The sequence below is a fragment of the Ursus maritimus genome, unplaced genomic scaffold, assembly GCF_017311325.1.
Source record: "Ursus maritimus isolate PB19 unplaced genomic scaffold, ASM1731132v1 scaffold_12, whole genome shotgun sequence".
In the NCBI taxonomy this organism is placed as follows: domain Eukaryota; kingdom Metazoa; phylum Chordata; class Mammalia; order Carnivora; family Ursidae; genus Ursus; species Ursus maritimus.
Window position 1 is genome coordinate 39,957,728 of NW_024423564.1, and position 60,948 is coordinate 40,018,675.

General features: G+C 39.6%; 1 non-coding gene and 1 pseudogene across 1 annotated transcript; both read left to right on the top strand.

The window, feature by feature from the left end:
- Positions 1–1,300: 1,300 nt before the first annotated feature.
- LOC121102113 lies at positions 1,301–1,404 on the top strand. The gene has a single exon (XR_005834207.1). It is a non-coding gene; the product is annotated as a U6 spliceosomal RNA (small nuclear RNA).
- Positions 1,405–19,711: 18,307 nt separating this feature from the next.
- Positions 19,712–49,328, top strand: LOC103663119 (annotated as a pseudogene).
- Positions 49,329–60,948: the final 11,620 nt, after the last annotated feature.

Genomic DNA, 60,948 nt, shown 5'->3' on the forward strand with positions numbered 1-60,948 from the left:
CTTTCCCCTAATTTATTCTCACTTTCATTCATTCAATAAGCATTTATAAAGCTATTTCTGTGTACCTCGCATTGACTCTAAAATTTTTGTTGTTTTCGACATTTTGTATTTGATGATATAGGAGTTGCCTGTAAAAAGGAAAAAAGGCAGAAATAAGCAAGTTTTTTCTTTATTTCAGGGGTAAAAAATTAGTAATCAGAAATTTATTTAGTGAAACCTTAAGGAAAAAAGTTATGAATCTTTGAGTTGATGGCAACAGAGAAACCAAGTCGAACTGTCTTAAACTTCATGACTTCATTGGCTCGCAAGCTTTTTAAAGGTCAGATACTGTTGCAGGTATGGTTTGACCCAGAGCTTCATATAGTCACTGGGCTCTGGCTCCTTTGGGATTCTCTGGGCTCTGCTCAGCTTCCCTCATGATAGCAGTTATTCTAGATCTCGCTTCTTCACAACACCAGTGGAAGAGAAGCTCTTCATCACCTCTCACAAAAGAAAAAGGAAGCTCGTTCCTGGAAGCCCCCAGTGAAAAGAATTTTTGCCCCTCTCGGTGGCCTGCATTTAGCTAGTTGCCCAACCTGGAACCACCTCACTCAGGGAATGCTATATACTTGTTGGTTTAAGCCAGTCAGGATTCACCTCTGGAGCCAGAAATGGTGTCCATTCCATGCTGGCTGCAGAACTAAGCAAAGTAAACATATCCCCAGAGGCAAAAAAATGAAGACTGTTGTAGAAATGAAAAAATAGATACCAAAGAAGCAATCAACAAATGTGCATTACACAGGTGAATCAACTTTTCCAAAGCAGCACTCAAGATATGTCATCACTCCTATGTAGCTTATAGAAACCCTAATTCTTAGAATTAGAAAGAATTATAGAGGGAGAATACAATCTATCTCCCTCATATTATAGCAGTTGAGGCTGGGAAAAGTGTAGCAAACTTCCCCAGGTTATACATCTAGTTAATGCCATTGAAAGGAACATAATAACCCAGGTGTTTTTATTTTTGATCCAACAGTCCTTCTCGTATGTCACTACTACACAATCTGGGCAAAATCAGACCATACGATGTGTCATTTCTGTAATTATCTAAACACAGAGCTTATTTGAAGAGAGAGTATGTTTGTTTGGTTTGTGAAGACGGGGTAGGTAGGAAAGAATGAAAGTATGGAAAAAGAGAACAATTTTAATCACTTTTTAATTTTGTTTTAACCCACACAACTTTCTAACACATTTATTGACCCAAAAACAAGAACTCAGAGCTGAGAAAATGTGACACTAGGACGCTGGTAAAAAGAATCCAGTCCTCAATGCAGTGACACATATACTAAAATTGGAACGATACAGAGATTAACAGGGCCTCGGCACAACCATGACACACAAGTTCGTGACGTGTTCCATATTTATTTTTTTTGAAGCATTCCAAATTAAAAAAAAAAATCCATATAATAACATAGCAATTGGGCTTGTAAATCCAGGTCCTAAGACCAAATACCATTTGAAGAAAAGACAAGTTGCTGGCTCTGTTCTCAAAAATCAGCGTGGTTTGAGACCTGCCAGATAATGTTCATTTGTAATGGCTTTGACATGAGGAGGAATTCTTTAAGGTAAAGAGAAAGAGCTCACGCTGGTCAATTGTTAAAAATCACAGAGCAACCTATGCCCTGGAGCTGGTGAACTCTCCTTCAGATCACAGAACTGCTTTTCATTTTCAGGGCAGGCCAGGTAGCAAGAACCAGCTGTGGGAGTGGGGAGACTAAACAACAGACAAGCAAAGTGCCCTCCTAGAGCCTGGTAAGTCTGTTGTAGTCATCACACCTCTGGTGTGGAGAGCCTATTCAAAGGCGAGCAGCTCACTCAGAGGGTACTTGTCTTAAACCATTATTTACCATTAGTACCTCAGTGGTAATTCATTTCATTAAACTTTTGCTCACTCTGCTGCCCTGCCCAGATTGCTCCAGCCTCTCTGCCTCCCCCAGACCATGCAGTCCACATTCAGCTTCTAAATAGAAGTTGAATTGTGTGATCCCACCCCTTAAAAAACACTTTGACAAATCCAAATGTTTCCAGAAAAAACCTTGCCTTGTTAATATGACCCACGAGGTCCAGAACCCACCACCCATGATCTGCTCTGTGCTCTCACCCACCAGAGCCCTGACACCACTTCCCAAGATACCTTCATTTTCATTCCTTCCCACCTCTGTTCTGGCTGTTTTCTCCACTTGAAAAGCCCTTCACTGTCTTGACTGTAGAGCACAGCCTGACCAGTTGTTAAGTCCCAGGGAAAGATTCTCTCTCCTCTCAAATTCCCTACATAATTTCTCTTTCAACATCCCCTATAACGTTATATTTGGGTCATTCTTCTTTTACCTGTTGGTCTCCTCCAGAGCAAGGACTCTATTTTATTCACCATTGTGTTGTTAAGCCATTGCATGGAGTAGATATCCAATTAATGTTTGTTGAGTTACACTGAAGTGAATCATCTAATGTCTATCTTACCTTCAAAGCAGAATCAAATCACACTTTCTTCCAGAATATGTCCTAAACTATCCTAACTGTAGGTTCAGTCTATGTCTGGAGTTAAGCTGGTTAATCCCTCTATTCAAAGTCAAAACTACACATGCAGCCCCAAACTCAACTCCCAGGACCAAGTGTGAACTGAGCCAAGAGATCTTCAGGTACCTGGAGTCCATATTTGAGAGCTTAGCATCAACCACCCTTGCCACTAATCTAAACTTGCATTTATTTATTTGTTCTTTAGTAAATATTTGAAAGCATACTTTGTGCTAGCCCAGTATTAAGTAAGAAAGAAATGTAGATAAAGAAGTTATGAACCCAACCCTCAGGGAGACCACAGTCTAGCTGGGGAGGGTGGAAGGATAACAGGCAACCCTGTTGCAAATCCTCTATCGTATATTGTCCAATCCCCAGTCTCTCTGTTTAATTTCTTGTCCTTGGGATTCTTTTTGCCTTTATTCTTATTCCAAAAACCTCAACTCTCTTTCCAGACTGAGATCTTGCAGTCCTACTGCCAGGACAAAAGCCTTGTTCCTGGATTTCTTTTCAGTGTAACCAGCCTTTCTGCAAGCCACTCTTCGATGAGTAAGGAAAAGGCAACTTCTTCACAGGGTCAGTGATCCTTTATATCAGGTCTCTCTGATATGGCTCTCAATCTGGCATCTAATATGAATTATCCGCTCTTCTTTAACCTTAATACAAGATCCTCTGGGTATCCAATTTAAAATGGACATCCCCAGGATCCATCCCCCAGATACTCTAGTTAAGTTATCTGTATGTATTATAAGTCCTCCAGACGATTTTGAGACAGATGGTACAGAGAGTTTGAGAAGCACTGTCCTAAGATCCACATGTTCATTTATGTTTTATAATCATGCATACTGTATCTCACCCAACCACTATAGCTGTGGACCCAGTAATTCTTCAAGGATTGCGCTAATTCCCTAAGTTTCCTACAAAGGAAGTGGAATTTAGACAGCAGAGGACCTACTATGCATGACTGTCTGCTTTGACTTTTGTATAGTATAATCCCCAAAGTCCCCATCACCAGGCACTGCCTACATACTGGGACATCTTAGATGTTTTTGGCTCTAAGTTTCTTGACATCAATCTTAGCAACATTCTGGGTTTTGGGGGCTTGAGGTTTTTTTGGATCTGAGTCCAAAGGCAAGAAAAACATAAGAAAAAATAAACAGTGGGACTACATCAAACTAAGCTTCTGAAAAGCAAAGGCAACCATCAACAAAACAAGAAGGAAACCTACTGGATAGAATATATTTGCTGATCATATATCTGTATCTGATAAGAAGAAAATATCCAAAATCTATAAAGAACTCATACAACTAAATCACAAAGAAAAAAAATCCAATTTATAATGGGCAGGAGATCTGACTAGACATTTTTCCAGAGAAGATATACAGATGGCCAACATGCACATGAAAATATGCTTAACACCACTATTCATCAGGGAAATACAAATCAAAACCACAATGAGATATCACCTTACACCTGTCAGAATGGCTGTTATCAAAAGGACAAGAACTAACAAGTGTTGGTGAGGATGTGGATAAAATGGAACTCCTGTGCACTGTTGGTGAGAATGTAATTTGGTGCAACCACTATGGAAAACAGTATAGTTTCCTCAAAAAATTAAAAATAGAACTACCATACAGTTCAGCAATTCCACTTCTGGGTATCTGAGGAAAATAAAAACAGTAATTCGAAAAGATATATGCACACCATGTTCGTTGCAGCATTATTTACAATAGCCAAGATATGGAAACAACTTAAGTATCCATTTATGGATGAATAGATAAAGATATATATATACACACACACAATGGAATGTTACTCAGCCATAAAAAAAGAATACAGTGTTGCCATTTGCAACAACCTGGATTGACTCTGAGGCTATTATGCTAAGTGAAATAAATCAGACAGAGAGAGACAAATACCACATTATTTCACTTACATTGGGGTGACTATTTTGCAATATACACAAATGTTGAATTACTATGTTGTATACCTGAAACAATATAATTCTATGTCAATTATACCTCAACAAATAAAAAAGAAATAAATTTATAATAAAGGTAAAGGTCCTGAGGAAATAGTATTGCCAGAAAGGTCAGGTTTAGAAGAGATGCTAGAGTTTGCACTGAGTTCTCAGGGGGAAAAGAGGGAGTTTTAACCATCATAATAATATTTCCCATTTATTGGGGACCAGTTATGTCCCAGAAACTGTACTAGCTACATAACACATTTTTCTTCTAACCCTCACAACCATCCTTTGAAGAAACTGAGGCACAAGGAAGTCCAGAAACTTTCCCAAATTGACACAGCTAGAAAGTGAAAGAGTTGAGATAATTCAGATTGACCCCAGGTCCGTGGTCTTTCCACTATACCACAAATCAAGGAAATAATTATCACCGCCTCTTCAATTTTACCAGGGTTATTAATAAGGCACACTACTCCCTGAGAGACTCTATTATCACTTGGAAATTTCCAACAGGTTCAAAAATTCATAAGAAAGAAGGTTTTCTGGAAGAATCAGGGAATGGTTGGCTATTCAGTTGGGTATTCAGAACGATAAAGGAAAATGCCCAACAGCAGTGTTCATTATTCTGTCCAACTCAATAGTACTAAACATAAAATAAAATGAACTTGGACATTTCAATGTTATTTTCTCTTTGAAGCAACTGACTTCTACTTAATAGGACAGGAAAACAGACCACTGAGCATACTGCTGCGTGATGGCTCATCCTAATAAGGCTTTTTGGCTGAGTTTCTGTAGTTTCTGTCTGCTTGAAAGATCCCCTGGCCCCTTTCCTAATTGCAGGGGCTGCTCCCAGAATGAACACTAGATTACCAGGCCTCGTTAAAGAGCACTTAGGGCCACGCTGGCCAGAACACCCACATGGCTCCCAGGCAGCTGCGATGGATGACAATGATTAATTAATTGATGCCAATGGGGGTTGAAAGCTTGGGGTGAGGGCAAAAAGACTGGGAGCAGACACAGCACAGCCACCGATGTCACACCCCTTGGCACTCTAGCTGCTGTGTGGGACAGTGATGAGAACATTGGGTTTAGAGTCACTAGCCCAAGTCTGGGCCTACGGGAAATTGGGTCTTGCTAATTTCTGAGACTAATTCCTCATCTGTAAATGAGAAGAATAATTCCTCACAAAGGCAGAGGATTTTGTGAGGCTCAAAGAAGTTATTTGTATGTGAAAACTCCATAAAGACTACAACTAAGTTAATATTCCCCCTCACGTTGAGTACTTCCAATCTGGGCTTCTCTAACAAGCATTCATCATATTTTACGGTTACTACCTCTTTGTCCGTCTTTCTCTTCTAGGCTGTAGCTACCATAAGGACAGAGACCATATCAATATAGCTCTCCTCTGTATCTACCATAGTGCTGGCACTGTGGTTGGCCCTCAATAAATATTTGTGAGATAAATGGATAGATGATGAAAGCTTCCTCTATAGTATTCACTTATTTGTGAAAATTTCATTCTATGACAAAGCAAATCCCATTTCATCATCGTCTTAATTTTTGTCAGCTAATGGCAACTCTGTTTCACGTTGTAACTGCTATTTCAGGAACAGCATAGTCCTCAAGAAGTATATAGTTCAAAGAGAATAAGACATGCACAAATGAAAAATTAGGGGATGCCTGGGTGGCTCAGTCAGTTGAGCGTCTGCCTTCGGCTCAGGTCATGATCTCCTGGGATCAAGTCCCACGTTAGGACCCTTGCTCAGTGGGGAGCCTGCTTCTCCCTCTGCATCTGCCCCTCCCCCTGCTTGTGCTCACTCAGGCGTGTGCACTCTCTCTCTGTCAAAAAAAACAAATAAAATATTTTTTTAAAAAAAAAGAAAGAAAAATTAAGTAAAAACAAACACAGCAAATGCCATCTCTAACAAGTTCTCTTTTTTTAATTTCAACTTTTTCAAAGAATTAACACCTGGTTAATCCTAAAACTGCAAGTTTCTATATTTATAGACAATGACGATAAACCAGATGGACTATTATAAATACAAGTTCAATTGTGTAGAAATCTCAGACTTTTCTTTGTGGAGGAGTGAGTGCTTCCTGAAAGTGTTAAGAACCAGATGTAAATATTATGTGTGTGAAGGTGTGCGATAGAGGTGGTCGGAGGATGCTTCTGTAGCACCCAGTGAAATATTCTGTGGAAATAAAGATCCAGGTTCAAAACTTAAAGGTAGGATTTATTATTTACGAAGATATGCATGCAGTGAGAAAAAACTGGAAAGCAAATATAGAGCATAGGTTCAATGCTCTAAAATTTTTAGTACTTTGAAATTATAAATGTGGAACAAATATGCATACTAACCTAATAACTGGAGCAAGCCACCGGGAGTTTTTTCTCTAGGAGGTATTTTTTTTTTCTTTCCTTTCCTTTTCTTTCTTTCTTTCTTTCTTTCTCTTTCTTTCTTTCTTTCTTTCTTCCTTCCTTTCTTTCTTTCTTTCTTTCTTTCTTTCTTTCTTTCTTTCTTTCTTGATTTTATTTATTTACAAGAGAGAGAGAGAGATTGAGATCTCACAAGTGGGGGGGGGGAGAGGGAGAAGCAGATGCTCCGCTGAGTAGGGAATCCAATGTGAGACTCAATCCCAGGACCCTGGGATCATGACCTGAGCTGAAGGCAGACACTTAACAAAATGAGCCACCCAGGCACCCTCTAGGCAGTATTTTTCCCCTGTGAGAAGTCTACAGGGAAGACCTGAGGCCAGGGTATCACAAGACACAGGAAAGCTTGGGGACACTTCTGGCAAGAAAGGTTTGAGTGAAGTCTTTATCACTGTTGGGAAGGGTAAGCAGAAGGTGAAATGGTGATAACAACAAAGTGGTAGTTCTAAAAAAGACTTCCTAGCCTAATGGTAGCAATTGAGCAACTGGTGAACACTGCCATAATTCAGTTTGAAAAGAGAGACTATAGAGTTCCTTAATCATTTCTAATACCTCCTCCCCCGTATTCATTATCCAACAAATAATTCTGAAACTGAAGCTTGGTATTACTTACCTGCTAGTTAATTTTAAGCCTTTAACCAGAACTAGTGCCCATGGTAGAACTCTGAGAAGTGAGTGTAAGAGACACTGAGAGTTGCCCCCAATATTTATGCTCGCCTTTATCCACAGCTGAGCACAAGACCACTAAAAATAAAGACTACATTTCCCAGGGGCGCCTGGGTAGCTCAGTCATTAAGCGTCTGCCTTCGGCTCAGGTCATAATTCCAGCGTTCTGGGATCAAGCTCTGCATGGTCTCCTTGCTCAGCGGGAAGCCTGCTTCTCCCTCTCCTACTCCCCCTGCTTGTGTCCCCTCTCTCACTGCGTCTCTCTCTGTCAAATAAATAAATAAAATCTTTAAAAAAAAAAAAAAAAAGACTAAATTTCCCAGACTTGGGACACCTAGGTGGCTCAGTAGATTGAGCAACCGACCCAGGCCATGATCTCAGGGTAGTGAGATCAAGCCCTGCCTTGGGCTCTACACTCAGCAGGGAGTCTGCTTGAGATCCTCTCTGTCTCTCTCCCTCTGCCCCTCCCCCAACGCTTGCAACTGTGCACGTGCACTCTCTCACAAATAAATAAATAAATCTTTAAAAAAAAAAAAAAGACTACATTTCCCAGCCTCCTTTGCAGTTAGGTATGCACATGTAACTAAGTTCTACCAATGGGGTATAAATAGAAGAGTCACCTTAGCAGCTTCCAGGAAGCTTCATTAACAGAGAGCTGATGCATACTGTTAGCCCCTTTATCTTTGCCTCTCCTTTCTTCGTACTGAAACAAAGATGCTGCTGTCTGAAGGCTGAGGACCACAGTCAGGATACTTGAGCAGTAAGCTGGAAGGAATTACCAGCCCTAAAGACTTTTATAGCAAGACTCACTTGAGCCCTGGACTGCTCACTGCCTGACTTACATGAGAAACAATACACTTCCATCTTGATGAAACCACTATTATTTGGAGGTTTTCTGTTATTTCTGAACCTAAGCCTCACTGGTACAAAGAAGGTTTGTACTCAGGTAAGTAAGAAACAGTCCCCAACTTTAAGAATTTTCATAAACTTGAGAAGGGTATGAGTGGTATATATATAACTATAAATTTGTACAAAACATAAAATTATGAGTGTTGTAAGATCAAAATATTATCATCGAGGCTAGGAACAATAAAAGGGAGACAAATCACTTCTGTTAGAAAATGAGGGAAGGAATCATGGCTCAGGTGACATTTCAGTTGGGCCCTGAAAGAAGAATTGGTATTTAAGAAATGAAAATGGGAAAAAAGACAAAACAGGCAGAAGAAACAGCATTACAAAGCATGGAAGTAGAAAAGCATGGACTGTATGCAGGGAAGGTTAGGTGATTCCGTTTAACCAGAGCACAGGTCATAGATCGTGATCCTTACTGATCATCCAATTGATCTATTTTCTTCCCCAGCTGCATTTTTTTTTCACATCCTTTGTTATTATCCGATGCTCTATTACACTGATTATATGCTGTTTATTTTCTAGAATAACTAAAATTGCAGTTCTCAAACATTTTGGTCTCAGGACCACGTTACATTCTTTTTTTTTTTTTTTTTTAAGATTTTTATTTATTTATTTATTTGACAGAGAGAGACAGCCAGCGAGAGAGGGAACACAAGCAGGGGGAGTGGGAGAGGAAGAAGCAGTCTCCCAGCGGAGGAGCCTGATGTGGGTGTCGATCCCAGAACACCAGGATCACTCCCTTAGCTGAAGGCAGACACTTCACGACTGCGCCACCCAGGTGCCCCTGGGACCACTTTACATTCTTAAAAATTACTAAGGGCCAGGGTGCCTGGGTGGTTCAGTCCGTTAAGTGTCTGACTCTTGATTTTGGCTCAGGTCATAATCTCATGGGTCATGAGATTGAGCCTGCATTGGGCTTCATGCTCAGCAGGGAGTCTGATTGAGATTCTCTTTCTTTCCCTTCCTCTCCCCCAGCTCACTCTCTCTCTCTCAAATAAATAAATAAATCTCTTTAAAAAAGTACTAAGGGCCCCAAAGAGCTTTAGTTTATATAGGATACATCTATAAATACCTGCTGTATTAAAACTGGTAGAAAGTTTTCGTTATACAAGATGAATAATTTCTAGAGATCTGCCGTACAACATAATGCCTATAGTTAAGAACACTGTATTGTTGCACTTATAACTTCTGTAAAGAGAATAAATTTCATGTTAATTGTTCTTACCACAAAAACAGGGGAAGGGGGGCATGAGGAAACTTTTAGAGGTGATGAATATGTTTATTACCTTGACTGTGGCAATGGTTTCATGGATATGTGCATATATCCAAATTCATCAAATTATATACACTAAACATATGCAGTATTTTATATATCAATTATACTTCAATAAAGCTGATTTTGAAAAAAAAGAATTTTAATTGATAAACTTTAAAATATTTATTAATGCATTTTAAAATAACAAAAATAAACCCATTACATGTTACTATAAATAATATTTTTATGGAAAAAAAGTTTTCAAACAAAATCATTAAAAGAATAGCATTGCTTTATATTTTTTCAATCCTCCTTAATTTCTGGTCTAATAAAAGACACCTAGATTCCCACATCTGCTTCCACATTCAATCCACATTCAGTCTGCTGTGATACCACACATCAGGTAGCCCTGGGAAACCTCCCTATATACACATAAAAAAATGAGAGTCAAAATGACAAATAACGTCTCAGTATTATTATGAAAGTAATTTTCACTTTGCAGATACCTTGAGTGCGTCTCAGAGCTCCTCCAGACCCCCTACTACACTTTGAGAACCACTGAACTAGAATATAAACTCGGAGAGGGCACAGATTATGTTTAGTTCACTGTTATATTCCCAGAACCTAGACCTGGCTTATAGTAGGCACACAATACCACTTGTCAAATAAATGTATGAATGTGAGGCCATATTGTGAAAGACATTGAGTGCCAGGCTAATGAGTTTAGAAATGACTTAATAGACAATGGAGAACCAGTAGAGGTATCTGAGCAGGAGAATGTAACAATCTGATTAATCTGACCATACCAAAGAGGATGGGTTGGAGAGAACAGCACCTTGGAGACAGAGGTGTCAAGTAAGATGCTCTTGATCTAGTCTTGGTGAGAAGTAATGAGGTTCTGAAGTAGGATGGAGATGATACAAACAGGAGGAGGATAGTAGTGAGAAATCACTGGATGAAGCATAGTAGCCCTCAACTGGAAATCCATGAATCTAATCGGACTTAACTGTCTGTGTGATCTTCGCCAACTCAATCAACTCCTTGTTCAGTTACACTTTCCTCATCAGTAAAATAAAATACTGTATTAAATATGGATCATCTCTTTCTTTTCAACTATTCAATTTGCAGAGAATAGAGCTGTATCACCAAAGTATTATTTTTAAATGTCACAAAATCTTAATGTCTTATTGCTAATTATTGCTGCATTTCCTGATGCTAAGACTAGTCATTAGCAAGGCTCTTTAAAAGTAAGATTAGAGAATCAACATTAAACTCCAATGTTAGTTAAAGTGCTTGCTTGGGGGAAAAAATATCATTTACTAAGGAGGTCTTTTAATTTAATTAAATCTCAAGCAATTCCTATGATGTAGTTGGGTTTTTTCCACATTTTTCCAACCAGGAGGTATTAAGAAATATACTGAAGGTCACACATCTTGGAGTAAGTAACAAAGTCAGGAGTCAAACAGATATGTCTGATTCTAAAACCTATGATCTTCCCAATACATAACACTACCTCAAAGAAATTGAGACGTTGCTCAAATTTGGATATGTTGTTATCAGTTTGGACGTCTGGATTAACAAGAAAAAAATATGACATATCTGGGATCAAACTAATTATCACCTTAGGGTTTTTTTTTTTTTTTTTTGGTTTTTTGTTGTTGTTGCTTTGTTTTAATTATCACCTCAGTTAATATAGAAATAGGAAATCCAATTCTATAAGGTTAACATGACAGGAAAAATGACTATATCCAGATAATTAAAATGTATTAAAAAACTGTGGGCAAAGATGGAGGAAAGAGTAAAGAGCTTGGAAAATGTTGAGGGAAACACAGATAGAAATAAACAGATCATCATCTCATCAGATTTTCAGACCTGAACATATCACTGAGAAAGAAACAGGCTCTGTTCTTCATCATTTCTTTGTTCATCTTGGCTGAAGCAAATTAAGGTCATCCACTGGGGGAATAAATGTGATGTGCTCTGAGGTATTTACCAAATCAGCAGTGGCACAAGTAGTTCTGCTAATGAAAATTATTCCAGCTGTCTGACTCAGACATCAGCTCAGATTTCAACTCCCTGAGGCTATTTGCTTGAAAGGATTTCATAATGATTTTCAAGAGAGCATTTAAAGTTTGTATTTCATCTCAAGGAAAGAGAGGATGTGTTGTTCTCTGCTTCAAATCAGAAATGTGCTTGACTTTGTAAAGTTTGCATAGCAAGAATACTCACCTATGGTCTCTTAAAAATTATCCCTCATGGCATTTCAGTCCTCTTGCCCCATTTCCCAGGAATTGTTGGAAGACCAACTTGGCAACCTTTCGTTACCTACTTCTGTGGTAGTATATTCTCAATTCTATTCAGAGCTTATTATTCTTTTGCAATATGCTGAGATATATCAGTAAGCCCCTGGTTGTTATTCATTTACTCAATAAACTTTGCTTGAGAACCTACTATGTGCCAGGCAGTGTGTTTGGTACTATGCAATGGGGAGATAGATAAGTAGATAAATATTTCATTGATGTGCTCATATTATCAACAAAATGAGCAGCCACTATGTTCCCGGTGTTCATGTTAGATGCTGGGGATACAAAGATAAAAATCTGCTCTTCATCAAAAAGGTCATACTATCTGGGTAAAGCAAAGATAAATTCAAAAGAAAAAAATAAGTAAAAATCAGGAGGAAACGAAAAGTAAAAATCAGGAGGAAACAACCACTCAGAAATGATCTGTGTGGAAATGAGATGACTTTGCCCAAGATAAACCTATTCCTGTGGAGATGAGATGAAAGAACATGAAGAAAGCAGTAAGGAAGACTGAAAATGGGCAGGTGAGAGGAGCAGTGCCCCCTGAAGCTCTGCCTGGGGAATTAGCAGCCAAACGATGTCCCCCATCTGGTTAAGGAAACAGGCCAACCAAGGTCACTATGTTCTCCTTTGAGATTTTTCCTTGAGTTGCATTAATGCTGCAAGATTAGCAGATTGTTTACATGACAATAGAGCCTGGGTATTGAGGGTTGGGGATGGAGGGTAATGGTGGTTAGTAGCTGTGTGTAAAATTATCCTAACATAATTATTCTGGTGAGAAATACCAACTGCTTTTTGGACACATCATTTTACCCATTTACTTTTATTCCAACTCAGCACCACTCTTTGTTTACTAAGCTTTGGGTTTGCATTGACTTCCAATTATTTCACTTGAGTAACACTCTTAATTAGTATAAGCATGAATCCTTTATTCTCCCTGAAACACTGCCAAGTTCAGCTTTTCCCTCAGCAAGGGGAAACTTAATTAACATTTTGCTAATTTCTAGAACTGTTTCAATTTGCCCTTCTCTGGGGTTTCTACCTGCTCAGAGAAGGCAGGAAAATGTTCATAGATAAAGAATACAGTAGATGAGGCATAAAAATTAACATGGAACTAATCCAATTCTCAGGATGATTCAGAAAACCAAGACTGTTTTGGAAATTAATGTGGCAGGTTATATATGAAGTATCAACCCATAAATAGGGGAAGGGGAGCCATGAGATAGCCCTGTAATCCTTTTGTTTATCCTGTAGTTCCCACCCCTCTTTAAACTAACCCTGGCCTCTGCTGCCTGAAAGCTAGACCATAGATGAAATGCAAATAGGAACAAAAGAAGCTAATTTTTAGCTTTAAAGCTTATTGAGCTGAGGTCTTGCCATATGCAATAGATCTGGAAGAGTACTTAACCAGTCTTCTCTTCTATCCCTCCCCCAACCACCAATGAGGAGAGCAAATAAAACTTTTGTGGTTTGGAGGGGGATGGCAAGGGTTTGATTAAAAAGGAAAAGAATTAGAAATGATATGAGAATCCTATTCTTTGCCCACCTCAGCCAGGACTTGGAACAGGACCTGAAACAGAGCTTAGTGAGAAGCTCTGTGCCTTGCAGGCCAGTGGCTATAGAGGAGAATGGTAGACTGCATGACAAGGCTGGAAAGAGCCCTGAGGTTCCTCCCAGCCCATGAGTGACACAGCAGAGCATCTAACATTCCATGACCCAGACTCCAAGACAGACACAGACGTCAGCAGACAGAGAGAACTAGTGCCCTGGTATAGTCTGAGAGTCTGAAGATTCTGAGACTTCTGATAGATTCTCAAGATTCCCACTCCTGTGTCTGCCCTGTATGCTTCTTCTCCTTGAGTATGGGTAGCACATGTGAATATGACAAGACTTTACAACTATGATTAGGTGATCTTATATGGCAAGGGTTAGGAGAGTTTGAGGATGTAATTAAGGTGCCTAATCAGCTGACTTGGAGTTAATCAAGCGGGAGATTATCTTGGGTGGGCTGACCTAACTAGGTGAGCCCTTTAAAGGCCCTTCCTTATAGGGAGAGATTGGAAATGAAAGAGAGTCTTCTCTTGGCCTTCAGCAAGCAAAGAGCCATGTAGTGAGGAGGGCCTTTTGAGAGGGCCACATGGCAAGCACCTAAGGGACCACTCTCTAGAAGCTGAGAGCCCTTGGCTCTTGGCTGACAGCTAGCAAGAAAATGAGGACCTCAGTCATACAACAGCCAACAGCGTGTGTGAGCTTAGAAGTAGATGCTTCCCCAGAACCTCCAGGTGAGAACACAACCTGGCCAACCTTTTGATTTCAGCCGTGTAAGATGCCGAGCAGCAGGCCCAGGTAAACTGTGCCCAGACATCCGACCCATAGAAATTTTGAGAGAACATGCGACTGTTATCTTATACCATTAGGTCTATGGTCATTTGTTATGCAGCAATAGAAAACTAATTCACGCAGCCAGGAATGAGAGGATGCAGGATTGGACCTGAGGCGAAGGACTGGATGGGTAAAGGGTAACAAGTCTGTGGATGCCAGCATGGATGGGGACACTGAAGGCTCAGCAAGACAAGCACTTTCTCAAGAGACAGCAACAAAAAGCTGAACACATTTGGCTGAGGCACAGAAATCTCGCACTTATTTGCAAAGGCACTTGCACCTCTCCCCAAGCCAAGTTTAGCAGCAGTGTTAGAGGCAAAAAAAAGCTCTGGAGGGAGGTGTTGCAAGTCCTATATTTGACTGAGTTAAAACCTGAAAGGTATAAGAAAAATGCCAAAAGTGTCTGAGTTTATTTCTAAATGGCTGGATTAAGATTTCTGGCTCAGGGGGTGCCTGGGTGGCTCAGTTGGTTAAGCGTCTGCCTTCGACTCAGGTCATGATCCCAGGATCCTGGGATTGAGTTGCACCTGGAGCTCTCTGCTCAGCAGGGAGTCTGCTCCCTCTGCCTCTGCCTGCTGCTCTGCCTGCTTGTTCTCTCTCTCCCTCTCTATCTTTCTCTCTGTATTAAATAAATAACTAAATCTTTAAAAAAAGAAAAAAGATTTCTGGCTCATGCTAGAAATTTTTGAGTATGGGGGGAGGGAGAAGTTTCATTTTACACAGTCTAGTTTGTGGCATGTGATGCCCACTTCCACCACCACCATCTTCTAGCCGAGTTTTGCATCAATAAGCAAGGCCATCCTAGGGAAACACAGAGGCAAGGGTAAAAATAATCTCTTCTCTCCAATACCTTCTCTCCAACCTAAGGAAACCAGTTTAAGATGAACATCAAGGCCTTAAAAAGTTGTCTGAGACTTCCATGGTAAAATGGTAGAAAAAAGCAAGAACGCAGACCCCTGCCCACACTTCAAACCTAACAAAATGAACACCAGATACATGTTAAAAACCAGCAGCACTCAAAGGAGAGAACATAGCTTCAAGGCAGCATTTGACATAGGAACTAGACAAAGAGAAATAGAAGATTCCAGGAATGGAGGTATGTCTCCTCCCCCTGCATGCTCCCCCCACCCCCATCCAGAGCCCACCCACACTCCTCAAGCAATCCATAGGACAAAAGGCGAGGTCACCAAGTCCTGCGAAAAGTTCACCAATTTCTTCAATGAGGAAATAACTAAATGGAGAGGGAAAATAGCCGCCAGGAAAATACCCAGGAGACCCCTTAACAAGAGAATCTTCTTCACTATACGCTCACCATTTTATTCTTTCTAGCCAAAGGAAAGCAAGCAAATGAGGATTCTACCCAAAATGCATAAATAACATCAAAAAAAGCTGTAAGAAAGATAAACCAATAGAAAAATGGGTAAAATTCACAAATGTCTCAAGAGAGAAAACAAAAATTATAAATATGTAAAAAGATGTTCAAACTCATTAGCAATCAGCAAAATGCATTAACATCACAATGATATCTTATTTTATAGCCAATAAATTGGTAAACATTAAAAGGCATGGCAAGGGGCGCATGGGTGGTTCAGTTGGCTAAGCGGCCGACTCTTGGTTTCGGCTCAGGTCATGATCTCGGGGTCCTGGGATCAAGCCCCAAGTGCGGCTCCCTGCTCAGCAGGGAGTCTTCTTCTCCCTCTGCCCCTCCCCCCTGCTTGTGCTCTCTCTCTCTCTCTCTCTCAAATAAATAAACAAAATCTTTTAAAATAAATAAATGAATTTAATGCATGGCAACAACAAGCATGGATAAAGATGTGAAGGAATGAAGGGGTGCCTGGGTGGTTCAGTTGATTAGGCATCCAACTTTGGCTCAGGTCCTGAAAATGAGCCCTGCCAGGCTCCCTGCTCCAGAGGGAGTCTGCTTCTCCCTCTCTCTCCCACTCTTTCTGCCCCTCCCTCAGCTCCTGCTGGAGTGCACACGTTGTGTGCAAAATGGGTAAAAGGACTCAAAAGGTACAAACTTCCAGTTATAAAATAAATAAGTACTGGGAATATAACATATAGCATGGTGAGTATACTTAGATTAAAAGGAAAAAAAGGGCCTTGCAGGAGGTCCTAGCTTTGATGTATTCCACACTTCCCTTCGTTGCTCATGATCAGTAAATGCAGGGGAACACCAAGTGTCTATGGTAAACAAAGACATGTTATGGAGTCTCTGGAAAACCCTAATAAAAGAATCACAGCAAAGACCCCTAGGGTCCTCCACTGCTGATAAACTACTCACCTTTTAAGAAACCACTCCTAGCTTGCTACTGGGCCCAGCTGAGACTAAATGCTTCTGCAAGATTCCAGCTGCCCTTCACGAACCAGGTGCTATTTGATCCACTGTTTCAGTGATCTACTGCTGTGTAACAAATCACCCTGAAACACAGTGTCTTCAAGCAACAAGCCAGATAACAGAGTGCTCTATGCAACGATCAGAAAGGAAAAATACACTCAAATGCTGACTTTTAAATACCCTCATGATTTTTAAATTATATTCATAGATTTTAATAATTTAACCAATGAGTGCCTTCTGCCTCACTGTGCAAATAATTTCCAGATTCTTATGGACTTACTTATGTATATGAACTGTAGGAATGGGGAACGACAGGAACTATAGTAATAAACTGTAATAAGAACTAAAGTCTTTACTATATAAATCCTCACTTGCCCAGAATTATGATACCCAAGAAAATTTTGGAACATGGTTATACTGTAATCATAATGTAAATGCAAGGCCGTGTTACTGCTTATTCTCAAGTGAATCCTTATTAGGAAATCGACCTGACAAACGCTGGCTGCAGAGAAAGATGGCAAATACATCTAGCCTCTCCAGCATTACTCTCTCAGCTGCATCTTCCCCCAGATAATCACAGAGATGGATCTCCTGAGAGTGCATTTTAAAGAAAAGGAGATAAATGGAATTACAATAACCAGACCTGAACAAATGACAGATCTCCTGGCTCCCACAGATGAGCTATATACCATCCTATATATACATCAATATCTGGAGGCACATTCATGCTACATCTGTACAGCCAGACATTGCCAGACAACAAAATAAACCAATTTATACAGCTTCTGAGCCCCCAACTACTACCACCAAAAAGAAAGAAGAAAAGAAAGAAAGAAAGAAAGAAAGAAAGAAAGAAAGAAAGAAAGAAAGAAAGAAAGAAAGAAAGAAAGAAAGAAAGAGTCAGTCTTTGGTGAGATTTCCATTTAAGATTTAGAATACTTAGCCAGTTTTCAAAAATGTCCCCAAACACAGCAGCCCCCTAAATTTCCAGGGTAAAAAGTAAACAGTTCAGGGACGCCTGGGTGGTACAGCGGTTAAGCGTCTGCCTTCGGCTCAGGGCGTGATCCCGGTGTTGTGGGATCGAGCCCCGCATCAGGCTCCTCTGCTATGAGCCTGCTTCTTCCTCTCCCACTCCCCCTGCTTGTGTTCCCTCTCTCACTGGCTGTCTCTATCTCTGTCAAATAAATAAATAAAATCTTTAAAAAAAAAAAAAGTAAACAGTTCACTGACATTTCTCTCATCCCATAAAATCAGCAGAAATTTTTATTAGTCTGTAGGTAAATCTTATCCAGCTCTAGACTACGTCCAACAGAAGTTACATACCCATTTAAACTATTTCTACTTCAAGCTGATGAAAACAAGGTCAAGGTTTCAGTCCCCTGGTGGATCAGGCAGTCTCTCTGTTCTCTGAGCAGTGTTGGACCCTCCAGGGAGCATCCTACAAGTACTATCAGAACTTATTTCATTGCCTTGCTTGCTTGGCTCCTCGCATAGCTCCTTCAAGGACCAGACACACAGCAATTCAGAGCCTATTCTTCACTACTTGACCCATAATTTACCCTCCTATTCTTATTACTAATTGTTAAGCTACTGATTTCTTTCTTGGCTCAGGTGTGTGTTTCTGAAATGTTTTGTCTCCCAGCTCTCTCCCAGAAATAAGGAATGGTCCTCTCCCCTTCAAAATCTCAGATCCTGCACCCTTTTCCTGCTTAGCATCATGATAACAGCATTTTCCACACTGTAATGTATTTGTGGGGCTCCCCTTCTACATCAAACCCATGTCTGTCCACCCATGTCTGTTTCCACTATACCGCTAAGCCATAATTCAGAGGTCATAAAAACTGGGCTTTACCATGTATACCTAATACTCTTGAAACAATGAAAAACATATCTTCAAAACAGAAGACACTAAGACTAAGAAAAGAGTAAGACTTGGTAAATAAGGGGGAAAATCCTTTGGTCAAAGGAATTTGATGACAGTTAAGATAGGCGTAGCAATGCAAAACACTCTAACTCTTGATGAATTAGATTAATGATGGTACAACATGTTAATGAATCATGGTAAGATTTAAAATAATTAGGAAAATCAGACTGGCCTTCATAAATAAGAACCCCTGATTCTTTTTAAAACCTACTACTATATGAACAAAAGAACACTACGTAAGAACTAAGTTAATTATAAAATTGTAATCGCTTTTCCCACCCTGCTTTTTCAAGCACACAAACTGTCTCATTAGTCGGGAGTATTAAATAACCCAGGCCAGAAGTGACCAGCACGCAAATAACCGTGCAACACAGAATGTTCTCCTACAATCAGATGACTGAGCAAGATTAATCAGAGAAAGCATTTTCACTTTCAGATAATCTTCAAATACTTACCTAAAGTATTTAACTATTTCCTTGATCAAGTGACAGATAGCAGTACAAAGTTTACATGAGAGGGGAAAAAATGATGTTTTAGAAAGACCCAGAGTTTTAATATATAAATCCGGGCTCCCTAATGTAGTCTCAAGTCACCTCGGATTTGCCTCCTCTCCCCAATATCACTTCCCCCACTATCTGACTGCCTTGATTTATTACCAGCATTTTTTTTAAAAAAGCCCACAAATCCACTTACTCAAGCATTCCAGTCGCACTGACCTTCCTTTGGTCCCTCAAATGTGCCGGCTCTTCTACTCCATCTGCCTCAGTTTCCCCAACAGATTCCTCACTAGGCTGCCTCCTCATTCTCCGGGTCGCAGCCTAAGAGTGTTACCTTCTTGGCAAGGCCTTTCCTGTACCACTGAACGTGAAGCCATCTCCTGCACTATCCTGTCTTGCCCTACCCATCTCCCTTCCAAGCACCGGCCACTCTTCAGAAAGATACGTTCCTGTGTGAGATTACTTAAGACTCTCCTACACTAACGCCATGAGGATAGGAACCTTGCTATGTTGTTCACCACTGTTTATCCAAGATCTGCATAGTGTCCAGCAGCAGCTTCTAGTAGGAACGAGAAAATATTTGCCAAGAAGCGGATATCCACGTGTCAAATTAAGGGGAATCATTTGGGATAGAGATTTCAATGTAGGAGTCATTGGCTTACTGATGGTATCTGGAGCCATGAGGCTTACATTACAGAATGTTCCTGAAATGTGTGTAAAATATTTGTCTTCATAAATTGCCTATTTTAAGGGCAGCTGGAGAACTTGGTATTTTCAAGGACGTTGTGAATCATTTTGTAAAGAAAATTACACTACATTTTATCTTTTCAGTAAATCTCTTGGTCCGTGTTGGAATTACTTCACGCCAAGTGCAGTTGTATCAGGTGAATAAAGTTATACCTAAACCCCCCAAAAATATTTGCTAAGTTAATCAAAATACATAATATCCCTATGTCTCCCATCAAGTGAGTCCTCTATGACAAAAACACTATCCCCAAATACACCTTTTCCATTACATAGTGACTGGCTCTAAACAAGTGATCCCTTCCAGTCCTGCACCAACTAAGGTGGTTTTATTTAAATCAAATATTTTCAGAAGTCTTACTTCATATTTCCACCCATATAAATTACCATTTGCTAAAACCTTAATAATTCTGATAATAACTGACTTGAATCCATATGTGACTTTTTAAAGCAGTACTTTACATATTCTGAAGCTATGGCTTGATGTGTTTTTAAGATTTTATCTGTTAGAGAGAGAGCGCGCGCGCGCACAAGTGGGGGGAGAGGCAGGCAGCCTGACATGGGACTCCATCCCAGGACCCTGGGATCATGACCTGAGCCGAAGGCAGACGCTTAACTAGCTGAGCCACCCAGGCACCCGACTGACATGTTTTTAAAATTATTTTTGCAGGATATCAGAAAACGTAATGCCCATACATGTTCGATTCATTCTTTTCCAAAGCCACCTTCTTCAAAGGAAACTATTTATTGTTTAGGTTGTACAACCATGTCTGCCATTTTAGAACCATCTGATTCTGTCACAAGAGGATTTCATTGAACTGCTACCCTTCATCCTCTCTAATCAATCCACCACCAACTCCTGAGGTTTTGCTTCCTAAATATCTCTTGAATCCATTCACTCTTCTCCGTCTCTACCATTTCCACCATGGCACCTCCTCTTCTGGCTGGGGAGTACTGCAGGTGCTCCCTGCTGGCCTACCTACCTCCACACTGGCCCCTCAATCCACTTCCCATAGCCAGGAGGTTCTCGCCAGGCTCTGCTCTTTCTGGCCCTACCGTACCATGCCAGTCTGCTTCTTACACCCACTCTCCCTACTGTCCAAGCACGGTGGCTTCAGACTCACCCAGACACTGCCTGCTCCCTCCCACATAGGCCCTTCACCTATGCTGTTCCCTCGACCAGTACATTCTTCTTCACCTCTTTGTCTAATTCCTCCTGTCCTCCAGATTTCAGTTCAAACTTCACTACCTCAGGGAAGGTTCCCTGGTCAACGAACTCGGTCAAATCCCTGTGATGCCTACCCGAGGAGGACCACGAACCTCTACTCCAGAGCCCTCTTTACAGTTGTACGAGTCAGTTCCTGTCTCTACCTTTAACAAGGCTGTAAGCCCATGAGACAGGGCTTGCATTTGTTTACTCTCCTTCCCCCAGCAATTAGCCCCTAGTTAAAATATTTTTGTGTGATCTATTACTCCCGTTTTAAAAAAAGGAAACAGAGGCTCAAAGAGGTTACATATTTTGTCCAGTGCTATACTGTTCCTAACTGATAAACCTAAAATTTCAAACCCAGGTTCACCTAAAAGGCAAAATGGCATGAACAATATGATTACATCTTGTTAGGAAAACAGACACAAGTGGTCCAGAAGTGGAAGATAATATGCAAATACAAGAAAAATTATGTTAAGGTGGTAAGACTGTAAGGCGCTTTTTGTTGTCAGCTGTTGGGTATTTGTGGGTTTTTTTTTTTTTTTTTACTTTTTTTGAAATAAAAAAAATATATATCATTCTAAGAGTTTAATGGCCTTTCAGAGCCACTTTCTTCCACCTGTGAGCCAAGCCATCCACTTAGCAACCACTCCTGCTACATATCAGGTGCTCCCCCACTCTGCTTAAGCCTAGCATGGACCACTGCTGGATCCCAGGCCTTCTAGACCCCTTTCAGTGGGTCTCAGAACAGAGATGACTGACTGTGGGGCAGGCCATATATCCTTTTATGGCCCTATCACTGGATTCTCCACTGTACTGATATTCGACTTTATTAACAGGTTAGCTATAGCCAAAGGAAATTATAATGTGGAAGACAAATGTTTTTAACCATATGGTAAATAAGACTGCCATTAAAATCTAAAGGTAAAGCATAAAAGTTAAAACTCTTCACAGTGCTGTCCCATTGGTCACATCCTAGTTTCTAATCTTGCTCCCTTGTCTTCAACAAACCTCCCAGACTGGGACTCTCCAACTCCTTTTGGATGACCTCACCCTCTCCCCATTAAGAACTGATCTTGTTCTCACCATCTTTTTAAGATCATACTCTAGCAGTTGTATTTATATGGGGTCCTCCCTGCTCTGTTCCCTCTTATCCTTCCACAAAATGCCCATTCCAGAATGTCCCATTCCACCAACTCCTGAAAAAGCATGACTCCTCCCAGGCTCCCCCCAAGACACAGAACGAGGAGTTTCAATAATCACAATGCCCCCACCCACCCAACCCCATTAAGAACAGTGATGTTGTGCAAATAGCTAAACAATAAGAGAAAATGCACCCCCCCCAAATCGGTCTTGTTCTAGGAGACATCCTCCAGTTCTCTGTCCACCCCAGCTCTGAGTAAACTGTAAGATAATCACTCAACAGAATATTTCCCTAAATCTGAGTTATTCAAACTAGAATATCATCACTGGGGACTACTTTACAGCCATTCAGGGTAGGTTTTGGCAGCTCATGCCTGGCTTTGGGGAGTCTTCCCACCACTGTGAGAGGCAGTTGTGCCTTCTCATATTTCCTGATCATCCCGTGGTTAATTACTGGCTCAAAAACATAAATATTTACCTCTCAATGACAAATACTAAGTGTCAGAGTAAATATACCCCAAATCTAGACAAAAGATGTCTATTGGTTTTCCCATGCATATAATCTGTTCCTCTCTGTGTCCACAATAAAGACAGCAACTTGAGTTATTGTAAAGAATTCTCCCTGTCATCCTCTTACTTTCATCCTATTCCCTGGGGCTTACAAATGAATAAGAAACAAAAGCCATTAAAAAGCCATCTACCTCTTGTTGGTACTCTTTAGCTTAACAAATCTCCAGATGAAACCATGAAATTAAAATGCTTTAATTTAATTTATGGATCAAGTTTTTGAGACAGGTACTCCAGCAATCTGTCAGTTTACATTTCAACTGAATATATAGAATCTTAGGTTGGCATCGATTAAGTTATCTTCCACTAGTAGTTTAAAGATGACATTCCACTTCCTTCTTTAATCTATTAATGCTGATTAGAAATCACTCTCAGTCTAATTGTCTTTAATACGTACTCTGTTTCTTCTCTCTGGAAGCCTTTAAGATTTTTCTCTGTCCTTGATGTACAGGTGCTCCACAATGCTTCCAGATAGAAATTTGTCTTTATTTATCTTGATCAAGACTGATAGTCTCCTTTAATCTGAAAATTCATTCTTTTTTCAATTCTAAAAATTATTAGCAACTTCTTTTCACATTTTGCCTCTTTCTCATTTTCTCTATTCTGTTCTTCTTGATCTTATTAGATATATATAGGAAATTTTCAGTCTAATTTCTCTCAGATTTCCTCTCTGTATGCTATATTGAGTGATTTTCTCAAATCTATCTTCCAAATTACTGTTATATTCAACTATGTCTAACCTACTATTTAACCTATTAAGTTTTCATTCCAATGTGTCATATTTCCAAAAGTTCTACTTAGTTCTTTTTCTAATCTCCCAGCTCATTTTTCATATTCTCTTGTTCTTCTATCAGCTTTGTTCCTTGTTTCTTCTGCTTAAAAATGTTAAATATATTAAGTATAAAGTCTATTTTAGATAATTCTATTAACTCCAATTCTTGTAGCATTAATTCTCTTATTAGTTGTATCTGCTGGCTCCCCTCATGGGTGATTCCTTTCCTTGTGGGATTTGCCATTTCTTTTATCTTCAACAGGGTTGTTTCTGTGGGAGTCCCATGTATGATTTCTGGTCATCTCTAGAAAACAATTTCCCATTTGTCTCTGCTGAAATTCAGTTTTTAAATCAGTGTATATGTTAATTTTTCAACTTGGCACCCACAAGAATGATAAATCAGGATGCTACTCCCAGCTTTCCTGGGCTGGTGAGCCCCATTTGTCTAGTCCCCATTCAATGGGTTGGGCACAGTTCTGGCTCCATGCAGTGGTCTCAGTTCCAGTTCCCTATCTTGTACAGTCCTGAGACCTCATCTCCTGACTCTGTATGAGTGTTAAAACTCCAGACCCTTGCCCAAAATGACTTAATCTGGATCTACCACCCCCATGTTCTTCAGCTTCACTATGTACCCCCTTGCCACTCTAGCTTTGCATTTCCTCTACATTTCTTGCCCTGAAGATTTCCATTTTTTTAAGACTAGCTCCATTTTTTAACTTAAATTATTTTAATTTATATTATATTTCCATTTTTCAGAGTGAAATGCTTTTTCCTCACCTTCAGCATACTGTATTAGCCAAAAAATTTTCCATAATCTCTGTTTATGTGGAAAGACAGTGTGAGGATTAACCATTCTCAAAAAATAAACGTTCCCTACAGTTGGAATTAAATTTTGTGGAGAAAGAAAGAGGAAGGACCTATCCCTGAGTGAGTAGGTCCCAAAGCTCAGGTTGAATACTTTATATCTCAAACCTATGTAACCCTGAACATAAATGAAATACTTTGTCCTTCATCACAGTCCAGCATAACCAGGGGCTGTCAACCTAGACCCTCCTAGTTGTCAAAGTAGTAAATATCCCAATGACTGCAACATATCCAGGACTATTAAAATTGCTTTCAAAATGCAGGAAAAAGGGGGGGCAGCACCTGGGAGGCTCAGTCAATTGAGCATCCAACTCTTGATCTCGGCTCAGGTCTTGATCTCATGGTCATGAGTTCAAGCCCCATGTTGGACTCCATGCTGGGTGTGGAGCCTACGGAAGGAAGGAAGGAAGGAAGGAAGGAAGGAAGGAAGGAAGGAAGGAAGGAAGGAAAAGAAAGGAAAAGAAAAGAAAAGAGAAGAGAAGAAGAAAGGAAAGGAAAGGAAAGGAAAGGAAAGGAAAGGAAAGGAAAGGAAAGGAAAGGAAAAAAATGCTGGGGATTTTTACTATCCTTTGTCATGAAGAATTTAGTCATAAAAACAGAAGCCACACTAGATTTTTGAGTAAGAAAAAGTATAATATAGGGTAATAGAGGTTTTTACTACTGTTGGAAAGCTGGGGATCAAAAATCAAGAATGTCAAGTCTGGACATCTCCAAGTGCAGGGAGTTCAGACACCTGCAGCAACAAAAGAGGCAAACTTCAGAAAGTTGCTGTTGCTGCTGAGAGTAATCACCAATAATCCCAGGACAATATTCAACCACCATGAGCAAAACTCACACCTGCCAACTGCTAATGACTGTATGCCTGCTACAAAATAATGGCTTCTTTCCTTCCACCTTCTAATTCTCAGTTGAGATGGGCTATAAGCACCTAAGGAAGCTACAGCAACCGATTGACCATGTTGAGACAAACAAAAGAGAGAAGAATAGTTTGGGATGGAGATGGTACAAAATGTGTAAGAGAAGGGGCTGCAATACTAACTATAGCAATAGTGACACTAGCCTTCACACTAGAAAACATCATATGGAAACTCAATGCATGAAACAAAAAGCGCAAGTCAACTGTTTTTTCGCAGATCTTTTCATGTGCATATAATGTGGTATCAAGGAACTACGATACAGACAAACCTAGAAAAGAAAGATGAAAAAGGAAAATACTTTGACAACAACAATGATAACTAACATCTACTGGAGACTCATTCTGTACCAGACTGCGTGCTTAGTGCTTTACAAATAATAGGAGTTAATTTGGGTCAAGAGTATGAATGCTAAGAAAACATTTAAATGGATAACATTACTCAATGCCCAGTTTTTTTTTTCACATAACAAAAATTAACCATAATTTATTGACAGTGACCAATACCTAGGCTATATTCAAATTCCTCTGAAAATCTAAAAATGTATTTTTTTATTATTAAAAACCAGGATTTGAAAAGATTCTATTCATTTCATTAGGCAGTTATGTCCCTTAAGTCTTTTCAGTCTTTCTTTCTTTGTTTCTCCCCATGCCATTGACTTTTTGAGGAAATGAGATCAGTTTGTAAAATATCCCACTCTCTGGATTTGAATAATGGATTCCACAGAGTCATTTTTTTCCCTGTTTCTTTCTTTTTTAATTTAAATTCAAGTTAGTTAACATACAGTATAGTATAGGTTTCAGGAGAATTTAATGATTCATCACTTACATATAATACCCATTGCTCATCACAAGTGCCCTCCTTAATACCCATCACCCATTTACCCCAAGCCCCCTCAGTATCCCTCAGTTTGTTCTCTATAGTTAAGAATCTCTCATGGTGGGGCGCCTGGGTGGCACAGCAGTTAAGCGTCTGCCTTCAGCTCAGGGCGTGATCCCGGCGTTCTGGGATCGAGCCCCACATCAGGCTCCTCTGCTGGGAGCCTGCTTCTTCCTCTCCCACTCCCCTTGCTTGTGTTCCCTCTCTCGCTGGCTGTCTCTAGCTCTGTCAAATAAATAAATAAAATCTCTAAAAAAAAAAAAAAAAGAATCTCTCATGGTTTGCCTCCCTGTTTTTCTTTAAGATCTTATTTATCTATTTATTTTGAGAGAGACAGAGACAGAGAGAGAGAAGTGCACACGTGTGCATGCAGACGGAGGAGCAGAGGTGGAGGGAGAGGAAGGGGGAAAGAATCCCAAGCAGGTTCCATGTTGAGCATGGAGCCAGACTCAGGGCTTGACCTCTGACCCTGAGATTATGATCTGAGCTTAAACCAAGAGTTGGAGGCTTAACTGACTGAGCCACGAAGGCGCCCCTGCCTCCCTCTCTGTTTTTATCTCATTTTATTTTTCCTTCCCTTCCACTAGGTTCATCTGTTTTGTTTCTTAAATTCCACATATGTGTGAAATCATATGATATTTGTCTTTCTCTGACTTATTTTGCTTAGCATAATATACTGTAGTTCCATCCATATTGTCGCATATGGCAAGATTTCATTCTTTTTGATGGCTGAGTAACATCCCATTGTATATATAAACACATCGTTATCCATTCATCAATCGATGAACATTTGGGCTCTTTCCATAATTTGGCTATTATTGATAGTGCTGCCATAAAAATTGGGGTGCAGGTGCCCCTTTGAATCAGCATTTTTGTATCCTTTGGATAAATACCTTAGTAGTGCAATTGCTAGGTCATAGGGCAGTTCTATTTTTAACTTTTTGAGAAACCTCCATACTGTTTTCCAGAGTGGCTGCACCAATTTGCATTCCCACCAACAGTGCAAGAGGGTTCCCCTTTCTCCACATTCTTGCCAACATCTGTTGTTTCCTGAGTTGTTAATCTTAGCCATTCTGACAGGTGTGAGGTGATATCTCATTGTAGTTTGTGGTTTTGATTTGTATTTCCCTGATGATGAGTGATGTTGAACATTTTTTGATGTGTCTGTTAGCCATTTGTGTGTCTTCTTTGAAGAAATGTCTGTTCATGTCTTCTGCCCATTTCTTAACTGTATTATTTATTTTTTGGGTGTTGATTTTGATGAGTTCTTTAAAGATTCTGGATACTAGCCCTTTATCTGATACTCCAGTTCCAAATATCTTCTCCCATTCCGTCAGTTACCTTTTAGTTTTGTTGACTGTTACCTTCATTATGCAGCTTTTTATCTTGATGAGGTCCCCATAGTTCATTTTTGCTTTTGTTTCCCTTGCCTCCAGAGACGTGTTAGTAAGAAGTTGCTGCAGCCAAGGTCAAAGAGGTTGCTGCCTGTGTTCTCCTCTAGGATTCTGATGGTTTCCTGTCTTACGTTTATGTCTTTCATCCATTTTGAATTTATTTTCGTGTATGGCACAAAAACGTGGTCCAATTCATTCTTCTGCATGTCGCTGTCCAATTTTCCCAACACCATTTGTTGAAGAGAATGTCTTTTTCCATTGGCTATCTTTCCCTGCTTTGTCAAAGATTAGTTGACCACAGAGTTGAGGGCCCATTTCTGGATTCTCTGTTCTGTTCTATTGATCTTTGTTTCTGTTTTTGTGCCAGTACCATACTGTCTTGATGATTACAGCTTTGCAATACTGCTTGAAGTCTGGGATTGTGATGCCTCCTGGTTTGCTTTTCTTTTTCAACATCACTTAGGCTATTTAGGATCTTTTCTGGTTCCATACAAATTTTAGGATTGCTTATTCTAGTTCTGTGAAAAATGCTGGTGTTATTTTGAATGTAATGCCCACAGTTCTTACTTGTCAAAGCATTATTTTAATTCTCTTTTAGGCTGTGCCTGAGGGGTTTAGAATCAGAAGCTATTCATGTCTACTAAGAACAAATTTAGGCCATGGTTTATCCCACACATTGTTGTCACAATTTGTTAGGTGGAGATGGAAACCCACAAGCCTATCACTTAGAAACTACGAAAGAAAGAAAGAAAGAAAGAAAGAAAGAAAGAAAGAAAGAAAGAAAGAAAGAAAGAAAGAAAGAAAGAAAGAAAGAGAAAGAAAGACAGACATTCATTTCTGGAGGGAAAAAAAAGAAAGAAACTACAAATCAGCAGAGAATAGCACTCTACAAGGACAGGAGGATCACAACAATTTGACAGTTCTGCAAAGACACAGTCCAGCACACTTTGGATAAGTGCTTCAGAGCTAAAGTCTTCTTAAAAATCTCCCTCTAAATGCCCTAACCCTTAGTTTCTTTTAGGTGGTGGAGCAGTCCCAAAATAACCATCTTCCAAGGTGAAATTTATAGTATAAACAGTCATGAAAAACAAGAATGGCATATAATTATAAGAATAGCTGAGGACAACAAGAAGGACTTTGTTGAGCTTTGTTCATGGCAGGAGAAACAGTAATGGGACCTCTTGGGGACAGAGAGTATACGTTCATTCATTCCATAGATATGAGAATAGATATTAAGTAACAGGCATTACAATAGATGATGAAAATGCAGTGATAATGAGACACTGTCTCTGTTCACAAGGGGCTTACACTCTAGTATGGTAGGAAGGCATAAGATGTGACAAAGGTAAATTGAATTATTTGTCTACTGTTTTCTTTCTATAAAATAAAAATGGGCTTTGTTCTGCATAGGGCCTGTCATGTCTAATAGCTCTTCTGAGATAAATTCTCCAGCATGACATTGCAGATGGTGCAATCACAGTTAGTCTTGTTTTGCATCACAGAACCTGTTCAACAATGTCCGGTAGTTCAGTCAGGGCATTTAACACCAAAGTAGCTCATCTGTAAACTATCTGCAAAAACCGAAGCTAAAAAGATGCATACAGAAAGACAAGAGGAAGGATTAGTAAATCATAGCTTCAAGGAAACTGAAACAAATAAGCCAAAGCAATGAGTAAATATACATCTAGCACAGAAAGAAAGGAAGCCAGATCAGTAAGAGAAGAAGATCCAGGAAGATACAACTAAAAACTTTAACTTCTGGTCAAGATGAAGTAACAGGACCAGATTTACCCTCCCATCTGAAACAACCAAAACCCAGACAAATAATATTAAACAATGGTTTTCAAGATACTGGACATCAGGCAATGAGGGATACTGACCCCTAAAAGATGGGAAACAAGGTGAGCCCAACAACTGCTCCAGCTTCATGCCTCAAGAGCATTTCTAGAAACTCAGGGATGGGAAACCCAAGTGAAGCCTGGAGGACTCCATGAGGTGATGAGACAGAGCTGGGAGCAGAGGCAGGCCAAGTCAGCAAGACCTCACAAAAGATAGTACCAGAGAAAGAGAGCTAAACAGACTGATAATTCTGGACATCTAAAGAGAGTTCTCCTCAAATATTTAGCTGAGTACTGATCAGAGCATGTGTGTGAGGAAACTACTTAACCTGAAAAAAGACACACTAGAAAAGAGGTAATTGTTAGGGTACTCCAAAGAAACAGAACCAATAGGACATGAATATATAAAGTGAGAGATTTATTTTAAGGAATTGACTCATGCAGCTGTAGAAGCTTGGTAAATCTAAAATCTTCAGGGTAGGCCAGCAAGCTGGAGAACTAGGGAAGAGTTGCAGTTTGAGTCCCAAGGAAATCTTCTGGCAGAATCCTTGTTCCAGAAGTCAGTCTTTGTTTTATCAAGGCCTTCAACTGACTAGGTGAGGCTCATCCACATTATGGAGGATAATTTGCTTTACTGAAAGTCTACTAATTGAAATGTTAATCTCATTTAAAATCCAACTTCACGGAAACATTCATAATAATCTTTGACCAAACATCTGAGCACCAAGGCCCAGCCAAGTTGACACATAAAATTAGTCATCACAGTAACAATACCTGGTGCTTGCACCTGTCCAGGAATAGTGCCTCTTTCCACCAGCCACACTTAAAAGCAAAAAAAAAAAAAAAAAAAACACTTCATAATTCATAGGGCATCAGGTAGAGCACTCAGAAGGGTCTTGCCTCAGTAGTGGGAAAAGTGTAGCCCTAGACTGAACTCTGCTCTCTTCCTATCTAACAAAAATTAAAAGCAAGACCCACAAGGATCAAAGTATTTCCAAGAAACATAACTGCAGAACAAACAGAAAAACAGAACAAAGTTCAAGAATATTTACAGGAGGGGCGCCTGGGTGGCTCAGTCGGTTAAGTGTCTGCCTTTGGCTCAGGTCATGATCCCAGGGTCCTGGGATTGAGCCCCGCATCGGGCTCCCTGCTCAGCAGGGAGTCTGCTTCTCCCTCTCCCTCTGTCTGCCACTCCCCCTCCTTATGCTCTCTCTCTCTGTCAAATAAATAAATAAAATCTCTTAAAAAAAAAAAAAAGAATATTTACAGGAATCAAAAATATCTCACATCCAAGAAGTTAAAACTCAATGTTTGGGGGGGGCGCCTGGGTGGCTCAGTTGTTAAGTATCTGCCTTCGGCTCAGGGCGTGATCCCGGTGTTCTGGGATCGAGCCCCGCATCAGGCTCCTCCTCTGGGAGCCTGCTTCTTCCTCTCCCACTCCCCCTGCTTGTGTTCCCTCTCTTGCTGGCTGTCTCTCCTTGTCAAAAAAATAAATAAAAACTTAAAAAAAAAAAACTCAATGTTTGGCATCCAATCAATAATTACCTGGTATGCAAAATAAAGTAAGAAAATATAGCCATGAGGGGCGCTTGGGTGGCACAGCGGTTAAGCGTCTGCCTGCGGCTCAGGGCGTGATCCCGGCGTTATGGGATCGAGCCCCACATCAGGCTCTTCCACTATGAGCCTGCTTCTTCCTCTCCCACTCCCCCTGCTTGTGTTCCCTCTCTCGCTGGCTGTCTCTATCTCTGTCAAATAAATAAATAAAATCTTTAAAAAAAAAAAAAAAGAAAATATAGCCATGAAAAGGAGAAAAAATAATCAAAACTGATATAGAATTGACACATATAATAAAATTAGTAGACAAATACATTTTAAAAGTTCTTATAACTATATACCATATGTTGAAAACTTAAAGATATGGAAGATATATTTTTTTGAAGATGCAAATTAAACTCTAGAGATGAAAACTACAATGTCTGAGAAGAAAAATACACTGGATGAGATTAATAGCAGATTATACATTCCAAAAGAAAAAAATAAGTAAACTTGAAGATTAAATTAAAAACATAAGACCCAATTATATGCTGCCTACTAGAAACTCACTTTGAACATAAAGACATAGATAAGTTAAAAGTAAAAGGATGAGACAAAATACACAATGTTAACACTAATCAGAAGAAAGTATCACTGGCTGTATTAACATCAAATGAAGTAGAATTCAGAACAAAAAATACTACCAGGGACAAAGAGTGTCATTTCATAATGATAAATGGTTCAGTCTCTCAAAGGATATAACAATCATAAAAGCTTGGGCACCTAACAAGGTAACACAATTCATGAAACAAAACCAATAGACCTGCAAGGAGAAATAAACAAATCCACAAATATAGTCAAAGATTCCAATATCCCTCTCTCAATAATTGATAAAGAAAGTAGACAGAAAAATCAATAACATTATGGAAGACTTAACATTATCGTTGTGGTTGAATTGTATCCACCAAAAAGATATGTTCAGGCCATAACCCATGGTACCTGTGAATGTGATCTTATTTGGAAATAAGGTCTTTACAGATGTAAACAAGTTAAGATAAGGTTGGACTGGATTTGGGGGGTGGGGACTGATGGATCTTAATCCAATGATTGGTGTCCTTGTAAGAGCAGGGAAATTTGGACACAAACAGGGAGAACACCATGTGATAATGACAGCAGAGACTGCAGTGATTCAACTTCGAAGCAAGAAACACCGAGCACTGCCAACAGCCACCAGAAGCTAAAAAGAGGCAAGGAAAGATCCTCCCCCAGGAGTCTTCAAAGGGAACACAGCCCTGCTAACATCATTTCTGACTTCTAGCCCCCAGAACTCTAAAGGAATACAATTCTGTTGGTTTAAGCCACTTACTTTGTGGCAGTTTGTTAAAGGTAGCCCTAAGAAACTAAAACAACTGTCAGCCAATGTGTCCTAATTGACATTTATAGAACACCCCACCCAATAGCAGAAAATACTTCAAGTGCAAGGTTTTGAGATATGGTCCGTATTCTGGGTCTTAAAACAAGCCACAGTAAATGTAAAAGTATTCAAGTCATACAAAGTACGTTCTCTGATCACAAAGGAAATAAATTATAAATTAATAAAAGATAACTGGAAAACCCCCAAATATTTGAAAACTAAGTAACATTCTTCAAGTAACTCACAGATCAAAAAGAAAACTGAGAGAAAATCTTTGCAAATCACATGTCTGATAAAGGTCTTGTAACTAGGATATATAAAGAATTCTTGAAACTTAATAATAAGGAAATAATCTAAGAAAATATGGACAAAAGATTTTAATAAGCACTTCACCAAAGAAGATATATTAATGGCAAATAAGGACATGGTATGTTCAACATCATTAGTCATTAAAGAAATGCAAATTAAATGACAATGAAATGCCACTATGCTAGAACAACGAAAAATCAAAAGACTGACCACAGCAAGAGATGGAGAGAATGTAAAGTAACTGGAACTCTTATATACTGCTGGTGAGAATGTGAAATTATACAACTCTGGCAACAGTTTGGCAATTTCCTGAAAAGTTAAATGTATACCTACCACATGATCCAGCCATTCCATTCCTACCTATTTATCCAAGAGAAATAAAAGCCTGTGTTCATATATACAAAGTGTTCATAAAACCGTTATTAGTCATGGCCAAAATCTGAAACCCACATGTACATCAACAGGTGAATAAACAAAATGTAAAACAACCATGCAGTGGAATGCCACTCAGCAATAAAAAAGAATGAACTACTGATACACAAAATAATATGGATGAATCTCCAAAACAAGTATCCTGAGTGATAGTAGTCAGTCATAAAAAAAAGGGCATACTATGATTCCATTTATATAAAAGTCTACGAAACACAAACGAATCTACAGTGACAGAGAACACATGGGGACAAGGGTAGGGGGAGGCAGAGAAGAAGTCATACTTCAATAAAGCTGTTAAAAAAACAAACAAACAAAAAGACACACCAAGAAAAACAGAGCAAGTCAGGAAGTCACAGTCTCAATTTACAGAGTCAAAAATTGATGTGATGGTTAATAGAAGACCCTAGAAATGCTGCTGCTTAGGACCTGCCCACAGACAAAAGCTTCCACGAAATCCACTTCCCTGTTCTTATGATCTCCTTTTCTTCCTCTGCTACATGTAAGCTTCTCCATAATCTGGAGTTAACCTGACTGACTCTGTTTCTTAAAACCGAGGAACCAAACTAAAAAGCTCTTTAATGCAGAACTAGAAAGTAAAGGCAGGTGGGCAGATTATAAGAAGTACGATTTAACTGGTTGATTTAAAGGAATTCAAGTTTTTAAACTAAATGAATTCCTGTCTCAGAAGCCAAGAACTTATAAATAGGAATGAAGAAAGTACTACTGTGTGGTAGTCAATAAATGTTGAAATATTGTAACTCTGAAAAATCAGTGTGAACTAGAAAAGGATCAAAAGATAAAAGATAGGAAACTGAGATATTAATTTCCCAAATTTGAAAAGAATAGTTCTACAACTTTCAAATCATGAGTCTGACATCAATTTCAGGAAGAATTCTGGAAGATACAAAGTAAAGCAGCATTGTGAATGCATTCAAAAGAGGCGTCACTAAAAGCCAACTTAGCAAGTCATAAATCGTTTACTTAACGACAGAATTTACATTCTGGAAGATTGGCAATGTGTCTTTCTCTTCCTGTAAGTGTTGTTTTTTCTCCAGAATTCTATCCTTACCACTGAGAGGAGTTGCTAATTTGGTAAGATGTAAGCATGGAGCTTCTAAGAAGAAATATGTGGAGACTCTTCCAGGTAGGGAAGAAAACACAAAGAAAAAAAGAGCTAACAATGAATACAGAGCTCAAATGATAGATGAACACCTGGATCTCCAGCTCTACCTAGAGGAAGACCTACCTCTGACCTTTTAGTTGTTAATCAATATCTCCCCTCCCCTTAATTACTTACCTAATATGTTTGTTTATGTATTTATTCATTTTCGTAAGTTATCTTTTTGCACTTCATTTTATCAGACTTGATTAGGAGCACTATGAATTCATTTTGGCCACGGACTTTTTCAAGATTTTATTTATTTATTTGATAGAGAGAGAGAGCAAGTGAGCATAAGCAGGGGGAGCTAGAGAAGCGGACTCCCTGCTGAGCAGAGACCGCCCCCCCCCCCATGTGGGGCTCAATCCCAGGACACTGGGATCATGATCTGAGCCAAAGGCAGATGCGTAACGGACGGAGCCACCCAGGTGCCCCTGGCCATTGACTTTTTTTTTTTTTTTTTTAAGATTTTATTTATTTACTAAACAGAGAGAGACACAGCAAAAGCGGGAACACCAGCAGGGGGACCAGGAGAGGGAAAAGCAGGCTTCCCACTGAGCAGGGATCCCCATGCAGGGCTTGATCCCTGGACCCTGGGATCATGACCTGAGCCAAAGGCAGACACTAAATGACTGAGCCACCCAGGTGCCCCAGCCACTGACTTTTACTACATTGTAGGGGCACCTGGATGCCTCACTCAGTTAAGCATCTGCCTTTGGCTCAGGTCATGATCCCAGGGTCCTGGGATCAAGTCCCACATCCGGCTCATGACCTGAGCCAAAGGCAGACACTAAACGACTGAGCCACCCAGGTGCCCCAGCCACTGGCTTTTACTACATTGTAGGGGCACCTGGATGCCTCACTCAGTTAAGCATCTGCCTTTGGCTCAGGTCATGATCCCAGGGTCCTGGGATCAAGTCCCACATCCGGCTCTCTGCTCAGCAGGGAGTCTGCTTCTCCCTCTGCCTGCCACTCCCCCTGCTTGTATTAGTTCTCTCCCTCTCCCTCTCTCTCTCTCTCTGTCTCTCTCTGTCTCTCTGATAAATAAAAGAGACTATGGACTCTGGGAAACAAACTGAGGGTTTCAGAGGGGAGGGGAAGGGGTTGGAGGATTGGGATAGGCCAGTGATGGGTATTAAGGAGGGCACATATTGCATGGAGCACTGGGTGTTATACGCAAACGATGAATCATGGAACACTACATCAAAAACTAATGATGTACTGTATGGTGAATAACATAACATAATAAAAAAAATTTTTTTAATGAATAAAAATCTTTAAAAAAATTTTCTTCTTTTCCCTCTGCCCCTCCCCCTTGCTCGCTCTCTCAAAAAATAATAATAACAAAATAAAGTAAAACTACATTGTAAAGTTGCATTTCATCAGAAACAGGGTGGCCAGGATGGTGAAGATCCGCAAAACTAAGCTAGATAAGAAACTGAGGATGTTTACCCTGTGGAAAAGAAAACACAATTGCTGTCTTCAAATAGTTGAGAGGATCTCAGGTATAAAAGTGAATAGATTTGTTCTGGAATGCCAAAGAGTAAAATTTAAAAGAAGGCAGATTTTAGCTCACTTGTGCTGATTTTTTGCTTGATTCATTTTCTACTCATCTGTGAAGAGCCCTGAAGAGGATATACATTAGTCCAATCCTTTTCAACAGTGAGATTCTCTGATATGAATGCACTTTTATTATATATCCCTCTGATTACTTCTAAAGGTAAGACTAGCCCTAGGCAAAATTCAGATATTTCCTAAGTGTTTCCTTGGTGCCAGGAACCATGGGTCTGTACACATTATTTCCTATATCACTCCATCCCTAGTAATATGGCATCTCTGCAAGACTAAAACCATTTCAATGCTACCACTCCTTCATACAACCCATAAAAATACACTACTTTTCTTCTTGTTAAAAATAAAACAAGTTCAGGAAATAAAATGTAGCTCCTGTTTAATCTGCATACCAAATTTGGAGAAAGACTCAAATACTCTTCAATTAGTCCATAATCCAATTTTCCCCAATGTGCAGCTGGGCATTTTTGAATCCACATCAGATATTGTTAACTGCCCATTCAATAGCTATTCTCCCTTCTTTCTTGCTAGGAAAACCCTGGTGTGATTAGATCAGCAATGTCCTCAGCCTCAGTGGGTGAATCATACATTCATTCCATAAATATTTATTGAGTACATACCTCCTATGTGCCAAGAACTCAAGACTCTAAGGATGTGAGTGAAAAAGCAATATCCTGTCCTTTTAAGTAGCTATTCTAGTAGATAAAGATCAGAAACGATAAATATAATACCTAAGTAAATTACATGGTTTATTAGAAGATCAATGGCATTATGAGGAAAAAGTAGAGCTCAGTAAAGGGAATGGAAGTGCACAGGTAGAGGTGAGAGGCAGGTTTCAGTATTAAATAGGGTGATCAGGGCAGGCCCCATTGAGAAGGCGAGATTTGAGTAAAGACTTGAAAGAGGTGCAGGAGTGAGCCATGCTGATGTCAAAGGGAAAAGCATTCTGGACACAGGGCTCACTAGAGCAAAGGCCCTAAGGTAGGGGTACACCTGGCATGTCAGAGGTAGAGCAAGAAGGCCAGTCTGGCTGGATGGAGTGCAGAGTAAGCAGTTGATGACAAGGTCAGAGATGTCACAAGAGTCCAGATGAGGCAAGACCCTGTAGGCATCGTGAAGTTTTTGGTTTTTACTCTTAATGAAATGGGGACACTTCAGTGGCTTTTGAACAGAAGAGTGACACTCCTGAATCTAAAGCCCAAGCTGATGACTCCTTCCACTTCGCATTTATCCAGCTGTTCCCCTAGACCCACCATCCAAAAGATCAAAGAAGTCATTTAGGTTCACCAATCTGCAATAAAACACCAACCAGGAACACTGTTCCGTTTAAATGTGTAAGTGTGGTAGAGTGGGTTTTCTTCCTCCCTGCTTCCCATTTATACACATTAATACATTTAATCATCACAACAACCCTGCAGATTAGGTATTATTATAATTCCTGTTTTATAGATGAGGAAACTGAGACAGAGAATTTAAGTCGGACAACTATTGACCGTAGAGCCAGAACTGAAATCCTGGCTGACTGGTTCCAGAGACTGGGCGCTGAATCATTACACTAAGTGACTTACACTTGGATAGATACCTGCCAAGAAGATCCAGAGGCACTTTTCTGACCCAACTTCTCTCCATTCCAAATAACAATCACCCAGACCAGAGATGGAGCAGACGAACGCAAGTCCCTGGACAAGCACTGTCCCATGCAGGAAGGCAGTGCAAGAGGGGGCAGGATTCCAGAAGAAAGAGGGTCCAAAAGAAGGAGAGGAAAATTTTCCCTAATTATCATCATAGACGTCCTACATGGCATCACCCTGAGTGTCTAGAACAAAGAACTTACTCCCTCGGACTCAAAGTATAGTTTTTTACCTTTTCATTAACAATTTTATATGATTAAGTGGCATATAATATTGTTAATAATAGTTGGGAAGACATCCCTCCTACAAAAAGGCAGAGTCCTGGAGTTACATAAGGAACATGGTCGTGCAAGAAACTCAGTAGATTGGGACATTTTTCCTGAAGACCCCCTGATGCCAGGCTTCTCATAACAATTAGTAACAGGGAGCGTTTTAAGTTGCAATGTAAATGTCTCACATAGTTATTTTACCTTCAAACGGATATTTTTCCCAAGAGGAAAAAAATAAACCTGAATCAAAAGAGTTTTTTTCTTCTTTTCCTGCCAAGGTCATTCCCTCAAATGAAAAGGAAAACTTTGTCCAGCCAAGAGGACAAAAATTAACTTTAAAAAAAAAAAAGGAGGTCACCTGAAAAGCCCTACTCCTTGGGTAAATTAGGTCAGATATCTTGATTCTGTGCCTAACACACAGAATATAGTCTCTTAAAAGATTTAATAACTCTTTCACATCAGGCTCAGTAATATTGCCCTCATAGCCAATAAGCCCTTCAGAGAAAGTCAATAACTCTAAGGTTTTCTTGCAAAAATAACTCTGCTCTTTACTGATTCCAAATACTCACGTCTCCCACCTCAGTGGTTCTCAAACTGCTAGACTCACCCCTTTCTATAGCAAATATTTTTCAGTGTCCTTATACAGTCCTAAAATGAAATCCATATAAAATTATAACCTACTTATACATACAACTTTTTAAACAAAACAAAAAAAAATGCCCTGACTATAACACAAAGAAAAAAATAGAATTTATAATAAAATAATGTATATGCCAATATGCTCACATACAGCCATACCAGAAAAATAATGAAGCAGTCAATGCATCTACATGGGGAATCTAAGGGAAGCTGACATCTACTAACAAATTGATTAAGGTGTGCTGTATTGATGATGCAAATGCCAAAAGCAGCATAGCCATTGGGCAATGGGGTTTTCCAAAATGGGCAACGACTCTTGGTAAAGTTTGAAACAAATCAAGTATACTCTTCCTTCCATTTATAGTTGTTTTATTTATAGAAAATTCAGCCTATTTTTAAACCATGCAAAAGATATAAGTTTATGTAAAATGTTATTAGGTTCTAGACTTATAATTATAAACAAGTTTTCACCTACCCAAGCACAGGTGAGGCAAACAAAAGATACGTAAAACATCAAACAAATCTTCCTTGTGTAGGACTGTCCTACAAATTGCAACTTTCTAATATCCCTAACCTTTTCCCATCATCATCCCCTCAGACAACCAAAATACCCCTCAATTTTCCAAAATGCTCTCTAGGGGACAGTAACATTCCTATTGGTGATAAGGCATACTCTTCATACAGTTACAAAAATAAGTACATTTTGAAAGAAAGCCCACTTTAAAGTTCAATTTCTCAGATTTAGCTTTGACATCAGAAGAGTGGAAACATGCCCAACTTTTGGAGTCATACCCGGGTTTAAACCTCAATTTCACTACTAACTACCTGGGTGACCTTGAGCAATCCCTTAACCTCTCTAAATAGCAACTTTTATCCTATAAAAAGGAGAAAATGATGTCTTTACAGAAGGGCCACAAATATAACTTAACCCAACTCAGTAAAACCTCGATTGTCCATAAACTAATCTGGCATGTCTCCCAGGTTCCCATTCACTGGTTAATGGGGAAAGAATTAACTCTATGTCCAATGCAGTTTAAATTTAATCCGATCTGATAATTTCAACAATCCCTTTGGGCAGTGTTGAGAATCTCTAGGGGAAAAATATGTTGAGGCTTTCAGCAGGGCCAATTTCATAGGTCTGAGATATGTGCAGTTGCACATGGTCCTGCTCTTAGAAGGACCCCACACCTGGGTTAATGCTCTGCTGTTGCAGTATTAAATTCTTAATTTTTGAACAAGGGGCTTGTATTTTTATTTTGCACTAGGCCCAGAAAATTATGTAGTCAATGCTGGCCCTTGACAGCTGCCTCCTTCCCCTGCCTCTCTCCCTAAGATGACATCTGGATATCTGAGAAGGGATATGATGGGTCTTCACGACCCCAAGAGAAGAGTCTCCGAGCCTCCTGGGGGTCATTGGCATGCATCAGGAAGTTACTACTGATCTCAGGACAACAACCCTTATTCATTGGGGGCATCTTGCTTGGTCAGAACCAAGTAACGCCTCTGCATGACTCAGCCTCACCCCTACTATGTTGGCTACAGACTGTGGAGTGACTACTCTGTCCCTCATCCAGGCTACTCCCTTGTCAGGGCAGGGTGGACAGATGGTACCTTGGAAGCCCTACTGGCTCTTGTCGCATCATCTACAAAACATGGGAATTGGAAGCAGCACAGGAAAACAAAGCCATAGGATCTCCTTCTGTCTGTGGTGCATAGCCAAGTTGTTGTGGTCATACCCCCAAGTTGGTACAGGTGAACAGGACAAAAGTGAGCTTTCCACGGCCCCCAACTTGGCAATATCTCTCCTCTTTGTTCTTACTATTATTCTCATTTTTGTAACACAGCTTCTTTCCAAGCCATAGGGGAAAATTACAAGACACAAATCACTACCTTCTCTTTGTATTTCTTTCCACAATCTCCTTGGTCAAAAAAGGTATGTGTATGAGGGAGGGAGGGAGGTCTTTACTTTCCTAACATCATATCCTCCTACTTCTTGATGCTAATCTTGTGAAGCCTTAAGTGTGTATAACGGTGTCTTCTCTATACAGTTATGGCCCTCTATGATCTGGACTTTCTGGGCTCAGCTAGTGATGTGCTACACAGGAAATAAAATAATTAAGCAAACCCCTTATCTGCACAAGCCCCCCTATCTGGCTAAGAGGTCAAGAGTTCACTTTCTCTTTCTCTACTAAAGTAAACCTCATGGCTCTCCCATAGAACCTTTTCAATAAAACATGATGTAAGAAGGAAATTCAAATGCATCCATTTAACATTTGCAAAAACATTAAACCAAGAACATTTGTTTTGCAGGTCAGTTTCAAGTTTTGGTTTTTAGGTTCCTTCCCTTTCAACAACCCTACCTTCTTCTTTTGCAGTTCTTAAGTTTATACAATATCCAAAGCAATCAGAAAGAGAGCCTGCACATGACTATTCATGGATGGAATTAGCTCTGCTCTAAACCTCCTGCCTGGATCCCAGCTCTATACCTTTCCTTGAGTGGCCCACTAGGCCCTCACACTCAGCATCTCCACAATTGAATCCATTCACCTTTTCCCAAAACTAGCTTTCTTTCCTGACTTTTTTCTTTTATCAGCACTAGCAAATGAGGTTAAAACAGCAGCTCCCAACCTTTCCTGGCTCACAGCATCCTTAGTGTCTTGTTAATTTTTTTCACAGTGCCACTAGACCAAAAAAAATACTTAATAGTTTCATTTCCTAGGCAGTCAGATCCAAACAACTTTGTAAGTAGGCATGCCCTAACAACTTAATTACTTTTGAATAATAATAATACCCATATATTTTTAAAATATTTTATTTCATCCTTAAATAACCACATTTACTTAATAATGAGATCTCTGCACCTGCTGGGCACTGTACCACTTCTGCAATCTTGGAATCAAATTGGGCACCACCACCCTCACTCCCTGTTCCACAGTAACTTTCATGTAGTACTTGCTTTTTATCACAGACACCACCAAAAACCCAGCTTTGCAAAGATACAACAGTACCAAAAGGAATGTATTGTTATGATGTTGACACCGTGGCCTACATCTAGCTCATCATTTGCATGATGTCTAGCAGTCATGGAGTATAACTATGTTTCCCTGGAAATTTTTAAATGTCCCACAACACCCCCTGTGAATTCACTGTGGTATTTCAGGACACCTCAGCCAGTTTGGGAACTAGAGGGTTAGAATGATAGTTTGGAACATACTGTGGAGGACATGAATCAGGTGTGCAGCCCAATGAGATTCCTAACACGGCATCTGGAGTTCAAGAGTTTCCTAGACAGGCACAGGTAGAGGTGGAAAACTTCCCCAATGTGGGGAGGCTTTCCCCATAAAAGCTGCACTAGGCAGGAAGCCAATGAGGGCACACGCTCTGCAGGCAGAGTGATCTGAAGTGCCAGGATGGATGCAGCAGGACCCTGAGTACAACCAAGCAAGTTGCTCCTTTTCCCATGGGGTGGAGTGTGCAGTGGAAGAGGGGCTAGAAGGATTCCAGAAGTGGCTGCCCCTCCACACAGAAACCAGGCAAAAGCAGGTTACCCACCCAATCCCACTTCAAAAACAAGGCTGCAATAAATATGCTTAAAGGTATACTGTTCTGCATTTGTCCTATTATCTTCTTAGAAGAATTTCCTAGAAGTGGGATTCCCTAGTCCAAACTAAAAGCATTTCTAAAGCCTTTCACACATACTATCAAATTGCAGAGAAGATTACAAATTTACACTCCCAACAGCAATGGATGAAAATGCCCACTTGGTCATACCCTTTGCTACTGAGATAGATTAAAATGGTATCTCATTATTGTGCTGGTTTGCATTTTGTTACTAGTAAGGCTAAAATTTTTCCATATATTTATTGGCCATTTTTATTTTTTTCTTTTCTGTCTCCTTTGATATGCCCTTTGCCCATTTCTTAAGTGAGATTTTCATATTCTTACTCATTTTGTAAGATGCAAAAATATTTAAACAAGTCACTCTTCTTAACCTTACAGTTGTGATGCATTGGATAGCAGTTAGAATCATAAGCTTAACAAAGCATGATACTGATGTTGAGAGTGATCATTTCCATATTTATTAAAACTTTTCCTTATATCAAAGCAAGAACCTATTTGAAGAAGGGACAGGATTTTGGAAAAGGTCAACATCTACAGCCCACAGAAGTGCTTAGATTTAATATCCTCTGATATTTAGTCCAGGCACTAATATTTTTATTTCAAACATTAAGAAACCTAATAATTATTGATCCAGAAATTTAAAAATAAAAAAAAATTCTTGACAGAGGTACTTTATTTCAAGCATATTCAGTACATGGAAATTTGAAATTTTAAAGAAAAAAACCTTCATTACTTGTTCTCTTTATTAAAAGATTGCTATCAGAAACATTAGGTATAAACTACTGACTAAGGCAACGTCCACTGTTAAAATGATTGAACATGGGGCAGCTGGGTGCCTCAGTTGGTTAAACATCTGACGCTCAGGTCATGATCTCAGGGTCCTGGAATCAAGCCCCTGTCTCAGGCTCTGTGCTCAGCAGGGAATCTGCTTGTCCCTCTCCCTCTCCCTCTGCTCCTCCCTCTGCTTGTGCTCTCACACACTCTCTCTAATAAATAAATCAAATATTTTTTAAAAAATGATCGAGGAGCACCTGAGTGGCTCAGTAGGTTAAGCGTCTGCCTTTAGCTCAGGTCATGATCCCAGACTCCTGGGTTTGAGTTCTACATCAGGCCCCCTGCCCGGCAGGGAGTCTGCTTCTCCCTCTATCCCTCCCCTCTGCTCGTGATCTCTCTCTCTCATGCCCTCTCTCTCCCAAATAAATAAAATCTTGAAAAAAATGATTGAACTCATACAGACATTTTAGAATTAACAGGTAGTACCCAGGATTTTGGTCCATAATTTCCCAAGGATAACTACTTTATGATTTTTGGTAATACAATTAACCACCGACAAATAGAATACTCTAAAGAATTTTTAATGCATTATTCAATAATATTTTTGTTATTTAAATTCCAGTTAGGGGGCACCTGGGTGGCTTAGTCAGTTAAGGTTAAACATCAGACTCTTGATTTCGCTCAGTTCAGGATCTCAGGGTGATGGGATCAAGCCCCACTTAGGGCTCTGCACTCAGCCACTCAGTGTGGAGTCTGCTTATCCCTCTCCCTCTTCTCCTCCCTCTGTTCCTCCTCCTCCCCACCCACTCACACTCACCCATGGGCTTTCCCTCTAACTTTTTTAATTTCCATTTAGTTAACATACAGTGTATATTAGTTTCAAGTGTGCAATATAGTGATTCAACATGTCCATACATCACCCGGTGCTCATCACAAGTGCACTCCTTAATCCCCATCACCTATTTCACCCATCCCCCATCCACCTCCTCTCTGGTAACCATCAGTTTGTTCTCTACAGTTAAGAGTCTGTTTTTCAGTTTGCCTCTCTCTTTTTTCCCCCTTTGACTTTTGTAAAGTCATGTGGTAAATTTGCCTTTCTCTGGCTGACTTATTTCACTCAACATAATGCTTTCTAGCTCCATCCATGTTGTAGCAAGTGGTTAAGATTTCATGCTTTTTATGGCTGAGTAATATTCCATTGTATATATACACCACATTTTCTTTATCCATTCATCAATCAATGGACACTTGGGCTATTTCCATAATCTGCCTATTGTAGATAATGCTGTTAAAAACATCGGGGTGCATGTATCCCTTTGAAATAGTATTTTTGTATTCTTTTGAGTAAATAACCAGTAGTGTGATTGCTGGATCGTAGGGTAGTTCTATTTTTAACTTTTTTTTTTAAGATTTTTTATTTATTTGTTTGACAGAGAGCACACAAGCAGAGAGAACAGCAGAGGCAAAGGGAGAAGCAGGCTCCCCACTGAGCAGGGAGCCCAATGCAGCACTCAATCCCAGGACCCTGGGATCACGACCTGAGCCAAAGGCAAATGCTTAACCAACTAAGCCAACTTGGTGTCCGTATTTTTAACTTTTTGAGGAAACGTCATACTGTTTTCCACAAGTGACCGCATCAGTTTGCACACTCATCAACAGTACAAGAGGGTTCCCCTTTCTCCACATCCTCGCCAACACCCATTTCTTGTGTTGTTCATTTTAACCATTTTGGCATGTATGAGGTGATACCTCATTACAGTTTTGATTCGTATTTCCCTGATGATCAGTGATGTTGAGCATCTTTTCATCTGTATGTCCTCTTTGGAAAATGTCTGCTCGTGTATTCTGCCCATTTTTTAATTGGATTATTCATTTTTGGGTGTTGAGTTTTATAAGTTCTTTATAGATTCTGGATACTAACCCTTTATCTGATATGTCATTTGCAAGTATCTTCTCTCATTCCATAAACTGCCTTTTAGTTTTGTTGTTTCCTTCACTGTACAAAAGCTTTTTATTTTGATGAAGTCCCAATAGTTTATTTTTGCTTTTTTCCCCCTTGCCTCAGGAGACATATCTAGAAAGAAGTTGCTACAGCTGATGTCAAACAGGTTACTGCCTGTGTTCTCCTCTAGGATTTTTATGGCTTCAGGTCTCACAGTCAGATCTTTAACCCATTTTGAATTTATTTTTGTATATGGTATAAGAAAGTGGTCCAGTTTCATTCCTTCACATGTTGTTGTCCAGTTTTCCCAACACCATTTGTTGAAGAGGCTATCTTTTTTCCATTGGATACTTTTTTCTGCTTTGTTGAAGATTAATTGACCATATAGTTGTGGGTTTCAATATCTTTGTAAGAGGTCTTAGAGTAATGGATATTGAGCAAATGGTAGTAAACAATGCCTTGACCAAAAAATGCCCTTAGTCATTCTTTCCACTAAGAAAATTTCCATTCTTAAAAATGAAACAAGACAAAAGCAGAGAGGGAGACAAACCATAAGAGACTCTTAATCATAGGAAACAAACAGAGTTGCTGGAGGGGAGAGGGGTAGAGGGATGAGGTAACTGGGTGATGGACACTGGGGAGGGTATATGTTGTAATGAGCACTGGGTATAAGACTGATGAATCACAGATGTGTACCCCTGAAACAAATAATACATTATATGTTAATTGAATTTAAGTTTAAAAAAAGAAAATTTCCATTCTTTTTTTTAATTTCCATTAACAGCAACATACATAGTTTGAAATCTACCAAATCACTAAACTTCAGAATTCTGAAATTCTTGGGGCGCCTGGGTGGCTCAGTCGTTAAGCGTCTGCCTTCAGCTCAGGGCGTGATCCCGGCATTCTGGGATCCAGCCCCGCATCAGGCTCCTTTGCTGGGAGCCTGTTCTTCCTCTCCCACTCCCCCTGCTTGTATTCCCTCTCTCACTGGCTGTCTCTCTCTCTGTCAAATAAATAAATAAAATCTTAAAAAAAAAAAAAAAGAATTCTGAAATTCTTGCTATTATGCATTATCCCAAAATATTCCATCATCTTTATATTTCTCCATAAAGTATAACAACACCCGTTAGAGCCCTCATCATTCAACACTGATTAATTCAATAAACACTTTGAGAACCTACTAACATTCTTAAAAACTTAGTGCTACATTAAGAGCTAAGGATACAAAGACAGGTAAAACAGTCCCTACCCTCAAGCAAAACATGGTCTGGAGTTTATGGTCTAGCAGGCAAGAAAGTCTATAGTTTATAGTGGGGGAGAGAGAAAAAGAGAATCCACTGTGGTATAACCAAGCACTAACAGAGACAACCCAAGGGAACTGTCACTAACTGAGGCTGAGGGAATCAGAGATGGCTGCCAGGAGGGAGTGATGAGTCACTGAGTCCTGGAGAATGAGCAGGTTCTAGCCAAGGGGAGAGAAAAAGGCTGATTCAGGTATGTGTAAAGGTACAGAGGCAGGATGGGGCACAACAAGGAGAACTAGTAGTACAGGAGTTCGGTTCAGATGGAGCATAGAGTTGGCGTGGGCACAGGCAATGGTGAGAGATTGCACTATAGAAGGAATATTATATCTTTACATTTCAATGCTGACAAAAGTTGATGAGGAAAGGACTATTCTCACCCTCCTCTCCCATTTCACAGTTAAAGAAACAAGCCCAGTAAGATTAAGTGACTTGCCCAAGGTCATATATTGTAGAAGTGGCTAAGGGGAAATTCCAACTTAGAAATTCTGATTCCAGGGGCACCTGGGTGGCTCAGTCCTTAAGCATCTGCCTTCGCCTCAGGGCGTGATCCCAGTGTTCTGGGATCGAGCCCCACATCAGGCTCCTCCGCTGGGAGCCTGCTTCTTCCTCTCCCACTCCCCCTGCTTGTGTTCCCTCTCTCAAGAGGGGAAGAAATTGTGATTCCAGAGCCTAGGCTTACCTGCTAATCATGAATGGATATTAGGCTATGCTAAGGAATTTGAATTTTACCCTGAAGGTCATGGGAGGCCAACAATTTTAGGCAGGAGAATGATATGGTCCTTTTGCCTTTTAAAAGGAGGACCCAAGTTACTGAAGGAAGCAGGGCTAGACCTGAGATGGAACTGTGTACAGTTCTGCATGTTGTACTCTGAACAACTCTAGGGAGGGCCATTAAGCATGGTCTATGAATGGCACCAGTGAAGTTGTGCAGTGCACAACCTACATGACCATATTTGATGTAATCACAAGTTAGGAGGCTACTACAGTAATCCAGACACAAAATGTATTAGTGATTTAAAAAGAGCAATTTGCAGAGAAGGGAATGGCTTATAATGCAGAAATAATGATGAATCAACAGGAGTTGGTGGCTGGTTGGATGAAGATGGTGACACAGAAAAAGAAAATGGTTTTATTTTGCCTCAGTCTAAGTTGGAACTACATTTTTTCATCTTCTTCCCTACTTGGTTCTGGGTTAGAAACTTGCACTGATTTGGAAAGTGAAATGAAGCAGCAGCCCTTATGCTCTGAATGTCATCATGGTTAGACGTGATGAGAGAGAGATGCAGCGAAGCAAACAGGTACCAGTTACTTGGTTCTCTCCACTCTGCACACTCCTCTGCCTCCAGGTCCAGCTGTTCTTCCCATCTGTCTGCCCTGCTGACCAACAGCAACTCATGACCAGACACCCAACTGCAAACTCACAGAGGCAACCACAAGAACCAGATCACAGCCCTGCACAGACCTTCACAGTCCCATCTGTGGACCCTTTCAGCAGATACCCCTCAAGCTCTGACTTGTCCACTAGACCAATGCTTCAGAAAGACTGCTTAGTGACCTCCCTGCTCCACCACCTCTCTTCTCCTCTCCTTCCTCTCCTCCTACTTCTCCAGCTTCAGTTCCTGATCCCAGCAGGCTTTTTGGTAGCAATTGAGAAGATTAGTCTGAAATTCATACAGAGCTACAAACATTTAATAGTCAAAACAGCTTTGGAAAAGAAAAAAGTTGGAGGATGTCAAGACTTATTATAAAGGAATCTATCACAGAGCTGTAAAGATGGACATGCAAATTACACAGGGACAAAACATGTGGTAAACTTGCCTGGGATAACTTGGACAGCAGACCACATGCCCACTGAGACTGTAACTCTGGGGGAAGTGCTTGGCAGGAGAAGAACAGTGGGCTCACTTTTATTTTGTATGTCAGGCAAAGTGTTATAAGAAATGAGCTCAGAAAATAATTGGCCAGTTTGCAAGCAGAAATTGAGGGTCCAGAAATTGGCGGCCTGACTAGGAAAGATGTATGAAAGCTATTAGAGCCCAAATTTTAAGACAATTTGGAAAAAATATTTGAACACAAAAGCCCATTAAAACCTAGCTTTGCTGCTGCCATTGGGGCTAACAAAGTTAGCTGTGGTGGGTTTGAGGGTGAGGGCCCTGACTGAAGACGTAGGACTGTTTCCCACTGTCCCTGACACTATGTGAGACTTCCATCCACTCATCATTAGAGGAAACACAGTGCTGATACAAAGGAATGTGGATCAGAGAAAAAGTATTCAAGGGCCATGCCACCCTCTAGGAACTGTGGACAGGGCAGCAGCATCAACCTCCCAAAGTGCTCATGCAACAAACTGGACAGGAGAAGGGGCTTGCCTTCATTCCTGAGATGTTCCTATCCAGATGAACTCCATGCCTAGAGGATGTGCGGAAAATCCAAGCTTCAGAAATAAATGTAATTTCTCTTGGAACTGAGCTTCTAACAACTTTAATGTATGCCAACAAAAGCACTGTATATTGGGCTTTTTCTAAGAAAAGGTGCCCAAAGATGCAGTACAGCTTGGTAACTAGTATTCTTGGCAGGATCTTCTGTTCTCTTCCATTTTCAGTCACTTTATTACAACTTAATCTTTATAAATCTGACTTTGGGTCATTCAAGCTTCTGGGAAGTACTTTGGATTATTGGAATTATGGTCTTCATTCTGAAAATCTTTTTCATAGGCTTGAAATGCCTTATTTCATTGGTACCTTCTTTCATGATGCCTTTTAAATCCAAGGATTACTGGTATGTGTTCTTATGTCAGTATAAATGAATTTTGTTCCCCTATCTGGTTCCATTACCTTATTAACCACAGGGAGTTTGGTAATGTAACTACAATCTTCAGATGTTACTAGCTTTATGCTACTCCATTTTAAAGTTTTTGAATTTTTTTTTAAATATGATTTTCAGACAGGTTTTGTGAATATTTTTCACATGACCAAGCTACAAAGTGACTTGTTCAGATGATATGTGACCAATATGTCAAGCAGAATTTCATAAGATTATGTTTCCCATCTGCCAGCATATATTTCCCAAAGAATGCATCACCTCGTGGTTTCATCAAGAGAATGTGCACTAGTCAGAACTGTGATTTCAAACCACATAAGCAAATGGAAAGATGGAGCTACTTCATCACACCTTCAAACGTAATTAAGTCCTATCAACTATTAAGACCACAAAATATTAATTGCATTTGGCTACAATGACTATTACTAAAGTCATTGGGAGAGATTTCTTTGCTAAAAATTAAAAGAAAAATGTTTCCAGTGGTGCCTGGTAGCTCAGTTAGTTAAGCGTCCGATTCTGTATTTTGGCTCAGGTCATGATCTCAGGATCATGAGATGGAGCCCTGCGTCTGGCTCTGCACTCAGTGGGGAGCCTGCTTGAGAGTCTCTCTTCCTCTCCCTCTGCCCCTCCCCACCACACTCCCTCTCTAAAATAAATCTTAAAAAAAAAAAAAAGAAAGAAAAAGAAAAATGTTTCCAAACATTTTTGGAGCACTAGAGTAAGATTTAAGTATTTCATTTTTTTTTAAAGATTTTATTTGTCGGAGAGAGAGTGAGCACAAGCAGGGGGAGGCGCAGGCAGAGAGAGAAGGCGGCTCCCCACTGACCAAAGGCAGATGCTTAACCAGTTGAACCATCCAGGCATCGCAAGTATTTCATTTTTTTAAATCAAATGAGGGAAAGAACACTATTTTTAAAAATAGGTAAGCAATATTCAACCTAATATCTATGTCCACATTTATTCTAATTACTTGACATATGCTTGCAGCATAAAACTGTAAATGTATTTTCTTACTAATGTTATTGAAAACAGCAACTGGATAACTAAATAGAATTTGTGGTTTCAGAAGGATTCTGGTATTCTTTTCTGACAGTGTTTCAAACTAAGGAATTTTTTTATGATAAAATATATCTTTATCCAAAATCTCAAAAATTCTTAAAATTTTCCTAAAATTTATATTTTTAAATAAAAGTTCTATATGTTATATTTTACCTGTAAAAAGATGTTCTAAGTGAATATTAATTTACTGAAGATGATATATTTTAATATTACTCTTTAAATATGATTAGCAATCAATAAGAAAAATATCAATTGTTTGAAATTTTCAGTATTATTACGAAGATAACATTAATGGTATGGCCCCCACCCAAACCAACTGGCCTCGAGGTAGCCACCATTAAATTGAGAAGGGCGGGCTTGGGTAGAAGAAAACAAGTAAGACTTGAAAATGACATCTACGCAAAACTTTGAATATATTTACTGGCACATGGAACGGACTAGACGCTACCAGATCAAAAGCGTTCTAAGTTTCTAAGTGAATTGTACTGCCAAATAAACACAATCCCAACCTGAAAAAGCCTTGGATACTTGAGCATTAAAACATTCCTTAGGACCGCACACTTGCACAAGCAAGAAGCAGGCTGTGAAAGTTGTATGCACTTTCAAGAATATACTCCCAAATGTCCTCTTCAGGTATAGCCATGGAAAACAGGACAGGGAAGACTCTCCCAGAGGATGGACCAAGGGCCATGGACAAGGGAGTTCCACCAGGAGAGAAAATCAGAATCTAATCAAGGAACTTCCACACCCCACCTTATGAAGGCAGGATACCTTCATAATGCCTGTTCAGGATTTCATATATACTAGCAACTAGAAATTGTCCAGTGTCTTGCATTCTTCTGTTTTCCCAAAGAGAGGTTGGGGGAGGTTTATTTTTTAGCATTATCCTGTCCCTGATTCACCACTGTACATTGAGAGGGAGAAGGGACGAACAACCTTTTTATTGACAGATCGCCACAAGAAGCCCCATCCAGACACCATATCCATCATCTGAAGATCTGAACTTTGTGCCACTTCATTGACTCCATAGGTCTTTGGGTTGCCCCCTATGAGAAATGGATACGTTCTATGAAAGAAAGGAAGAATGGAATAATTTGTGACCAGAAGGAAAGACTGTGGAAGATATTGGTTATCAAGTCATCAAAAACCATTTCCTTTTTCTCCTGGGGCACTGCTAGATTATGCTTACCCGTCTCCCTTGTGGCTAGTCATGGCCATGTGTCAGTTCTGACCAATAAAATGTGAGGAGTAACATCTGTTGCTTCCAGGACTGGCCTGTTTGGCCCCCTGACTCATGACCCTCATGCATTTTCCCCTCCAGCTGGCTAGACTGGAGATGATGAGGACAACCTTGGGAGTCGTGGTGTGAACGTGGGGGAGCCACAGGATAGAAGAAACCTCGATCCCTGAAAATATGTGTAGAAAGGACACCCTCTAGGAGTGATTGTATTCCACTCTTATCTGAGCAAAAATAAGTATACTTTAATCATATTAACCCCCTGAGATTGGGAAGTTTGTTACAATCACTAACGCATATACAGCAGAGGGAACACCACAAAGATAGGAGGATTGAAAGAGATGACAAAGCCTGAGAAAGGTGAGGGGTTCTCTTTAGCTAAAATGTAGGCACAAGAGAGAGAACAGCAAGAAACAAGAGGCTCTTTTTGGCATATTGCTATGGGTCTTAAATGCCATGCAAAATTTTGGACTTTATTCTCTAGAAATGGGGACCATCAAAAGTTTGACTGATAGATAGATCTTCTATTAAAACTGCTAGAGTGAATGCTGCCAGTAATCTGCCTTTTTTAAGGCAATTAAGAATCTAACTCTTCCATGCACTGTTGCCCCCCCAAAACTGAGAATATAAAATGTGATCACCAAGCTGACAACAGTTTTGCAGTCTTTAAAGCTGCAACTCCTATCAAAATAGATCCTGCCAAATTCAGTAAGAAAACTGGGAATCAAAAACCTCAGAGGAAAAAGTCAACTTTCAAAAACCTGCTTCTTTATGAAAGTGGGGGGTGTGTGTGTGATGGGGGGGAGGGGTGGGAGATGTCTTTCTAGGTAATGAATGTTATTCCTGCAACAACACTTAAGATGGGCTTCAGTCAATTCCACATGTACTAAGCTCCTTTCATGTGGCAGGTGTCCTGCTAAGTGTCTACAATAAAAAGATAAATAAATGACTTACCAGGACTTCAAATTGCAGAGTAATACAATTAGTAGGCATATAAACAGATTAACCAGTATACATTAGTACACATGCTAGTATTCTTCTTGGGGAAGAATCAGGGATCACAGAACTTTCTTAGTCTCAGACTGAAGATCCCCACTCATCAGACTCAACTTACCATGGTGGACTGAAATTTCAATACTTTTCTTCACACAATCACTTGCTCTCATACCTATCTTCCACGCCTTGCCTTCTGCCTCAAATGTTCTCCCTGACCCACTGCTAGCCACTGTTTGAGGTTCTGCTAAGACTCCACCTGTAAAATCTTTCCTGGTTCCAGCAGGGTGGGTTCTCCCCCTTCTCAGGAGTCCCATTCATGCCCTCTCTCAGGAGGTTACCACTCTGCTTTGCATCATAGCTGTTTTCTGATTGCTGGTCTTGCCTGATCTCCACCCTAAACTATAAGGCCCCTGAGGACCAGGAATGTTGCTGGTATAGCACCTTGTATGTACACAGTGGACATTTAGTAAATATTCTCTGAATGTTAGATTTTAAACCCAAAACCTACTCCCTGCAGCTGCGGAGTCTGCACACACCAGTAATCGCTGCATTCTTGGTCCAGAGCCAAACTGTTGGGTGTATGGTGTTTTCTCATGGGAGGAGAACAATCTTGTAAGAGGGCTCCGTAATGACAGAGGAAATCAAACTAGTGCTTACACCTCTGGTTCTAACTAGTGCCTAATTATGTCACAAAAAGACTGTCCAATGGGCCAAAATTCTTGCTTACTGAATAGAAGAGATTGAAATCTCCAAGTTTTCTTTACTGCAAAACAATCTTTCATAGAAAAATCTCTATTAATGTCATGTCAGCATTCTCTCTTAAACAACCCAGAGAGGAGAAAATGGGCAGTTGCCTCCCTTTCTAATATCAATACCATTAGCAAATGGTATTGACATGAGGGCAATTGGAAATACTGTCTATAATGTTCCCACACTGGTACTGTAAGAGCTGGAAGCTAAAACATGGGGACAAATCAGCATTATTCAATATGGAATGGTCAAAGCCAAAAGTAGAAAAGATCAATGTCTGTAAAATATTGAAGTATACTGAATGTGTTCACTAAGACCTAGAATGTAATAAAGGGAATACATGCTTAAAGTTTAAGTGGGGACAAATTTAGGGTAAATGGAAATATGTACAAGTTGTTTTTTTTTTAAGTGGGATGAACTTTAGGTTTTTATTAACTTAAGAAACAAGAGCAGATAAGAATGAAAATATAAATAAATCCACAGACAGTATCTTCATAAAATATTAATAGTAGAGAGATTTTTGTGAGTGGTCCCCAGTCTGTTGGGTCCTGGGGCCCCTTGGCTACTGTAATTAGTACAAGGAGACCTTAAATACATACAGTGAGCCCTGTCTGTGGATTGTATAAACAATATGCCTAACACATATGTACTACCATTTGACACAAACACAAAAATGCTTTTACTGATGAGGAACAGAATGTCAGAGAGGTTGGGGAAGCCAGGAAGGCAGATCTAGTAGGGACACATTCTTATGAGAGGAGCTGTCAGAGGGAGGGGAAAACTCTACTTGGGGGGGGGGGAGCACATGATCATTGGAAAGGATCCTGGCAAGAGCACGGGCTTTGAACGTCCCTGAGCAGAAAACAGAGGGCAGAGCCAGCAAGATGGTATAGCCTATGGAGTAAAGGAACCTCTCAGATCTTCAGGAAAATTACCATATTCACAAAACTCTTTATGGTTAATTTTTCTGTGGCAAATGGTCAAGGGGCTGGACTTGACCTAGGGCTCATCCCAAACAGCAAAAAAGTGGAAGTGAAGGGAAGCATGAGGAATTAAAGAGTGGGAAATTCAAGGAAACAGGAGCAGCACTGTGCCTGTTACAGGTCCTACAAGGGAGCTCAAGCCTCATGTAATCTGGCGTGGAGGCCTCGGGCAGTATCTGAGTCTCTTACATAAATTCCTTAAAAGTGTTCCTGATACTGTATGGTGACTAACATAATATAATAAAAAATTATTATAAAAAAAACTGTTCCTGAATCCTTAAAAGCTTTTTGTCATTATGTGTTTCCTTGGTTGATGGAATAATGAAAAAAAAAGTGTCACATTAAAAAAAGTTTAAACTACAGGAGTTCAGAACCACTATTTTCAGAGTAGTGGCCTATTATGACTTAGCTGCACCAGAGAGGGAAGACTGAACTGGGCCCACTGGAGAACCGTGAAATGCCATGTAGGCCATTATCTTTTCTGAGAGCATCTACAGACCACACTCCAGTCCTAAGTACTGTCAAATAAATAGGAATGCTGATCACAGGAAAGCTTCTGCTCTCCTTTCCTTGCTCTATCTTACTTAATCCTCACAACCACCTTATATGGAAGTTAACATTACTATACTAATAGTAAAGATGAAGAAACTGAGGCACAGAATTGACCAAGGTCACACAGCTAATAAGTAGCAGAGCCAGAGTCCAAAACTTTTTGACTGTGAAGCCCGTTAGCATAATAATAAATCCATTAGTCAACTACTTATTGGGCATCTACACTGTGCTAGGTGCTAAAATAAGCATATGATTAGCAAATGTTATATTACTATGTTAGGGTTCTCCAGAGAAACAGAACCAGTAAGATGTGTATACACACACACACACACACACACACACACACACACAATTATAGGAATTGGTTCACATGAGTATGGAGGCTGGCAAGTCCAAATCTGCCGTGATCTTCTTGAAACCCAACAGAGATAGCAGTGTAGTTCCAGTCTGAAGCAGGTGCAGGCCCAGGAAAACTGATGGTACAGATGGTCCGAAGGCAGTCTACCAGAGGCTTTTTCCTATTACTCCAGGGAAGGTCAATCTTGTTATTCTACTTAGACCTTCAACTGATTGGATGATGCCCACCCACATTATAGAAGGCAACTGGCTTACCCCTTAAAATATTAATCTCATCAAAAAATATCCTCACAAAAACACCCAAAATAATATTTGACCAAATTCTGGGCACCCTGTGGCCCAGTCACATCGACACATAAATTAACCATCACAATTACATTCAAAATGAACTTTCTGTCAACCCTTTCTTATCCTTATAGTACCTTTATAATTTACATACTTTACTAGTCTGGAATTTAATATAAGTACTTTTTAGTCTCAAATACTTAAGAACCCACAATTCCCTTTATAGCAATTAGGGATATAATTTACATTTGTATCTCTTATTTTTAAACTTTAAATTAGATTTTAAATGTAGACTTTCAATTGCTATGTCCTCAGGGAACTCCTAAACTTAATAAGACATAAACTCCAAATTAATGCTTTCGGAATTAAGCTCCTTTCCGATAAAAATCTTACTTAAGTATTTTTGCACATTTACTATTGAGATAAAGATGGGGGAGGGGAGAGTCTCAGTCACAAAAATGAGTTCTGAGGAGACAGAAAGGGCAATTTAAACCAGGAAGTGACAAAATTACAAACAGCAATTAATAGAATGCCTGGTTAAAAAATAACTTCAGAGCTATGAGAATGATATCTAGAACCAACAGTGCGTCCTACACCTTGCTGTCCAGAGCTAAGGGTTAGTGCTAGAGTTAGGGGCTAAGTCTCACTGTTAAGGTTCCCTCGGGCAAGAATCACATCTTTATGTCTCCCCCTCCACCCAACATGAGATACAGTACAGGCCTTGCATAATAGGTGCTCAATAATCTTTTGAAGTTAAAAAAGAATAGATATTTGGAGAAAAGCAATTTAGCAGAAGGGAGTAAAAGAAAAAAGAAAGGCATGTGCTCTCCAGGCATGTGATATGGCTTGGTTATAGGCTTATCAGGTAAAAAGGCTGAGATCCCAAGACCTCTTTGGATCTTCAAAGAAGTAGGATTTACATGAAGGCACATTCCCAAGACTTGATATGCTTACTTAGTTCAAGAAATACTTAAATTCTTCCTTATGGCAATAAAGCATATAAACAATTAGTCATTTAAAAATCCCCACTACATCCCCCACCTACCTGGCCTTTTTATCCCACCCCTTTAAAAAGCTAGTAATTTCTCTAGGTTATTTAGGAAAAAAGAATCTTCATTTCCAATTCCTCTTTTCTAATCTTTCTACTACCTTCAAATATTTAGGCTTTGCTTTTCAGCTTAAAAAAAATCTTTTTTGAAACATACACACTAGGATTTATGTCAATCTCAGTTCTGATTAGAAATGCAAAGTCAGCTTCACTTTATGTACAGCATTATGGGAATTCCAATGCAATCAGAGGTCAGACATTCCTTCGAAGCCACAAGAATTCTCACACAGACATATATATAGCAACCTAAAAACCTTTTCACTTTGTATAGTACATTTTCTGGGAAGAAACCCAAGTTTCATAAACCATCAAAGTTGGTAAAGCAGCCATTAAACAAAGCTGTTGTCTCAAAGCTTTCAGAGCAAGAGCAGAACTTCTGGCCTAAAACACAGGGTCCAGATCTTTACATCTGAGAAAAGTGCCTAGAGATCCTTCAAATTCCAATATTCTGTATGAGAGAATAGGCACAGCCAATCATGTGAACACAGAGACAGCAAATACAGGGGCACCTGGCTGGCTCAGATGGTAGAGCATGTAACTCTTGGGGGTTGTGAGTTCGAGCCCCACACTGGGTGTGGAGATTACTTAAAAATAAGTTCTTTTTAAAAAAAAAAAAAAAAGCAAATACAGAAGGAGAGATTTCATTAGAATGGAGGTGTGGTCAGAGGAGAGTGGAAATCATTAACCCAAGGGTTAGAAGTCACACAGTAATTTTTCTAATCACTCTTATAAATGAAATCATAGAATCCTTAGGATTGGAGAAGGTGTTTATAATCTAGATTCTAGACAAAACACTGCATCACATATGACTACCCATATTTTGCTAATTCAATTCCTATGCGTAGTGAAATGTATTTGGAAATAAGCAAAAAAAAAACAAAACTGAATTTAGCATTTTTTTTCAAAGATTTTGTTAATTTATTTGACAGAGAGAGAGACAGCCAGCAAGAGAGGGAACACAAGCAGGGGGAGTGGGAGAGGAAGAAGCAGGCTCCTAGCAGAGGAGCCTGATGTGGGGCTTGATGCCAGGACATTGGGATCACGCCCTGAGCCGAAGCCAGACGCCTAACAACTGAGCCACCCAGGCGCCCCGAATTTAGCATTTTTTAAGTGACTGGCAATTTTACTTGTAGCTTGAATTTAAAAAGAATGACCTGCGAAAAACCAATGAAGTATGAAACATTTAGGAAGAGAGTTATTTAATTTTTTTCAAATGTTCCAACTATTTTTAGACTGATTTTAGACAACAGAGAAAGAGGCAAGATTAAAAACTGTAAGGAAGAAGCCTGAAAAAGCTACATGCACTACTCCTATATAAGATGTGAAACACGGTCATGACATGTGTCCCTGCTGCTTCTAGTGCCCACAATGGGATCTCTCCCACACTGACAAAGGTCAGTGGCTTGATCCTTCAAGTTCAGCTAAGGCCAACAGATGCAGTATTTTATTATAACATTTCTCCCATTTCTTTACAACAGCTATATTTCAAATGATGATTCACTTTTCCCCTGCAGTCCGACAAAGGCTTTAAGTGAGGAGGTCAGAGATGCTTAACACTTCTTAAGCTTATTTCTGCTAGTCACTTGGTTCAATTATCTAAGCCTTTTTGTTTAATACTGGACAGAAATGGCCCTGATGAGATCTTCTGGAGAATAATGTGCTGTTTGCCTGGGAGAAATAGCTTTAAAAATTATGTCCTCCTTTAGCTATGAAAATTTATCATTTATGTCTCTGAAATAAAACACAGCATGAAACAAAACACAAATGTTATCCATGTAACCTTGATTTTCTAGAACAGTCCAAATATCATGTATTAAAGCACAGTATTAAGTGTCAAATAAAAGAGATTTTGTTAAATAAATTGTAATATATTATACATGGGCAACAATACAGCCATTTAAAAGCTGTGTGGAAGAATAGGAAATGGAAAATGTAATGTGTTTAGGTTAGAAACCAGGTTATAAAACATTATTAAAGTATTGTACCGATTTTGTAGAGACAGGGAGAGGACTAAAAACTGTACACCAAAATAATAATTGTAGTTCTATTTGAATGATAAGATTATATGTGACTTTTACTTTTTCTTTGAACTTTTCCATACTTTTGCTAACTTTTCAATAGAAATGCTCTTATTAAATAGCTTAGAAATAATTGTAAAAAGAAAAGTCACTATTATCCATTCAGCCAAAGATACCCGAAAGAGTTGCACTGTTGCCTATGATCTTTATATCTGCATCTTTTCTATGATCTTTGAATGTATTCTTGCCCCTTCTAGTTAAATCTGTTATTACTTTCTAATGCTACAGAACAACTTATCCCCAAGCTAAGCAGGTTATAACAATGCACAATTATTATCTCACAGTTTCTGTGGGTCGTGAGTCTGGGCACAGCATATCTGGATATTGTGCTTCATGGTCTCTCAGTCATGGGGTTGGCCCAGGATCTACTCTCATATGAAGGTTCAACTGGGAAAGGATCAACTTGCCAAGCTCATTCAGTGCCTGTGAGCAGCCTTCAGTTCCTCGCAGGCTGTTGAGCTAAAGACCTCAATTCCTTGCTGAGTGTTGGCCACAGGTTTCTCTCATTTCCTCATCACATATCCCTCTCCCACATAGCAGCTTACTTCATCAAAGTGTGCAGGCCAAGAGGACGACAACAACGATCTTCCAGCAAGATGGAAGTCACCATATTTTGTAACTGAATCACAGAAGTGACAGCCCATCATCTTTGCACAGCTACTGCTTAGAACCAAGTCATTAAGTCCAGCCCACACTCAAGGGGAGAAGATTATGCAAGGACATGAATACCAATTAGGTGGGAATCATTGGGAACCATCTTAGAAGTCTGCCTACATTACTCTATTTAACCTTTTTGTAATTTCTCTAAAACACCTTAGAATCTGTCTCTCAAATGTCTTCCTTCATAGACTATAAATTTATAAAATCAGATATAACAAAAATCAAGTTTTGTTTTATTCCTTAAGGTTTTTAGAGAAAATAATTTTTAAAAAATTTTAATGATAAATTGATGGATTTTTTTGTATGTGTATGTCTTTCAGGGATTTTGTATTCCTTTAATGGGAAAAAGAAAAACTCTATCACCATGTTACTTATAATACTGACAAGCTATTTTAAAAACTTCAATTTTCAGTGTATATAAATTATGATACAATCATCAGAGAGAATAAGAATGATTAAAACTGTGTTGTGGAAAAACACTTATGACATTAGAAACACCTATATTGTTAAATGAAAAAAATCAAGATCTAAAGCAATATACAGAGCATGACCACAACTTGTTAAAATACATAAGTAAACGAATAGGAATACTACTGGAAATATGCACAATAAAATATTAACAATGATTATCTTTGGGTATTAATATCTCAAGTAATTTTTCCCCTTCACAATATCTTCAGAATCTGAGTATTTTATTAAATTATATTTATTATTATTTAAAAGTCATAGTGTTTTCTTCTTTCCTCTCAACAAAGTAAAACCTAAAATTAATATATTTATTGATAGCATTTAATTAATACATGTGACCAATATCATCCACAAATTCCTAATAGAATCTGAATAATCCTTATAATATCGATCCTTATAATACCAAATTTTGAAATTCAAGTAATACAGATTTTTTTTTTGAGAGACAAAGAGAGAGTGTGCACACGCAAGGCTGGGAGGGGCAGAGGGAGAGAGAGAACATTTTCTCTTAAGATTTTATTTACTTATTTATTTTAGAGAGAGACAGCACGCATGTGGGTGAAGGGTGGGGGAGAAGAGGAGGGAGAATCTCAAGTAGACTCTGCATTGAACATGAAGCCTAACACAGGGCTTGATCTCATGACCCTGAGATCATGACCTGAGCTGAAGCCAAGAGTCAGATGCTTAACTGACTGAGCCACCCAGGTGCCCCTGGAAGAGGGAGAATCTCAAGCAGGCTCCACGCCCACCACAGAGCCTGAAGTGGAGCTCAGTCGCACAACCCTGATATCAATACCTGAGCCAAAATCAAGAGTGGGATGCTTAACCAACTAAGTCACTGAGGTGGCCCTCAAGTAAAATGATTTCAAAAGTTGTAGAATATTGGGGCACCTGGGTGGCTCAGTCAGTTAAGTTTCTGCTTTCAGCTCAGGTCATGATCCCAGAGTCCTGGGATCAAGTCCCACATCAGGCTCACTGCTCAGCAGGTTGCCTGCTTCTGCCTCTCCCTCTGCTGCTCCCTCCTGGTTGTGCGTTCTCTCTCTCTCTCTCTCTCTCTCTCTCTCGTAATTGTTTTTTTAAGTTGTAGAATATTGAGAAAGCTTCAATGATCTTACACAGTAAAGAAAATATTATCTGTTAATACTAAGAACAAAAAGGAATCTGGAATTCCTCCAGATTAAATCACTTTGGAGCATAAGGTGAGTGGAGAATAAGTTAATACAGCTTTCACACAAATTTTTTTCATTTGAGTGTCTACTCTGTGCAAGTAGATACCTCTATAGCTCTGAATTCAATTTGTTAGCTCAAAAACATAAAATTCAAGTTACATATAGAATTTTCCTGTTTGCTACATTAAATCCTTTTTAAATGTCTAACATTTCCTAATTATTGAATTTGTGTTACCACCTTAAACTTTTGATAGAAGTTACTTCCTTTTGAATTTCCAATA